The sequence below is a fragment of the Pelophylax lessonae genome (genome assembly GCF_965119305.1).
Source record: "Pelophylax lessonae genome assembly, chromosome: 2".
Taxonomy (NCBI): domain Eukaryota; kingdom Metazoa; phylum Chordata; class Amphibia; order Anura; family Ranidae; genus Pelophylax; species Pelophylax lessonae.
Window position 1 is genome coordinate 368,902,551 of NC_138769.1, and position 72,089 is coordinate 368,974,639.

The following is a 72,089-nucleotide window of genomic DNA, read 5'->3' on the forward strand; positions in this document are numbered from 1 at the left end:
GTGCTGTAACATCCCCTCACTGAGACACACAGAGACACTGCTGATGATTTCATGTTCCTGAGGAAAGTATCTTATGCTGTATGGTTCACTGAATGTTATTTCTTCAATACATGGACATTTAAACACTCTGCTGTGTGGATTACTGTCTATATGGATATGTTTTCTCAATTGGGATTTCACTTGCTAATCACAAGCCCTGATTGAGTGGAGGCACTGGCACTTACTATAAATCCTGTCCTGATCACACAGATTATATACTCTGCTCCTAAATACTACACAGGTGGCGTCATCATACCCCAGTAGCCGCCAAGAGTGATTAAAATAGCGCTACAAGTGTAAGGCTGGTGAATGCGCTGCTGGAGGTCTCTGTTCTAGTGTGTGGGTTCAGAAATACATTACTTTTACTTTATACATTACTTTTTACAGATGAAAAATATTTTGCCTGTCTGACATAGAGAATCCTTGCAAGCAATGATTGCCTATGTAGACTCACTGTCCAAAGTGCTAACTGCATTTTGTGCCTATTCAAAGGAATGGGCTGCTGTGCTTGCGTTTCCACAAAACAAAAGTGCATAAACCTTTTCAAAAAACGCGGCTGCAGGGAAATTGCATGGTGTTTTTGACCATGTAAATTCCCTGCGGTTTCCACACATGCAAACGTGTTGCGCGCTGAGATGCGTGAGAGTGCCATTGAGAATGAAAAGCAGCCCCACACATTTCCTAGGAGAAGCGCAGTGCTGCGGGAGGTTGCATGTGGTTGAATATTTTTCACATTCTGCTATATAACATTCCCAAAATAAAATTTAAAAAAAATCAAAATGTTTTATCCTTTTAGGCCAATTTGTATTCTGCTACATATTTTTGGTAAAAAAAAAAAAAAAAATCGCAATAAGAGTATTTTGATTGGCTTGCACAAAAGTTATTGCATCTACAAACTAGGGGAAAGATTTATGTAATTTTTATTTTTTTTATTTTTTTACTAGTAATAGCGGTGATCTGCGATTTTTAGCTGGACTGTGACATTGCAGTGGACAGATCGGACCCTAAGCTGACATTTTTTACATTTTTGGGGGGACCAGTGACATTACTACAGTAATCAGTGCTAAAAATATGCACTGTTACTGTAATAATGACACTGGCAGGGAAGAGGTTAACACAGTGGTGATCAAAGGGTAAAGTGTGAGCTTAGGGGAGTGTTTTCTAACTGTGTGGGGGATGGGCTTGTGAAATGATCATAGAGACCTGTGATCCAATATAGAAGGATCACAGGCGCTCTGTGATCATTTCAGAGAGAACGGTCAGCTGTGTTTACAGCTGACCGTCCTTCTCTCTCAGCAGGGAGCGATCGCGGATGCCCACCGCTGCCTAGTGGGGGCTGGAGTGCGCCGGCAGCAGCGCACGCTCGACCCCCAGTACCATGGGCGCAACCGACGTAGGGCTACGTCGGTTCGCACAGGAGAGCCAGCCTGCCGCAGTAAACGTGTGGCGGGTGGTCGGGAAGCAGGGCTGAATGAAAAAATAAACCCGACAACTCCGGAGGAGCTGCTGCATTAACTATGCAATGTTAGTACAGCAATCTCCCCTGCTGTGCTATTGTGTTCTGACAGGGGAGAGCACTGTTTGGGAGTCAATCAGCAAGCCAAAGAGCTGGCTTCTATCTGACCTATGGCATGGCCTATGGAGATTTATAAGTACCGTAGTTTGTCGCCATTCCACGAGCTTGCGCAATTTTAAAGCATGATATGTTAGCTATCTATTTACTCTGCATAACATCATCTTTCACATTATAGAAAAAAATTTGGGCTAACTTATTTTTATTCATTAATGTGTATTTTTTCCAAAATAATTGCATTTGAAAGACCGTTGCCCAAATACAGTGTGACATAAAATATTGCAACATTTGCCATTTTATTCTCTAGGGTCTCTGCTAAAATATATATATATACAGTGCCTTGCAAAAGTATTCGGCCCCCTTGAACTTTGCGACCTTTTGCTATATTTCAGGCTTCAAACATAAAGATATAAATCTGTAATTTTTTGTGAAGAATCAACAACAAGTGGGAGACAATCATGAAGTGGAACAAAATTTATTGGATATTTCAAACTTTGTTAACAAATAAAAAACTGAAAAATTGGGCGTGCAAAATTATTCAGCCCCTTTACTTTCAATGCAGCAAACTCTCTCCAGAAGTTCAGTGAGGATCTCTGAATGATCCATTGTTGACCTAAATGACTAATGATGATAAATAGAATCCACCTGTGTGTAATCAAGTCTCCGTATAAATGCACCTGCCCTGTGATAGTCCCAGAGGTCCGTTTAAAGCGCAGAGAGCATCATGAAGAACAAGAAACACACCAGGCAGGTCCGAGATACTGTTGTGGAGAAGTTTAAAGCCGGATTCGGATACAAAAAGATTTCCCAAGCTTTAAACATCCCAAGGAGCACTGTGCAAGTGATAATATTGAAATGGAAGGAGTATCAGACCACTGCAAATCTACGAAGACCTGGCCGTCCCTCTAAACCTTCAGCTCATAGAAGGAGAAGACTGATCAGAGATGCAGCCAAGAGGCCCATGATTACTCTGGATGAACTGCAGAGATCTACAGCTGAGGTGGGAGACTCTGTCCATAGGACAACAATCAGGCGTATACTGCACAAATCTGGCCTTTATGGAAGAATGTCAAGAAGAAAGCCATTTCTTAAAGATATCCATAAAAAGTGTAATTTAAAGTTTGCCACAAGCCACCTGGGAGACACACCAAACATGTGGAAGAAGGTGCTCTGGTCAGATGAAACCAAAATCAAACTTTTTTGGCAACAATGCAAAACGTTATGTTTGGCGTAAAAGCAACACAGCTCATCACCCTGAACACACCATCCCCACTGTCAAACATGGTGGTGGCAGCATCATGGTTTGGGCCTGCTTTTCTTCAGCAGGGACAGGGAAGATGGTTAAAATTGATGGGAAGATGGATGGAGCCAAATACAGGACCATTCTGGAAGAAAACCTGATGGAGTCTGCAAAAGACCTGAGACTGGGACGGAGATTTGTCTTCCAACAAGACAAGGAACCAAAACATAAATCAAAATCTACAATGGAATGGTTCACACAAATAAACATATCCAGGTGTTAGAATGGCCAAGTCAAAGTCCAGACCTGAATCCAATCGAGAATCTGTGGAAAGAACTGAAAACTGCTGTTCACAAACACTCTTCATCCAACCTCACTGAGCTCAAGCAGTTTTGCAAGGAGGAATGGGCAAAAATTTCAGTCTCTCGATGTGCAAAACTGATAGAGACATACCCCAAGTGACTTACAGCTGTAATCGCAGCAAAAGGTGGCGCTACAAAGTATTAACTTAAGGGGGTTGAATAATTTTGCACACCCAATTTTTCAGTTTTTTATTTGTTAAATAGGTTTGAAATATCCAATAAATTTCTTTCCACTTCATGATTGTGTCCCGCTTGTTGTTGATTCTTCACAAAAAATTACAATTTTATATCTTTATGTTTGAAGCCTGAAATGTGGAAAAAGGTTGAAAAGTTCAAGGGGGCCGAATACTTTCGCAAGGCACTGTATATGTATGTATATGTATATGTATATAATGTGTGGGGATTCTTGTTGCAGAGTGCGATCACTGGGTGCAGCGGAGTCCATTCAGATCAGACATTGTGGAGTAAACAGGAACTGGCTTCTTTATTGGAACATAACACAGATATCAAAGATGTCACCTCATTGTAATAAGAACAACAGACATGAAGAGATAACCAACAAGTTCAGTACAGTGTACAGGATATTACAACACATCATAGAAATGCATGGCATATCACTGAGCATTAGCGACATCTAGTGTCCTATTTGTGAAATGCAGTTAATCTATAATAGGCTAAGCTTTAAGGTTGTTGTATCTCCAACACCCCTTCTCAACAGCTAAGGCTTAGTCTATTAAACCCATCTTCTTTGTAAGCCTTGAGTGTCTTTCAGCGGTCAGAGGCTTTGTAAGGATATCTGCTGTCATATCCTCGGTTGGGCAATAAAGTAACTCAAGAAGACCTTGCTCTTGAAGATCCCTAAGAAAGTGGAACTTCACATCAATGTGCTTGGTTCTTGAATTAACTCCTTTCATGCGCGCAAGTGCAAGACATCCTTGATTGTCCTCATAGATTTCTGTTGGTCCCAACTGTGGTTGACCCAAATCTGTTAATAGCTGTCTCAGCCATATAACTTCTTGGCTTGCTTGCACTGCAGCAACGTATTCTGCTTCAGTAGACGACAGTGAAACAGAGAGTTGCTTTTTACTAGTCCAACTGATGGCACCTCCTGACAGAAAAAATAAGTAGCCACTGGTAGATTTCCTGTCGCTGGGGTCTCCTGCCCAGTCAGCATCCACATATCCTGTTAAGGTGCTTTCATTGCTTGCTGGTAACTTTAGCTTGTAGTGCGAAGTCCCTTTAAGATAGCGAATGATTCGCTTTACAACATTCCAGTCCATTTGACTTAGCATCGAAACCTTTCTGCATAGGATTCCAACAGTTGCTGCAATGTCCGGCCTTGTAGCAGTGGTAAGATATAGCAATTTCCCTATTGCCTTCCTGTATTGAGTATTAGTAGGTAATGGGTTATCTTGGCAATTCATCTCCTTTAGGTAGTTGGTTTCCATAGGAGACTTTACTGGTTTGGCGTCTTCCATTCCAAATGTTTCAATTATTTCTTGTATTTTGTGTCTTTGGTTCAGAAGAAAGCTGCCATCTTCCTCTCTCTCGATCTGGATGCCGAGGTAATTCTTTATGTTGCCAAGATCTTTGGTGTTGAAGTTCTGATTTAGTTTTTCTAGTATTTCCCCTTCTTGCTCAAAGCAAATTAGGATATCATCCACATATATAAGCATATAGACCCATCTGTCTCCCAATTTCTTTGTGTATAAGCAGGGGTCTGCTTTACTCCTCAGAAAGTTTTGATGTGTAAGCACTTCATTTATTTTTATATTCCACGCTCTGGCTGCTTGCTTTAGTCCATATATACTCCTGCGAAGTTTTCAAACTAGGTCTGGCCTTTGTTCATCTTTAAACCCTGGTGGCTGTTCCATGTAAATCTCTTCTGTTAGCTCGCCATGTAGAAACGCGGTTTTCGCATCAAAATGTTTCACTTGCATTTTCCTTGTGACGGCTATTGTCAGTAAAGTCCTTATTGTAGTGTGTTTGACAACTGGTGCAAATGTCTCATCATAGTCCTCTCCATATTTTTGAGAATAGCCGTTGGCTACTAGCCTTGCTTTGTATCGCTCAATTGTGCCATCTGCATTGTATTTCACTTTAAAAGTCAATTTACAGCCTATGGCTTTCCTTCCGGGTGGTAGTTCTGTAAGTGTCCATGTTTTAGTGTCATGCATGGATTTTATCTCTTCATCAGCAGGCTTTATCCATTTACTTGCTTCTTGTTCTGAAAGCTGAGATATTTCTTCTCAGGTCGCAGGTTCATTGATACTGGCAATACTTGCTTTGTATGAGAGACGTACAGGTGGTTTACCTTTGTTTTCTCTTGTTGAACGTCTCAGTTTTGTGTCTGAGCCTTCTTGTGTCTGCTCTTCAGTACTGGTAGAGTCTGCACTCACTTCAACTGTTTGTTCAGAAGTTGCAGAAATGGGCTGGTCAATGTCAGTTTTTCCTCCCATTTTTTTCTTCTACTGTAGTCATTACATTGTCTCTGAAATCTTCAACAAAAGTTATGCTGTTGCTAATCATAACCTTGTCTGTTTTGGGATTTAGGATTCTGTAACCCTTGACATTGTCACTATATCCAACGAAGATACCTTCAAATGCTCTGTTTTGGAGTTTGGTGCGTTTTTCTTCAGGTATGTAGATGAATGCTTTGCATCCAAAAACTCTTAGGTGTTTTACATTTGGCTTCTCATTGTGCCAAAGTTCATATGGAGTTTTCTCTATTGTTCTGGAAAGAAGTCTGTTCTGCAAATATGTAGCTGTCATAGCTGCTTCACCCCAGTATTTTTGTGGTAGTCCAGAGTCTGTCAGCATACATCTGATCATTTCAGTCAGAGTTCTGTTCTTTCTTTCAGCTACTCCATTTTGTTCTGGTGTATATGGGACTGTCTTTTGATGTTCTATTCCATTCTGTTTTAAGTACTCTTGTATCTTATATCCTGTGAATTCACCTCCATTATCACTCCGAAGTATGAGAGGCTTCCTCTGAAACTTGTTACTGGTCTTTATTATATAGTCTTGTAATTTGTCAAAAACTTCACTCTTGTGTTGCTTTAGGTAGGTGACTGTGTATCTTGAATAGTCATCTATGAAAGTCACTATGTACCTTTTGCCTCCAGGTGTAGGTGGGTTTAGGGGACCACACACATCACTGTGAACTAAGTCAAGTGGTCTTGAAGCTCTCTTCTGACTGACTTTGGGAAGTGTTGCTCTTGTAGCTTTGGATTTAATGCAACATTCACACTTAACAGTAACTGGACAAGGGGATATTGTTAGATCCCTTGTCAGATTCCTCCTCTGTAGTTCCTGTATGCATTCTGGGTGTCTGTGACCTAGACGTCTGTGCCATATATGTATACAGTCATTGTGCTTGTGTGTACATAGTCTCACCTTTTCCTTCACTGTGTCAAGGTGATATAGATGATCATCCAGCTTGGCACTTGCTACTGTCTGGTTGCCGTTTAGGATTGAACACTTGTCACCTTGGAATTTTACAGTGAGTCCTCTGGCTGTTAGACGCTTCATAGATAAGAGTCCTCCTTCTAGATTAGGAACATAAAGCACATCTTTCACTGGTATGGCTAGATTGTGTCCCGCATCATCAGGGCATACAAGGGTTCCATGCCCATATCCTTCTGCATGTATTTTGCTTCCATCTGCAAGATAAATAGTTTCTTTGTTGTTCAGATCAAGTTCTTTGAAAAAACTTCTATCACTCGTCATGTGATTGTTTGCCCCCGAATCGATACACCAGCCTTGACATTTATTGTTGCCTGTCACTTTAAATGTGGCATTCCAGTTTCCTTCCCATGGATCATTGATTATGGCTTTGACCTTTTGTTTAGCATAAGAGGGACCCTGTCTTATTTGCTCTGCTTTCCATATAGTACAGTCTTTCTTTATTTGTCCCTGTTTGTGACATCTGAAACAAACCCTGGTCTCTTTCCTGTGTAACCTTGCGTCTGTAGCTTTAAGAGCGGTTCTGGTGTCGGTTTCTGTGGAGTCATGCACTAATTCCTTTCTTCTCTGATACTCTTCTATGAGCCTGGTTTTTACAAATGCTAGCGTCAGATCTGTCTCAGGCCGTGTCTCCAGTGCATTGATCAGTGCAGTATATGAATCGGGCAAACTGCATAACAACATGGCTGCAGCGTGGCTGTCTGTTATATTCTCCCAGATTGATCTGAGTTGTGCAATCACTTCCAGCATTGCGTTTATATGCTCCTGCATGTCCTGTTCTCTGCTAAGTCTCATTTTGTAAAGTTTCCGCAGTAGAAACAGCTTTCTGTTTAAACTGGATCTTTCATGCAGTCTTCTTAGTATGTCCCACATGCCTTTCGCTGTGTCCTCATGGCGTATATGTATGAGCTGATCATCCTCCACTAGTAAACCTATGGTGGCCCGTGCCTGTCTGTTTTTCTAGTCCCAGTCCTGATTACTGTCCTCTGGCCTCTCTGTAGTGGTAACCTCCCACAAGTCATCTCTAGATAATAGCATTTCCACTTTAAACTTCCATAGCTGATAATTGTCATTGTTCAGCTTGGCCACTGAGAGTTTAAGTTCTGAGTTTCCAGACATTTTTCCATCCTTTATATATAAACAGTCTTAGTTGCCTATTGGAGATGTCACTGGAAACCTTTCTTATGTCGATCTTTATCCGTATCCTGGGTCCATAACCTGTTGCAGAGTGCAATCACTGGGTGCAGCGGAGTCCATTCAGATCAGACATTGTGGAGTAAACAGGAACTGGCTTCTTTATTGGAACATAACACAGATATCAAAGATGTCACCTCATTGTAATAAGAACAACAGACAGGAAGAGATAACCAACAAGTTCAGTACAGTGTACAGGATATTACAACACATCATAGAAATGCATGGCATAACACTAAGCATTAGCGACATCTAGTGTCCTATTTGTGAACTGCAGTTAAGCTATAATAGGTTAAGCTTTAAGGTTGTTGTATCTCCAACAATTCTAAGTAACTTTCTAGCAAAAAATACTAATTTAAACTTGTAAACAAAAAGTTCCAGAAAAGGACTGGTCAGCAAGTGGTTAACATATGGCCATATAACACATGCCCATTATTTATTACTGACCTACTGATTAGAAAATTTAAAGCACACCTGCAAAAATGTAATAAATTAGCATCTTCCAATTCTTAGCATTTGTTTTCTTTCTTAGGCCTCCTTTTCTTAATTTCACTCGTTGATCCAGCCAGTAAGTCAGTTGTTTTTCAACAGAACAAGCTATCTTACAGATGTAGCATTTAGAGGGCTGAAACAAACCAGTTACCACTGACAGGGGCATTTATTTATGTAAATCCTTTATCCCAAAAGAAAAAAAAATACTGTAACTGCTTAAAACGTGTTAGCTGGAGTTTTGCTCTAATTTTTCGAATGTATCTTAGCCCCCGTCCATACTGGAGAGAATTGTCATGCGATTTGACAGGTCAAATCGCATGACAAGTCGTGCACTATTGTCAGCAATGACACTGTTCAAATCGGTGTGACACTGACTTTGTGGTGCCGCATTGATTTGAAAAAGTACTACTTTTGAAGCACTACTTTGGCAAAAAAAACAATATTTTTTACTTTCTGCTATAAAATATTCCTAATAAAAAGTTAAAAAAAATCAAATTTTTTTCATCAATTTAGGCCAGTATGTATTCTGCTACATATTTTTGGTAAAAAGAAAAATCCTACTAAGTGTATATTGATTGGCTTGTGCAAACGTTATAGCCTCTACAAACTATGGGATATATTTATAGACTTTTTATTTTTTTTATTGTTTTTAATAGTAATGGCGGCGATCAGCGATTTTTAGCGGGACTGTGACATTGCAGCGGACAAATCTAATACTAAGTGACACTTTTTGGGGACCAGTGACACCAATACAGTGATCAGTGCTAAATAAAATGCACTGTTACTGTATAAATGACACTGGCAGGAAAGGGGTTAACACTAGGAGTTAAGTCTGCTCCTAGGGAGTGCTTTCTAACTGTGGGGGCAGTGGATGCACTAGAGGGAAAGCAAGATCAGTGTTTCAGCTTAGCTGAAACACAAGATCTTTCTTTTCCTCCCTGACAGAACAGCGGTCTGCCTTGCATTAGTTCCCTTGCCTTACATAGGCAGACCGCTGTTCCGTCATTCCGCCGAACGATCGGCGGGTCCCGGTGGCCATCGCGGCCCCTGGACCCACTGATTGGCTCCCGCTGTGTCCAATCAAGCCTTAAACCCATGCATATATGCAGTATATATGCGGCAGGTGGTTCGCAAGTGGTTAAAGTCAAACTGCAGGAAACATTTTTTAATCAGTTACAGCAATAGATGTTTTTTTTTCCTTTTGGGAAATTTTATTACAATTTTATTGCATAAATTAATAAAAGCTGACCATTGTAGGCACCCCTGATAGTGGTAAATGGTTTTCCCCAACCCTCTAAATGCCACATTTGCTAGGCAGCTTGGTGTGTTAAGGGAAGTTGAAAAATAACAAACATACCGGCCGGATCACAAGGCAAAAATAAAGGAAAAAAAAAAATTCCACCATGTTTAAGAATTGGTAAGCTGCTTTTGGGGTTAGATATGCTAGTCTGTAGAGTTACACCACAGTGTTTATATTAAAATGTTGAATTTTCGTGTTTAGATTCACCCCAGTCTCTATATGGATTAGAAACTGCCAGTTCTCTGCAATTATTAGAAAACTGGTGCTTCCGCTTATCACTGGTGGATTTTTTGACATTAGTTCTCTCGCTCTCTCTCGCTCTTGCCTTTGGTAAAGAAGCTATTCCCTCTCATGTGTATTAGAAATTGCTTTCTTCTTAGTGTGCCGGAAGACACTGGCTGCAGTATTTTAAGGGTTCTGCTAACAACAATATGCCTGAAACTTCTTTCTGGAGAATTTTACTCTTCTTTTAGAAAAATTGTCTCTTTCTGTGTTTAGATCATTATTTGATCCACTGTATATGAGAATTTTTTGACTTCATTGTCTGCTACAGGGTTTTCAAAATGACTGACTCATAATTCGTAGTTCATTGCTGACTCAAGCCCCAAGATTCTTCTGTGACTCAATCTTATCTAACAACTTTTAAATTTCCATTTGGGTGGCATACTTTTTCTAGTAATAGTTTGTGTCAAGCATAAGCATGTTGTTATGACAAGTGGGACAATAATTCAGGGACTGGTCAAACCAAAAATAACCTTTCAATTATATTGAAATGATTATATAAATTATATTAATAATATATATTTCAATTATATTGAATTATTTTAATTCACCCATTAATTTACACTATATTACTGTTAGGGAAATTGTATATAACATATTTCCTTATTAATAAAGTGGCTCACTAATGTATTCTAAGCCTCCAAATCCTGGTCAAGGAGCCATATAAGGACAAAAGCATAGCTTTACCATATACCAAAGGAATGTTATTGTTAACTGGTCAAGTCCTTGAGGGGTCATATGGCTTGGGGGGGGAGTATATTTCTTATACAGAGGTCTAAATAGCACTGCCCAAACTGCTAAGGGTTTAGTCCCATCTCCAGAGCAGCATCATGTAACATGCAAGCGTCTGCTTTTATTTAGCTGTCCACGCCTTAAAGGGGGACTCTGTGGAAACAAGCAACTTTAGTTAAGTGTTCTTGTCATATTATCTTCATCTGTATCTGCCATTACTTTTAATAAATGTTATACTTTTAAGTATTTGTGTGATCTCCCTTTGCACATATCAAACACAACCCTAAAAACATAACAAAACACTTGGTACTAGAAGTGGGGTGTTTGATTTGTGTAAACAAGAGATACAAAATGATGCAGAATTGTGCTAGACTGTTTGTGCTGGGTTTAATATGTTTTCTTGTATTGTAAGCCATAGTACATTCAGAAAGCGTAAGAAATGTTTCAGATACGTAGCTGGCTTATTTGAGATGCATTTAGGTGATCATATGCAGTGTTGGGGTAGTTACTCAAAAAATTTAACTAGTTACTAGTTAAACTAGTTACTAATTACTTCTGTAAATTGTAATGAGATTACTTTACTAGTTACTGCATTTGAAAAGTAACTTCACTACTTATTACTTTACTTTCCTCTTTCTTAATTGACCGTGTAGAAGAAGATACATGACACTCTTTCTGCATAGAGTTTATTGTATAAACACAGGCTTTGGGAAACATGAGAACAAAACCTGAAAAAACAGAATAAAACATAAAGTGCAACAAAAAGTCATAAACTTCATCCCTTTCTATTCTTCAAAATAACGATTGTATCGCACGGCTTGGCTAACGCAGGAAAGCGTGTTCCTATAGTCTAGTAAAGTAGTGTAGTTACCTCCTATAGCCTAGTAAAGTAGTGTAGTTACCAATATTAGTATTGTAACTAGTTACTTTACTTAGTTACCAAAAAAAGTAATGTAGTTACTGTAATCAGTTACTTTGTAACTAGTTACCCCCAACACTGATCATATGCAAGCCAATTTTTGTTTTGGTGCCCATGATGGGATACCGGCTTGAGATTTTGTTTTTGTTTGATAAATTGAGTGATAAATTGATATACAAATGATGAAACTGTTGTATCTTCAGGAAGCCTCAATTTATGATAGTAAAATGATTTGGTCTCTGAACTGTAGATGATTCAGAGCAATGAGACTTGTTTGAATATCGAAAACGATGAGCTGACCGCTCAGATTGTAAAACTGCAGTAACGTAAGATGTGTGTGTGTGTGAATATCGAAAACAATGAGCTGAATGCTCAGATTGAAAAACTGCAGTAACGTTGAGATGTGTGTGTGTCTGAATTGTTCATAGCTAGCTAATGTTGAGAACATTGTACTTGTCTGAAAAGATGTTAAATGCATGCTGTGTTGTCTGTTTTATATGACAATGTTACCTGAATAAAGACCGAAAGGTAAGGCTGAAGTATGGCTTCACCCAGGAAATTTATACCAGGCCCAATTTTATGGGGGAGTCCTTACACTTAAACAAAGAATGAATGAATGAAAAATATTGGCATAGAGACCCCTCAAAACGCATACCAGGCAATTTGAGGTCGGTGTGGATTTTACATGGATACCTGACTCAAAAAAAAGAAAAAACTTTGTGGGCCCCCTTCCAAAAATCCATACCAGACCCAGTCTGGCTGGCCAGGAAAGGGGGGAACGTGAAGGCAATCCCCCCCAAACCATACCTGGCCACTTGCACTCATCTTGGGGGGGGGGGTTGTTTACCAGAAAGGACCTCCCTGGCAAAGAATGCTGTCCCCATGTTGATGAGGACAAGGTCTCCTTTGCTTATGTGGCTGGGGATTCCTGGCTATTAATTAGGATTTCTACTCCACAAAACTGTTAACTAACATCTAAATTATTTCTATATTAATGAAGCTGCAATTTTTATCCTTCACTCAGCTCCAGATTTGCTCTTGAGCTTAAAACATACTTAGGTTGCCCTTATCCAAGACTATGCAAGATTTCGGCTGGTTCCCCCATCCCATCCTTTGCTGCCCTACATTAGTAAAGTGGCGCAATACAGTTGCATTGAGGGCACCCTCCACAGAGTGTAGTGATGCTGAATTTGGTCATATGATCATCTGTGCAGAGTGAAACGCAGGGAATTCAGGGGCCAGCCTTACAGCACTCTGTGGGAATAATGTGGTGGATCAAATCTCTGGTCTGTAGATGTCACTATTTACAATTTTATGTGTCACTGTGTGCACTTGTTAAACTTATAATACTTTCTACTCAACATCTCAATACTTGCTCCTGTTAAAATATACTCATGGATGCCTGAAACTGCTAGTAAAGGGTGTCCCTTGTATCTCTATAACAGACTGCACCCTGTGGGCCTGCAATGCCTTTTACTTCTTGGATTCAGATGTTTGAAAATCCTATGCTTGGTACTAATCAAGAGGCCTTACCTACTGCTAGAAAAAGGTGCTTTACTAAGTAATTGCTTGTGAGCAAAGAACAGAGTATTTTCTATACTCTACCAGCAGTAGGTGAGGCTTATGATACAGCTTACACTGCATGAAATAACTTCTTTGTGCCTAAAGTAAATTTGGTTGCAGAACAATATACTTTCTGGATACGTGGACAGCAAATAGTGAATATATTATGGGTTAGGAGGGCGGTATTTTCAATATGAAGCCAAGAACATGGAAACATGACCTAAGACTAGCAATACAGAAGTTCAAAACGAATCTTAGAAAGTAGTACAGTATATACTCGAGTATAAGCCGACCCAAGAATAAACCAAGGCCCCTAATTTTACCACAAAAAAATGGGAAAAATTATTGACTCGAGTATAAGCCTAGGTTGGGAAATGCAGCAGCTACTGGACCACCATGAGACCCTGCGGGCATGGTACAAGAGAATGCAGGGCTGCGGGCATGGTACAGAATGCAGGGCTGTGGGCATGGTACAGGAGAATGCAGGGCTGCCGGCATGGTACAGGAGAATGCAGGGCTGTGGGTATGGTACGGGAGAATGCAGGGCTGTCGGCATGGTACAGGAGAATGCAGGGCTGCAGGTATGGTACAAGAGAATGCAGGGCTGCGGGCATTGTACAGGATAATGCAGGGCTGCGGGTATGGTACAAGAGAAAGCAGGGCTGCGGGCATTGTACAAGAGAATGCAGGGCTGCGGGCATGGTACAGAATGCAGGGCTGTGGGCATGGTACAGGAGAATGCAGGGCTGCCGGCATGGTACAGGAGAATGCAGGGCTGCGGGTATGGTACAGGAGAATGCAGGGCTGCGGCATGGTACAGGAGAATGCAGGGCTGCGGCATGATACAGAATGCAGGGCTGCGGGCATGGTACAGGAGAGTGCAGGGCTGCAGGCATGGTACAGGAGAATGCAGGGCTGTGGGCATTGTACAGGAGAATGCAGGGCTGTGGGCATTCTACAGGAGAATGCAGGGCTGTGGGCATAGTACAAGAGAATGCGCGGCTGCGGGCATACTACAGGAGATGTAGTGCTGGTACAGGTGTATCATGCCCACAGCACTGCATCTCTTGTAGTATGCCCGCAGCCCCGCATAATGGCAGGTAGTGCGGCTGTGGAGGAGTCTCACCTGTTCCTGAGGTCCCTTAGATTTAAAAATGGCGCTGCCCGGCACCAACACGTCATTGCACATGCGGCCCCTCCGCTGCTCGGGAAAGCTTGTATATACGTTCGGCTATTCCCAGGAATAGCCGAACGTGTACGGCCTTTCCCGAGCGGCAGCGGCGCATGCGCGGTGACATGTTGGCGTCGGGCGGTGCCATTTTTAAATCTAAGGGGCCTCGGAGCACGTCGGGCGGGTCGGCCCAGGAACATTTTTTTTTTTACTCAAGTATAAGCCGAGGGGGACGTTTTCAGCACAAAAAAAATGCTGAAAAACTCAGCTTATATTTTAGTATATACGGTAATTTACCCAAAGAGTAATTAATGCTTGGAACAGATTTCTAGCAGAGGTAGTGAATTAGTTAACAGTAAGTGGATTCAACCATGCTTGGGGCAAACATAGATTTATACTCATACAAAAAAAGTTAAAAATATATTTATTTACAGTATGTAAAAAAGGGCAGACTCAATGGATGACTTGGTCTTTTTTTCTGCCCTCATTCTTCCATATGCCTATGTTTCTCTGAATCCACAGTACAATTTATAGGAGCTTTGATACTGTTGGCTATTACCTGTGAGTTTGGTGTTTCGCGGCGACTTCAGTAGTGTCAATTGGAATGGCTCTCATAGAGATGCATAGCATTTCACATGTCCTGCGACTTTGGGTTTCAAAGTTGGATCCTAAGTCGCAGGAGTGTGAAGCCTTAGCCTACATTAGAGAGATGTTACTTTTGGAACATTATTTAACTCTGCCAAAGACTATTATAATTTCGAAACAAAATGAAACTGCTGTCAGTAGTCAAGTGACTACTGGAACTATACAGGGTATGAATTAAGAATCTGCCTTTCAAAAGGTGTATAATCAGGGCCAATACAATGGTACAACGAGAGCTTCATCTAAACTGCAATGCAGAGTTGCACATACACAGAACTGAAGTACTGTTTCAGATGTGTTTTAATACAGCACATTGCAAACTATGCTGCATTTCCTGCAGAAGGATATACGTTGCTATAAATGCAAGAAAATGGGACACTGAAAAAAATCTGATGTACCTTCTACTGGAGGACAGGTTTGTGAAGTTACTACCCCGAAGGTTACTGTCTTAAACGTAGATCAATATGACACTTCCATTTAAGATAAAAGGTTGTGCACAGTATCTATTGCTAACAAGAGCTACTCCATTATCCTGACACTTGATACAGGAGGATCTGTTGTCTTTATATTGCCTGAGGAAATCTACCTGAAGTATTTTGCAAACAAACCTTTTATTGCACCTTCTCTGAAACTAGTTAGCTATCTTAGACCCTATTCTTGTGTTTGGTTGCCTGCCAATGAAGGTAAAATTTCCATCAACTTGTGTGCAAGTTTACATTGCAAAGTAAGCCCGCCAAAGACGGTTCGAATCTGGGCAGGAACCAGCTGAGATTCGAACCACGTATGGGCAGGCTGAATGTACCAAGTTGATCGATCGGTCAGCTTGGGTAAAACCAGCCTGCAGGATTTTAGATTCGATTATCACTAGCAGCTGGTATAGCCACTAGCAATAATCACTGTCTTCTCCCGGCAGGGACAGTCATCTGGTTTTCAACTGGCAGCAGGGTGTAGTAGTTTGGAGCAGAGAGGAATTTGTCAATCTATTTACTACTGCTGCAGTCCAGGGAAAGGAGGCAAAAAGATAACTATTACTATACCACCAAACAATTTCATATAGTACAGGACTGTCCTGCATATTCATTTCAGTCCAATTTTATGCACTCCTAGACATTGCACCCTGTGTGTTGTGCACTTCTGAGCCCCACATGATAGATACTATATTGTACATTTCATAATCCAAACCACTGCACTCTAGTACATTATTTACTTCTGTAAACTCTTGTAAACTTCTGTACTTCTGTTTTGCTTTAGACCCCTTTCACACGACAGGTCCAACTGTCCATTTTTAAGGCTGACCTAGTTGGATGGTCCATTCACCCCAATGGACAGGCAGGTGTAAATGGTCCAACCCGGTCTGCTATAAAAAAACAGAAGGGGGTCCATCCTCTTCCATTTATATGGCTCAAATTGGAGGGTAGTCAGGTATAAATGGACAGCGGAGCATATCATCCGCCTGCTTTGCTCTGGCCAGCAGAGGATCTGTGAGCAGATCCCCAGCTGTTTGAGACGGAGTCCGACCCATCTAAAAGGGGCCTTAAAGTGTAGCTCCACTTTTCTTGAGAAAAAAACATTCTCCTCTGGGTGATCTATGTACATTACAAGGATTTTAACAAACTTTGTTGCGGATTCCTACTTTTTGTTATTCTGAAGAAATCACTGTTTGTTTCTCTGTGCCCCTTTGCTAAGTGAGTCTAATGGGAATGGTTTCATAATTATCAATCAGCTGCTGCAGAATCAGGGCTCTAATGAGGGAGGTTGCCGGGTCTGCACCCCTTTAGATGTTATATCCTATTGGGAGTATCTTACCAAAAAAAAAAAAAACATTTTTGATGCAGGGGATGCCAAAACTCTGCCTTGTATCTTAGTGTAGACTTGTGGAAAAAATCAGCGAGCTATCACACAAGCAGAAAATTATGTTTCGGGGGGGGGGGGGGAAGGGGGTTCTGTACACATTCTGTGTAGAACACCACCAGGTAGCCATATTGCATTGCACTTTACAGAAAATTACAGAGCTGTTTCTACAGACTTGTTTCTCAACTGTATATTATACAAACGGAGCAAGAAAACCAAAAACACTAAAGTGGTCAAAAATCTTACTCACCCAGCGCTAAGTGATTGTAAAATTGTTTAAAAGAGACCCTAAAGGTCACAGCTGCTGCTATAAAATCAAATAATACAAGAGAGGTGCAATAGATTCACTCTACAGTATAAAATAAACTCTAAAACACTAGCAGCGCTATACTATGCACAGCACATCTATATGCATATAAATATCAATTAAAAGATAACATATATTGATATGTAAATGACCGCATGCATGCATGTGAAAAAGTCCCAGCTGAGAATTAGTTATCACAGTCCAGATTGGATGTCAAACTTATATGAGGAAGGGTGTGAAGGATTCCTAAAAGCACCCAATAAACCCCCACCATCAAGACGTGCTCCCCGTTAAAATGGACACTCACCAGACTGCTGCTAAAATCAAGCCTGTGTATCTCAGACAGATCTCAATTCGTTGGACCCCAATTCAGCTGCAATGCGGTTCCAAATCGTATTCAAATCTCCATATGTACTCCACTCACCACATCCGTGTCATTACCCGGGGGACCCCAGGGGCTGCAACCTGGGTCCAGGTGCAGCAAAGTCCATCCTCACCACTAGAGGCTCTGGTGAACACCTACTGGGCCTTAGACTCCGCGCCCTGGGGAGTCTTGGGCTCACATTTCCTGTCCATCCGCCGCAGTCAGCTATTGGGTTCACTACCTTGCGGTGCACCCCTGTCTCCAACAGGGTGCAGTTTTCACCTGGCCACAGGTGATCTGACAGTTTGAACAGCCATGAACCCGGCCGATGTGCCGCTCCCCGAAGACGATCCATTACAGGGCTTAGTTCGCAGACTCGAGACGCAAGAAGCTAATCAGACTCAGGTGATGCGATTCCGACAGGTTCTGGCTTCCCGCTTTGAACAGCTTCAGACCTCGTTGGGAACCCCGAATCCGCCAACCCCAAGCACAACCAGTGGCTGCACCTGTCGCGCCAGTCACAGACTCGCATTCGCTGAAACTGCCACGTCCAATCCGTTTTTCTGAAGACTCCAAGGCCTGCAGGGGGTTTCTTAGCTAATGCACCATCCATTTTGAGCTTCAGCCGCAAAACTTCCTGTCAGATCGGGCAAAGGTAGCCTATATTATTTCCCTCCTTTCCGGTGAAGCTCTAGTCTGGGCTGCCCCCCTATGGGAGAAGAATGATCCGGTAGTTTCCAATCTGTCCAACTTCTTGAAGCTCTTTTGTAACATCTTCGAGGAGCCGGCTCGGGTTTCTTCAGCGGCTAGTGCTCTTTTACATTTCCGCCAAGAATCCCGTTGAGTGGAATAATATGCTCTCCAGTTCTGTATCCTCTCAGCTGAATTGAACTGGAACAATGAGGCCCTGGTCGCTACCTTTTTTCATGGCCTCTCTGACCGAATGAAAGACGAATTAGCGGGAAGAACAATCCCCGTCGGTCTGGATGATGTCATCTCCTTGTGCAACCAGATCGATATTTGTTTTCAGGAGAGGTCCATAGAGAAAAGACGCCAACACTCCCTAGGCCCTAGCCAGTCTGAGCTCCCCTTACTTCATCCTGTGGAGCATCCTCTGCCTGCTGAGGAACCTATGCAGCTTGGCCGGACCAGACTAACCCCCGAAGAACGTGCTAGGCGTAGAACTTTGGGCTTGTGCCTCTATTGTGGAGGCAAGGGCCACTTTCGTGACTCCTGCTCGCTTCGCCTGGGAAACGCTCAGGTCCAATACATTTAGAAGGTGGAGTGTTGGACCCAGAAACATCACCTTCCTGGCTTCTTCTTCCGATGTCCCCTCCTGTAAGCACTTCTCCCCAGTCGACCCTTGCATATCTGGATTCCGGGGCTGGCGGTAACTTTATGGACAGGAGAACTGCTTGATGGCACTGTTCTCCCAGGGGGCCCTATTTGCTTCCAGACACTACCTATTAGGATGTCGGTAGGGATTCTCCACCAGGAGTGGATATCCTTTCTCATCCTACCCAAAGCCTCTAACCCCATTGTATTGGGCCTTCCTTGGCTACAGCTCCACTCTCCCCATGTGGACTGGGTCTCTGGGCAGATCCTGGCTTGGTGCCCCTCATGTTTCTCGTCATGTCTTTCCAAGGTGACCCCAAAGGAGAGACTTCTGGTTGCTACCACATCAGTATCTTTTGATCTTCCCACTGCATACAGCGATTACCGGGATGTGTTCTGTAAGAAATCAGCTGAGGTGCTTCCTCCCCACAGGTCTCTTGACTGTGCCATTGACCTTGTTCCCGGGGCAACTCTGCCCAGGGGTCGTACCTACCCTTTGTCCATCCCTGAGACCCAGGCCATGTCTGAGTATGTCGCAGAGAATCTTGAGAAAGGTTTCATCCGGAAATCCTCATCGCCTGCAGGAGCAGGGTTCTTTTTTGTCGCCAAGAAGGATGGTACCTTGAGACCCTGCATTGATTATTGAGGCTTAAACGCTGTTACTATTAAGAATCGATACCCCTTACCCTTAATATCTGAGCTATTCGATAGGTTGAAGGGTGCCTCCATTTTCACCAAGCTGGATCTCAGAGGGGCGTACAATCTCATTCGAATTCAGGAAGGTGGTGAATGGAAGACTGCGTTTAACACTCGAGACGGACATTACGAATACCTGGTCATGCCTTTTGGGCTGTGTAATGCCTCAGCTGTGTATCAAAACTTTGTCAATTAAATCTTCAGGGACCTGCTGTACCAGTTTGTTGTCATCTATCTGGATGACATTCTTATCTTTTCGGAAAATCTGCGTGTCCACAGAAACCATGTCCGCACTGTACTCCAGCACCTTAGAGAGAATAATCTCTATGCCAAGCTGAAGAAATGTACCTTTGAATGCTCTGAGGTCCTATTTCTAGGATGCTTTGTCTCAAGTTTGGGTCTTCATATGGATCCTGGGAAGGTCTTAGCCATTACAAACTGGCCTCTTCCTGCTAGCCTTAAGGCCACACAGTGCTTTCTTGGCTTCACAAATTATTATAGGCAGTTCATAAGAAATTACTCTTACATTGACGCGCCTATTATCGCTTTGACCAAGAAGGGTGCCAATGCCAAAGTCTAGCCCCCCGAAGCTGTCACTGCGTTTCATGATCTGAAACAGGCCTTTGTCTCTGGACCTCTCTTGAGGAGACCTAATCCTGGGGATGCATTCTTTATTGAAGTGGACCCTTCTTCAGTGGTGGCGGGGGTTGTGCTTCTTCAACTCTTTGAGAAGAAACGTCAACCATGTGCGTTCTTTTAAAAAAAAAAATTCCCAGGCAAAGAGAAATTATGCCATCGGCGACCGGGAACTTCTGGCAATCAAATTGGCACTAGAAGAGTGGCGTCATCTTTTGTAGGGTTCTCCTCACTCCATAACGATTTTCAGTGATCACAAGAATTTCAGTACCTACAGAATGCTAAGTGTCTGAATCCCAGACAGGCCAGGTGGAGTCTCTTCTTTTCCTGTTTTAATTTCACGATTACGTACAAACCTGGTTCCTGCAACGGTGGGGGCTGATGTGCTTTCTAGGTCCTTTGACACTTTGGTCAAGAAGTCCACTCCTGAGCCTGAGCCGATCATCCCAACTTCATGCATTGTTGCCCATTCTACCACCCTGGACTCAAAAATTCCTCCTGGTAAGACCTTTATCCCCACTGAGCTAAGAGCTAAGATCCTTCGTTGGGGACATGATTCCAAGGTGGCGGGCCACGCTGGATTTCTCCGGTCCTTCTTAATCATCAGCCGTCACTACTGGTGGCCTAATCTCCGCTTGGAGGTCAAAGACTATGTCAAGGCTTGTCATGTTTGTGCTCAGTCTAAATCCTCCACACAAGCTCCTGCTGGTCTCCTCATGCCTTTGCCCATTCCTAAGGAGCCCTGGGCTCATATTGCCATGGATTTTATCACCGATCTCCCACTGTCTGACGGTAATACGGTCATTTGGGTGATAGTCGATCGGTTTTCCAAGATGGCTCATTTTGTTCCCCTTCCTGGTCTTCCTTCTGCTCCTGCCTTGGTTTCCATTTTTATTCGAGAAATTTTCCGCCTCCATTGGGTTCCGTCTCATATTGTTTCCGACAGGGGAGTTCAATTTACGTCTCGTTTCTGGAGAGCCTTTTGCAAATCCCTCAATATTGCCTTGGATTTTTCCTCTTCTTACCATCCTCAATCCAATGGGTAGACGGAGAGGGTTAATCAGGAGTTAGAGGTTTTTCTTCGCACCTTAGTCTCATGACAATTGGTCCTCTCTACTTCCGTGGGCAGAATTTTCTCATAACAATCATGTAAATACCAGTTCGCAGAAAACACCCTTTTTCTCAGTTTATGGAAGACATCCTCAACTTCCACTTCCCATGATCTGTTCTCAGAATATCCCAGCTTTGGCTTCAGCTCAGGAGTCCTTCAATTCTATCTGGAGTGACGTTCATGATTCCCTCCAGGCAGCTGCCGTCAAATTCAAAGGCTTTGGTGACCGTCGCAGGCGTAAACCGCCTTCTCTTCAGCCAGGGGACAAAGTTTGGCTCTCCACCAGGAACATCAAGCTTCAAGTTCCTTCTCTGAAGTTTGCTCCAAGATTCATCGGTCCATACACTATAACTTCTAAACTGAATCTGGTTTGTTTCAAACTTCAGATTCCCAAAAGCCTCGGAATCACTAACTCCTTCCATGTTTCCCTTCTGAAGCCTTTAGTCCTCAATAAGTTCTCTCGTCCTCTCCCTACCATGGCATCGGTCTCTGAGGATAATCAGGAATACGAGGTCAGTCAAGTTCTTTTAATTCCCGACTCTGTAGAGGTGTTCTTCAGTACATTGTTCATTGGAAAGGCTTTGGTCCTGAAGAGAGGTCTTGGGTCCCTGCATTGGAGGTCTTTGCACCTCGTCTGTTAAAAAAGTTTCATCTGAAGTTTCCCTCTAAACCCGGGCCCAGGCGGGGAAGGGGGGAGGCCTCATAAGAGGGAGGGTACTGTCATGGACATGCAATAGTGTCTGGCAGCTTACCTTCTCCTCCATGAATCCATTAGAGGCCTGACTCTCCTTCTGGCTGCCTTTTATCGTCTCTCCTCCCTGTATAGCTCCACCCCAGGCCATTCCAGGAAGTCTTTATTAACCAGTGCACTGCAGGTCTGCTGTCTGCTTTGCTGTTCAACAGTGTTTGTTAGCTTGTGTTCCTGTCTGCCCTGTGCTACATCTACCTTTCTGTGTACCGACTTTGGCTCGTCTCTGACTACTCCTGTTTGCATGTGATCCTGACCTTTGGCCTGTCCCTTGGTTACCCTCGTCTGCCTGTTGCTCCAACCTTGGCTTACCCATCACTATCCCTTGTGTCCTGAGTGGCTGCTTCCCCTCTATCCCTAGGAAGCGTGACCCCCGGGGACCCCAGGGGCCGCGACCTGGGTCCAGTTTCAGCAAAGTCCATCCTCACCACTAGAGGCTCTGGTGAACACCTGCTGGGCCTTATACTCCGCGCCCTGGGGAATCTCGGGCTCACGTTTCCTGTCCATCCACAGCATTCAGCTATTGGGTTCACTACCTTGCGGTGCACCCCTGTCTCCAACAGGGTGCAGTTGTCACCTGGCCACAGGTGACCTGACAGTAACTATAACATATTTTGTGGGAGAAAAAAAAATAGGACATATACAGTATCTCACAAAAGTGAGTACACCCCTCTCATTTTTGTAAATATTTTATTATATCTTTTCATGTGACAACACTGAAGAAATGACACTTTGCTACAATGTAAAGTAGTGAGTGCACAGCTTGTATCCCTCAAAATAACTCAACACACAGCCAATAATGTCTAAACCACTGGCAACAAAAGTGAGTACACCCTTAATTGAAAATGTCCAAATTGGGCCCAATTAGACATTTTTCCTCCCCGGTGTCATGTGAATCGTTATTGTTACAAGGATTTAAGTGTGAATGGGGAGCAGGTGTGTTAAATTTGGTGTTATCGCTCTCACTCTCTCATACTGGTCACTGGAAGTTCAACATGGCACCTCACGGCACATAACTTGCTAAAGATCTGGAAAAAAAGAATTGATGCTCTACATAAAGATGGCCTAGGCTTTAGGAAGATTGTCAAGACCCTGAAACCTAACTGCAGCACTATGACCAAGATCATAAAGCGGTTTAACAGGACAGGTTACACTCAGAACAGGCCTCACCATGATCGACCAAAGAAATTGAGTGCACGTGCTCAGCGTCATATCCAGAGGTTGTCTTTGAGAAATAAACATATGAGTGCTGCCAGCATTTCTACAGAGGTTGAAGGGGTGGGGGTCAGCCTGTCAGTGCTCAGACCATACGCCGCATACTGCATTCAATTGGTCTGCATAGCTCTCATCCCAGAATGAAGCCTCTTCTAAAGATGATGCACAAGGAAGCCCGCAAACAGTTTGCTGAAGACAAGCAGGCTAAGAACATGGATTACTGGAACCATGTCCTGTGGTCTGATGAGACCAAGATTAACTTATTTGGTTCAGATGGTGTCAAGCGTATGTGGGGGCAACCAGGTGAGGAGTAGTAAGACAAGTGTGTCTTGCGTACACTCAAGCATGGTGGTGGGAGTATAATGGTCTGGGGCTGCTTGAGTACTACTAGCACTGGGGAGCTACAGTTCATTGAGGGAACCGTGAATGCCAACATATACTGTGACACACTGAAGCAGAGCATGATCCCCTCCCTTTTCAGACTGGGCAGCAGGGCAGTATTCCAACATGATGTGAAAGTATGTAGACAATTTTCAGGTGGTGTGTTACCATAATCCCGTTTAAAGTTTGTAAAGAAAAACCCCCGTAGAAAGGTGGGACTTTAAAGGTAACCATGAAAATCTCTCATAAGAAAGGTTCAATTTGAATAAAACATACAATTTATTTAGAAAAGGTGAAATTTTGGAAAACCATCAGAACAAGGTAAACACATATTGGACAATATGAATGGACATTCTAATGCAATACAGTTACAGGTAAACAGCAGAGTCCAACGTGTTTCAAAATGTTGTCTAGTACAAAAATCTTCCTCAGGGATCTGCAAATATTCCTGAAAAGCATAACCACATGCAAAAAGTGAGTCCCAAAAAGAGGGCACAATCCAGTACACATTTTATACAATTATCATTTACATGAGCAATTTTGCAGTTGCGACAACATATTACCCCACATTACCATGGAGATCTTTGCAAAGGACCACAAATTACCATCCCATAAGGAAGAATCAAAGAAAGAGAAAGAAAAAGAAAAGGAAAAAGAAAAAGGGAAAAAGGGGGGGGGTAGAGAAAAGAACTTCCAGATGGAATACCACTTGTTAGGAGGTCACATACCTGCAGAAGTACGGAGCCCCATACACTTATCCCAGCGGGGATGTGCTAAATTTCCACAGGGTGAGAGCTAGAGTCAGGTGTATTTAGTAATAGTCTTCACCTAGAGATAATAATTGATTGTCAGGGAACCTCGGATATAAATTTAAACATGCCCTATATACAAGAATATTCAGATCAATTCACCTGTTGTGATGATTTATAAAATATAGAGATATGTGAAAAAATGAAAAAAATATATATGTAGGAAAAAGGGGAAGTTTTTCCAGGGATAAAAAGGAAAAATTCCTACAGAGATCCAGGTGGTTATCCTCTAATCTACGTATCTCAAGGGTTGTTATTAAGTGGTTGGTCCTATTGGGAAAAAGGAGACAGAGCCATGAGTACGTCCAATGACCCTGACCCTAATTGAAGGGGTGACGGACTTGTTTCAATTGGGATACCGTACCTCAATATTCTGGTGGACCGTCCCCGGTGTCCTAACAACCTCAGTGGATAAATGTCCACAAAGATATATGGATATATTCCAGGATTTCTGGTATAAGTACCACTCCTTGCCTAAGATGAATATAGAGATAATATATTCATCTATATGTATATATGCAATAATGCAAGGTACATAAATGTCCCCAATCAAGTAAAAAGTACAGTTTAGTGTGGAGAAAACGACAACCATTAAGTCCCACTATCTATAGAGACTGACCACGTTCAATCCTAGGGCTATCTGGTAAAGCCGCAATGGCGTCCACCACATATGTCCTAGTGATAAACAGTAAGAGAGAAAACCCCTTTAGATATAATAAGGCATAGATGTATAATAACAATCCTGGTCCCCTGAGGGGTACTTATTGTGGTATAGAAAAAGCTTGAATGCGCAACAGTGGTGGTGACTCGGAGAGATAACTCTCCGGACTGACTCTCGGCGTTTCCTTAAATACTCATCAATGGCCCATGATCTCGCAGTAGATATCGCGAGATCTAATGAGATGTGTTATGGTTGCGCTGTGATGTCGTCATTTCCATCTACTTCCACCGCGGGAGATCCCGCGAGATTTGACGGTGACATCACATCCATTCTAGCAGTATATGCTGCAGAACGTTCCCCTGAACCGGCGCAAGTGATTACTTCCGCCCTGACTTACATAGGGACATGGTTCTATGTCCGCCCAAAATAGCGGCGGTCCATAGATGCAGCAAAAACAAAGGCATAGTAAAGGAAGAAGAGGGGACCAAAACAATGGAACAAATAAATCATCTCGAAGATAAAGCCTGGCTAAAAATCAGTGAATACCTCAAATATATAAAGGCCAGTAGCTGAACAGGTCCCTTAGTTAAAGGGGACCTGGATATGGTGCCAATTTAGGAATAAGGAAAATCCCTATCAGATATCGCCCCAGGCACGGGTAGTGGAGTTTTGACCCTGGAATTAACCAGGGGTTCAGACATGGAATTCCTAAAAGGGGGAATTATCCACCTGAAGACGCTAATTTCTCCAGATCTTTGGGGGCCACAAATTATGAATTGAGGTCCCCGATGGAGATGTCTTGCCCGTGCCGGGCTCTCGGTCTGTGGATAGCCTCCCCAAAGGGACCAGGATGTAAGACCATGCAAAAAATTATTATTGCATGGTAGTGGTTCCTATTCTACTGGTCGGCCTACCCAGTGGGAGGAAGAAGAGGGAAGGAAAGAAAAGGGGGAAAAAAGGGGGGGGAACAAGAAAGGGGAAGAAAAAGAGGGAATTGGTGAAAAGGATCCAAGGGGGTTTTGTGTAGAGAACTCCCCATGATCTCCCTGTGTCAAAGGAAAATGTTAGTCGCATAATGCAATTACAAAATTATTTAACACAATACACTTCTATCATTATATAATGTGTCTCAGACATTGAAAATGTATTTTTATTATTTATCCCACTCCGAGAGAATGTGTATTCCAACATGATAACGATCCCAAACACACCTCCAAGACGACCACTGCCTTGCTAAAGAAGCAGAGGGTAAGGGTGATTGACTGGCCAAGCATGTCTCCAGACCTAAAGCCAATAAATAACTCAACATACAGCCAATAATATCTAAACCGCTGGCAACAAAAGTGAGTACACCCCTAAGTAAAACTGTCCAAATTGGGCCCAAAATGTCATTATTTTGTGTGGCCACTAATATTTTCCAGCACTGCTTTAACCCTCTTGGGCATGGGAGTTCACCAGAGCTCCACAGGTTGCCACTGGTGTCCTCTTCCACTTCTCCATGATGACATTGGAGCTGGTGGATGATAGAGACCTTGCGCTCCTCCACCTTCTGTTTGAGGATGCCCCACAGATGCTAAATAGGGTTTAGGTCTGGAGACATGCTTAGCTAGTCCATCACCTTTACCCTTCTATAGCAAGTAAGTGATCATCTTGGAGGTGTGTTTAGGGTCGTTATCATGTTGGAATACTGCCCTGCAGCCCAGTCTGCAAAGGGAGGGGATCATGCTCTGCTTCAGTATGTCACAGTACATGTTGGCATTCATGGTTTCCTCAATGAACTGTAGCTCCCCAGTGCCGGCAGCACTCATGCAGCCCGAGACCATTATACTCCCACCATGCTTGACTGTTGGCAAGACACACTTGTCTTTGTACTCCTCACCTTGTTGCCGCCACACACGGTTGACACCACCTGAATCAAATAAGTTTATCTTGGTCTCATCAGACCACAGGACATGGTTCCAGTAATCCATGTCCTTACTCTACTTGTCTTCAGAAAACTGTTTGCGGGCTTTCTTGTGCATTACCTTTATAAGAGGCTTCCTTCTGGGACAACAACCATGCAGACCAATTTGATACAGTGTGCAGTGTATAGTGTGAGACCTGACAGGCTGACCCTCCACCCCTTCAACCTCTGCAGCAATGCTGGCAGCACTCGTAAAGTCTATTACCAAAGACAACCTCTGGATATGACGCTGAGCATGTGCACTCAACTGTTTTGGTTGACCATAGCGAGGCCTGTTCTGAGTGGAACCTGTCCTGTTAAACTGCTGTATGGTCTTGACCACCATGCTGCAGCTCAGTTTCAGGGTCTTGGCAATCTTCTTATAGCCTAGGCCATCTTTATGTAGAGCAACAATTCTTTTTTTCAGATCCTCAGACAGTTATTTGCCATAAGGTGCCATGTAGAACTTCCAGTGACCAGCATGAAAGAGTGAGAGCGATAACACCAAATTTACCGAACCTGCTCCCCATTCACACCTGAATTCTTGTAACACTAATGAGTCACATGACATTGGGGAGTGAAAATTTTTAATTGGGCCCAATTTTACATTTTCACCTAGGGGTGTACTCACTTTTGTTGCCAGTGGTTTAGACATGAATGGCTGTGTGTTGCATTATTTGGAGGGGACAGCAAATTTATACTGTTATACAAGCTGTACAATCACTACTTTACATTGTAGAAAAGTGCATTTCTTCAGTGTTATCACATGAAAAGATATAATAAAATATTTACAAACCTTTGTGAGATACTGTATGTATATATATATATATATATATATATATATATATATATATATATATAATATATATATATATATATATATATATATATATATATATATATATATGTTGTTCTTGTAACACTTTTACTTTGATATAAGATTCCAAATATATTTTTCAGTGAAAGAATGTGAAATGTTGAGTACATTTAATAAATGGCAAATGTTTTTTAGTGTAAGACAAAACTCATTTTTAAACACAGTTCGTGGAGAGAACTAACCCAATGATTTGACCAGCCATAATAAATCTACATGACCATGATAAAAGCCTCACCATCTTCATAATTTCCCCATTTTCATGCAGTGCATATATGAAAAAGTAGAATAATGGAAGTAAAAATGGAAAATTTTATTTTTTAACGACAAGCTTACTAAGTTTATCAAATCAACTATTGATCCAAGAACGAAAATGCATCAAACACTACTTTATTCAAACGTTTTTAAAATTAAGTACCTTTGCTTTGCTACTGCAAAACTAATTGCATATTGATCTATGTTATATTTTTCACATATGACTGCCATGTAATGTAATGCTGAAGTAGCCACAGAACATCAGTGTTATCTCCAAGTTCTGGAGCTCCCACTACAGCCGTTATAGGATTAGGTTGTTAGAGGGCAAGGGATCCAGAGCCCCAGGACCCATTCTCCAAGCTTTTAAAGTGCACCCTTCCTATCTGAGCACCCCTGTACTTAGCAATCCAGGGACACTTAGATCAGTGTTTCTCAACCTTTTTTCAGTCGAGGAACCCTTTAAAATATAGACAATCTCAAGGCACCCTTTAAAATTATGGACAGTCTCGAGGCATCCCATTCTAAAATGTAAAAACCTATTCTAATAGCATTACATAATGTAGCAATATCCACACACATAGGACACCCAAAATTGGAGGCGATTTATTCTTCCAAAGCAAATACACTTTTGCACACTGGTACTGACTAGTGTTCCAATGTTTATCTTCTCCCTCAATTTCTCCCCATCAGTCAGCTAATGCCACCCCAGTGCTGAGGGAGAGAGGCACAGGAGGGTCAAACAAGGATGCTGTGGAGGCAACAAACATCCTCCTTATTACCTGATGATGTAATTGGTTGTTAGGATGCCAGTGTCTAGAAAGTCGTATTGGTGCATAATGAAAACCCATGGCTTTGTGTATCTAAAAGGCAAGCATCATCCACCTGCTGGTTTGTATAGAATTTTTGTTCAATTTTTAGGCATTTTGCCAAGGCACCCCTGAAGAAACCTCAAGGCACCCTGGTTGAAAAAGGCTGCTTTAGATGCATCTGCTGTAGAAGTGATCCCTGTTTATGGTGGATTGCATTATTAACATTTTGACGCTTTCTAACTGATGAATACATATTTGGAAACCATCCCAGAAAAGTCTGTGGCAGGGCTGCTAGTGAATACAAAATGTACTTTTAAGGACAACTGTTCAAAAAACCAAGGGCAAACCATGGAAAACAAGGGCCAGCTGGTGGGGAGGGGGTTGGGGGTGTATGTATGTTCACTATAAAAGGGGCACATTTAATCCCAACAGTACCATTTGCTTTATGGTGTTTATGAGGATGGATGCATGAGCTAATGAAGAGTTCCTTGTCCTTTACTTGTAAAGGATGGAGGCAGTGCAAACAGAAACAGCACAACTATTATTTAACTCAAATTCTGTGCAAACGTTTTTTCAAAAAGTCGTTAACCAAACAGCAATTTTAGGACTATGTGTGACTGTTTTATGTTCACACTGAGAACATTAGAACAGGTTGGTGAACGTAGAAGATTTGTTAGCGCTGAGATCCATGCTGGCTCTTAGTACAGCTTCGTGTAATGGAGACCCAAAGCAGGATTTCTTTTAAATCTTTTGGCTACAGAAATATGGGGGAATTCAATAATGTAATTCTGGTGGAATGGCCTTTTAAAGTCCTGCACCAATTTATTTAAGCCATTCTGACAGTTTTGGTAGCTTAAGCAGCACATGCAGTAGATTCAGTTAGTTTTTTATAGCGCTACTTATATAACGTGGTGCTATGGCTACACCAAATCCAAAATAATTACCTTCAGTTTGAAGGTAATAATACTGGAGATAATTAGGACCTTCTCAAACTTGATGTATAGAAACAGTCAGTGCACAACGCTACCCCCTCTCCTCCCCACCTGTCTCTGGTTGTTATAGAGGCTGTCAGCTTTACAGGTGAAAGCCTGACACTCTTTGTTTATAAGTAAAATTTTAGTATTACTTAGAATCCCCCAACATTATAAATATATATACACACACCCCTCACATTTTTGTAAATATTTTATTATATCTTTTTCATTTGACAATACTGCAGAAATGACACTTTGCTACAATGTAGTGAGTGTACAGCTTGTATAACAGTGTAAATTTGCTGTCCCCTCCAAATACACAGCCATTAATGTCTAAACCGGTGGCAACAAAACTGAGTACACCCCTAAGTGAAAAAGTCCAAATCAGGACCAAAGTGTCAATATTTTGTGTGGCCACCATTATTTTCCAGCACTGCCTTAATCCTCTTGGGCATGGAGTTCACCAGAGCTTCACAGGTTGCCACTAGAGTCCTCTTCCACTCCTCCATGACGGCATCACAGAGCTGGTGGATGTTAAAGACCTTGCGCTCCTCCATCTTCCATTTGAGGATGCCCCACAGATGATCAATAGGGTTTAGGTCTGGAGCTCAGTTTCAGGGTCTTTGGCAATCTTCTTATAGCCTAGGCTATCTTTACGTAGAGCAACAATTCTTTTTTTCAGATCCTTAGAGAGTTCTTTGCCATGAGGTGCCATGTTAAACTTCCAGTGACCAGTATGAGAGAGTGAGAGCGATAACACCTAATTTAACACACCTGCTTCCCATTCCCACCTGAGACCTTGTAACACTAATGAGTCAAATGACACCGCGGAGGGAAAATGGCTAATTGGGCCCAACTTGGACATTTCCACTTAAGGTTGTACTCACTTTTGCTGACAGCGGTTTAGAGAATAATGGCTGTGTGTTGAGTTATTTTATAACAAGCTGAGAGAGTGAAAATTATTACAATTATCGAATTACGGTTGCAGTGTGCCGAAACTGTTGTTCGGCAGGCCTGTAAATAAAGAGGGCAAAAGAGATTAACGAAACAACCTTTAATATGTATATACTCGTTAACAAACAAAGGAAATACACGAAGTCCATGATGTTACGTGGCTAACTCTCTGAAACCTAGTCTAAACTTGTTCCCCGGTTGGGGAATGTAGCGGTTGTGAGCAGAAGACTTCCACCGCCCCATCCTCTTGATGATGTGAACAGGTATGTTATGACTAGAGGCTGTGGAAGCTGCCCCTATGCGTAAAGAAATGACCGGTGAAAGCTCCCAACCTATCGTCAACAGCAGGGTTCTTAAATACCCTATGAACCTAGTTGTGGTGAGAGGGCTACCGTGAAGACTCAGAAGGGGAGCATCTCTGTCTTGGCCTAACAAGGTCAGATGAAGACAGTCCACTAACTGAACTGGGCACCACTTGTTGCCCGTGGGGTACAGAAGAATGTCAACCGGAGGCCCCATTTGATTTGTTCTGGATTGCCGCAGTCCCAAGACAAAGTGGAACCCCACCTTGACCAGGTCGGCCAGCCTCAGCATATTGGAGGCTCAATTTAACTTCCCCACTTTAAACTCGTTTGGACACAAGACCCCGTAGAAAGCCAGAAATATGGTGGTCTTGATGACATTATACGTACCTGTTTCAAATGGCTGCATATCCGACAAAACGGACAAAGCTCTGAACCTGTTAACCTGTTACTGTCAATCAGCTGTTGTCTCATGGGCCTGCGGCCTTCCAACCGTAGGATGCCTTTTAAGATGTACTCGATTGGGCTTGAAGACATAATGGTACGGTGACTGGGGTACGTGTAGACGACATGGCACTGCACACCTGCGAGGTAGAGTTTGATCGTGTAGTGGGCGAGCTTCAAATTTAAATGGCAAAAAGAGGAGAACGCCACCATAGTATCCAAAGACTAAAGGTCTGAGATATGGAACTCCTTAACAAACCTGATGAAGATAGGCAGAGCTCAATTGAATGAGCGTCTGGTGTTGGCCGAGAGCGCTGATTGAACTAGCAAGCTCCCGTGAGCCATGAGCTCTGCTAGTCAAGGATGAGTTCCTGAAACGGTGGATTCTTGCGGCTGTGGGATGTATTTGGAAAAAAAAAACATAGTTTTACAACAAGAGAGGGCATCAGCTGCTAAATTATGGGAGCCTGGCACGTGCTCACAAATAAGATGAAAATGTTGTGTAGCAGCCAGCCAAGTAAGTCTCCTGACTAGGCTCAAGATAGTGAGGGACGAGGACCGGCCCCTGTTAATGATGTCGCAAGCTGCCATGTTATCAGTGAAGCACTTCACCGTCTGACCTACCCACAAGTGTCCCCATACCCGGGCTGCTGCCACTATGGGGTAAATTCTGAAAAGGGCAGAGGTACTGTTGAAAGATGGCAAATTTGTGCTGTCTGAAGGCCAAATGTCCCTGAGCCAATTGTGGCCACAAATGGCTGCGAACCCCGAATGGGCTGCCGCATCAATCCATAGAACCAGGGACTTATCAGGGAAAGGCGGGATGAACATATTCACGCTGTTTCCATGACCCAGGAACTGTCTCCACATGGACAAGTCTGCCCTGGCCTGCCCATTCAGTGAGACGACACTCCCATCGTGCGGGAGGCCAGGAAGCAGACTGAGTAGTCTGGAAACAAATGTGTGGCCTTGGGGGATGATTCGCATGGCAAAGTTCAGAGAACCCAGGAGAGATTGGAGGTTTTTCCGAGACGTGGTACCTCTGACGAGGAACAACTCAACCTCTGCCTTAACCCTCTGGACCTTGTCACGGATTTGGCACGCCTGCATGGCGACCAAATCCAGGCAAAAGCCTAAAAAAAGGTTAGTTTGGTAGTGGGACCTACTGTTTTGTTCGGAACCCCTAAAGAAGAAAAAAGGTGCTAACATTTCCACTATGCTGAGTGGGACCTTCAACTGTCAGGAAATCATCTAGGTAATGGATTAAGACCAGACAGCAGCTGATATTTTAACAGGAGCCAGCACAGAGTTTCTGCAAACAGATCAAAATCTTGAATCTACTTATGGCCCCAAACGTCAGGCGAACAGCAAAATAATAAAGACCCTTCCACTTTGACTGTGTAGATGCCACAATAACGGGTGAATGGGCAGCAGCATAAAGGCATTTGAAACATTTGTTTTTCCGAGCCAAGCTGCCTCCCCGGCCTTCAGGATAGCCTGAATAGAGTTATCTACCATGGCATGTTACAAAGAAAAATTCTTCAAAAGGAATGAGTGAATAAAGGTTGGTTGTGGTGACAGAATGAGGTGCCAAGAGGTCGATAATCAGACATTTTATATTATTATTTTTGCCGGTGGCTACACGCAATGGGTTAGTTCTACAGTATAGACTGTGGCTGGGTTTGTAATGGCTGACTGTAATTGTTGCACTTGATCGTGCCTGATGGTGGTGCAACCAGACCAGTGTGGAACCCTTCCTTAAAGCCCGTGAGTAGAAACTCGACTAAATCTGGAGAAGGATGGGAATTGAGAAAGAAAGAAAGCACCTTGGTCAGTCAACTCCTGGAAAAAAGGCTGTTCAGGCACATGGACTTAGCGTGTGCCAGGAAGCAGATGGAGCATATATGCAGCAACCTACAGGCGCTGAAACTACAACCCCCTGCATTAAAATTGTTGCAAACCTGCGCCTTGCCCAGGAACAAGATCGGTCTCCCCAGCTTGTCTCTTGATGCTCTACGTTCAGTTCTGCTAGTACCTGGGGTGACATAGTTGGTGGCGGAATACTTGGGTTCGATAGCACATGAGTTGGAGGAATGAGAATTAGATGCACAATTTGCACAAGCCGGCAGTATGAGCCCGGCAAAGTGGTGACAGAACAACTCGGTGTCCAAATGGCTCCTGTCTACTCTAATGTTAAACTGTGCGAAGTTAGCCACTGCCTTTGCCGAAAATGAACAATGATAGTCATAAAAGGTGGTACCATTGTACTTATACCCTGGATCAATCAACTTGTGCATGTATAAATTCAGTTCTTCTCTACGATGTGGAAAGTAGAAACAGACCACGTCTCTATAAAGACCGAAGGCCAAGACAAATTCTGGAATTTCCTGTTCAGCCTAGGGTTGGCCTAAAGCAACACGGATAGGTTACCGTAGTTGTAGATTTTGCTTCCGACTATATCTTGGGATGCTAACAACAAAGACATGAGATTCACGTCCTTGCCCTGCTAAAACGTCTCTTTTTCTTTTTTTGGAGGGACCATGTGCGCTTAGCGTGATAATATGGGCATTAGAGCCTAAAGGAGTTGGAGTACCTGCAGCAAGACCCTGAGAGACAGATTGAGCAACATACCTGAGAGGGCATGAAATCTGGGGAAACTGTGGAGACCGGTGCCGGGGTTTCTAACCTCTCCATTCTCTGACTCAGACTACTGATGGATGACAGAATGGACTCCATTGCAGCCTGGATCCTGGGTAAATTGTCACTGATACTTGTCCTGCATTCTGCACCCTGGTTGTGGGTTAGCTGCCTTGGCCATCACAATCCTAAATAGTTCTGCCTTCCTGGTGGTGGCCGGGAATGGAAATACCCCTCAGTCTTAGCTCTGTGGCGATCTTCAGGATTGTCCATGACCTCAAGGAACCGGGGCTTGAAGGGACTTGGCTTCCTACTGCGGCGGGGGCAGAAGCTGGAGTGGGTAGCCTGACTGGCGTGCTGGGCAGGGAAAAGTCATCTCCTCAGACCGACGTGTGAGATATGCTGAGACGACATTAAAAATAAAACGTTAATGAAAGTTTGTACGAAAGGAGCATTAACTGGCATTTTTTTTTTTTTTTAACCTGGGAGACAAGTTAAGCTAAAACATGGGACGTGAGGTCCTGCTAAAGCCAAGCGGCTGGTAGAGGCATTATCTATGTGTAGAACATGTGTGTCACCCTCCTAGTCAGGTGCTAGATAGACAGAATCGTTTTTGGCTCTGTCTACAGCAGGCTAAAGCTATGTGCTCCCTGCTTCACAGGGAGCAGGATCTGTTAGTTAGGCCTGTTCCATGTGTCCATGTGTGATTCATTTGGGCTGAGGGAGTGTCCCCAATGGGGAGGCCTGTTGGACAATGGAGGAAACACAGCCAGTGACACCCAGGCTTTTTTAGCTGTCTCAATGGGTTGACACAGACAAGTGGTGCATCCTGGGATATGCTATAAAAGCCAAGGGCACATGTGGCAGGGGGTCTTTGGGTGGGAAGCCCCAGAAGGAGGGTGACGGCTGTCTCCTCTTCTGAAGCTGTGGAAGGTAGTCACAGGCAGTCGGCCTGGTGAACCAAAACGTGTGGCTGAACCCAGAGGTCCAGTGGAGGCTGACTGGTAGAGTTTGGAGGCAACAGTGACTTTGGAAAAACAGTGTCTGTGAGTTCAGAGGAACTTGCCCAGGGGTCTGCCAGGAAGGGGACCACTCCAGAAGCTAGAGTCAGCGGATGGGTGTCAGCACACAGGCAGTGAGAGTAAAGGGGGTGCTAAGTTTAGAACCCTGAAGAGAATATTCAAACAGGAACATTTAAAGCATCTTCACTTCAGTGACAGATTGAAGCAGCGGCCCTGTTGCATTCTACAGTTAGCTGTCCTCAAGACTGTGAATAGTTAATAGTTGGAGTATCCCACTCATCCCTTCTCCTATCCAAGTTCTCAATAAAAACACAAAAACAACACCCCCTGGATTGATTATTGACTGAGCCAAGAACTTTCATTGCTGTTTATCTGCTATCAGTTGCTAAGGGTAACCCAGGGGAATCCAGAAAGTGTAATTCTCAGCAGTCCTCTAGGGGCAGTGCTACATATGATTTGGACCTGTGCTGTGCCATGAACGAATGGTGGGGTGAAGGCCTCTGGGAAGATGATGCCCTAACTAACCTAGGCGGAAAGTAGCGAGACACTAGCTATGATTTGGGCGATGTGCGAAATACCTCCGCGCGAGGATGGGTGTTGGTCTCGTGATAACTACAAGTGTCCTACCTATGCTGCAGTCCCACAGCCACCCCCCCTCCCCCATGCCAGTAAACAATTGGAAAGTACCAACACAACAACAGCATCCCTGAATAACTTCAGAGGGGTTTGCGGCCTGACAAACGTCTGGTTATGTTAGGCCGTGCTACTTTTTGGTAAGCAAAACTGTGGTTGACGCTACTAACATGAATCACACGAACAACTAACTCAACGAAGTAACAACTAGTGATGGACGAACATCGGCCCGGGGCGGTTCACGAGCGCCAGCCGCAAATTTTCTGAAAGTCCGCGAACCGCGAGTTCGCGGCGGGCCCCATTGACTTTAATGGGAGGCGAACTTTAAAAACCTCTAGGTCATATTTGCAGCCACAAAAGACGTACTAGCTGTGCAAAAATAGTCCCAGCACATAGACAATGTCATAACAGAAGTATTGCAATTGAAAAAGTTGCCCTAAATTCTTTTTATTTTTTTTTTTACAGCAAAAAATATATATTTTTTTTTTCATAAATCAGCCAGAACTGACAGCAGCCGGTAAATACATTGTCTAATACATATTGGGTCCATTCACACATCTGTAAAATGGGTCCGCATCCATTCCACAATTTGGCGGAACCTTTACAGACCCATTGTTTTTCATTTCCAGTCTGAAAAATTTGGCATTCACAGGATAAAGAAGTAAGTGTTGGCCATTCCAGGCCCCAAAAATTAGCCCACGTGCGTTTACCTGACAGCTAAGAACGCTGTATTCTGTGGCTGAAGGTACATTAGGCATTCACAGGATACAGAAGTAAGTGTCGGCCATAAAAGGCACCAACAAAATAGCCCACATGGGTTAACCTGACAGCTAAGAATGTAGTATTCTGTGGCTGAAGGTACATTAGGCATTCACAGGATACAGAAGTAAGTGTCGCCCATTCCAGGCCCCAAACATTAGCCCACATGGGTTTACCTGACAGCCAAGTACGTAGTATTCTGTGGCTGAAGGTACATTAGGCATTCACACAGTATACAGAACTAAGTGTAGGCCTGTATAGGCTGCAAAAATTAGCTCACATGGTTTGAACTAACAGCAGAAAACGTAGTTTTTGATGGCTAGAGGTGCGGTACGCGTTCACAGTACACAGAACCGTGAGTGTCGGCCTGTATAGGCTCTAAAAATTAGCTCACATGGTTTGAACTGACAGCAAAAAACCTAGTTTTTTGATGGCTAGAGGTATGGTAGGCGTTCACAGTACACAGAATGGTGAGTGTCGGCCTGTATAGGCTCCAAAAATTAGCTCACATGGTTTGAACTGACAGCAAAAAACTTAGTATTTGGTGGCTGGAGGTACATTAGGCATTCACAGAAAAAATAATTGTCGGCCCTGAAAGGCCCCAAAAATTTGCCATTCAATGGACATGAAATGCCTTTTATGCTGCTGTATGTAGCGAAGCCAAGGACCAGGAATTGTTGTGGGTGGAGGAATTTCGATGAAACCTGGTCTACTGGTCACATGTGTTGAATTCCTCAGAGATCCATGCCTAATTCATTTTTATAAATGTGAGGTAGTCTACACAGTCATGAGCAAATTGTGCAAGCTCTGGTCAGAGGTCAAGCCTGCCCACCCAGTAGCCCAGGGGTTCATCACTCCTCAGAGCGTCCACATCAGCCGTTATCCCGATGTAGTCGGACACCTGTCGGTCTAGGTGTTCCCTCATGCTGGATCGGGAGTACAGCTGTCGATGGTTCGGCTGAAAGAAGGATCTCATATCTGAAGTGACCAAGACATCTTCCAACCGCCCTCTTCTTGCAGGAGCTGTTGGATTGCTACCCGCAACTGTCTCTCTGTGACTGGAAATTCCTCTGCCAGCGCATGGAAAAGCAGAATGCAGCATTTCCCGCAGCAAGGCCTGGAAGTGCTGCATTCTGACCGCCCTCTGTGATTGTGGTAACATTTCCGCCATTTTGTGTTTGTGCCAGGGGTCTAAGTACGTTGCCACCCAGTACTGGTCCTTGGCCTTTATGCGTTTTATATGGGGGTCCCCCTTAAAACACTGCAGCATGTAGGCCCCCATTCCCACTAAACTGGAAGCGGTATAGTGGCCTGCTTCCAGCTCATCATCCAGGATAATGTCGTCCTCATTCTCCTCCCCCCATCCACGGATAATAGCAGGGATCCCAGAAAGGTTTAAAGCATGCTCTTCTTGCTCCTCCTCATCCCCCCCAGCACCATCCTCCTCCTCTGACTCCTCTTCAGACTCCTGCTGTTGATTTGTCTCAGATGGAGTAGCACCCCCTGGGAATTCATCCAACATTGCGACTTCCTCATCTTCCTGCTCCTCGACGGCTTGATCAATGACACAACGAAATGCATGCTCCAGAAAGAAGGCGTAAGGTATGATGTCACTTGTGGCGCCCTGGCTGTGACTGACCAGTTTGTTGATCTCATCGAATAGCCGCAAAAGTCTGCATGCGTCCCGCATGAGCAGCCACTGGCGAGGTGAAAAAAACCCAAGCTCCCCAGAACCTGTCCTGCCGCCGAGTTCGAACAGGTAGTCATTAACTGCACGTTTCTTCTGGAGCAGCCTATCGAGCATATGCAACGTTAAGTTCCATCGCGTCGGGTAGTCACAAATAAGACGCCTGAGGGGCAGGTTGTGTCGCCGCTGAATCTCAGCAAGGCAAGCCATGGCTGTGTAGGATCTTCGGAAATGGCCTGAGATTTTCCTGGCCTGCCGCAAGACATCCTGGACCCCAGGGTATTTGGCAACAAATCTCTGCACCACCAAGTTCAGGACATGTGCCATGCATGGCACGTGTGTTATTTTGCCCTGTTTAAGCGCACTCAGCAGATTGGCACCGTTGTCGCACACCACTTTACCAACCGTCAAATTCAGCCACTGATCTGCCTGTGAACGCAAAGCTGAAAGGAGTGAAGGACCAGTGTGGCTCTTGGCTTCCAGGCACAGCAGACACAGCACAGCATGGCAACGTCTCACCTGGCATGTGGAATAGGTTCTGGGGATCTTGGGCGGCGCAGGAGAAGAGACGGTAGCAGCGGAAGAGGAGGAATCAGTCCAGGAGGAGAGGGAGGATGGAGTAGGAGGAGAAGAAGAGGCAGGCCTGCTTGCAATCCGTGGCGGTACAACTAAATCTACACGGGTGCCATGGGTTGCATGCTTAACGGGCGTCAGAAGGTTCACCCAGTGGGCAGTAAATGTGATATACCTTCCCTGCCCGTGTTTGCTAGACCATGTGTCTGTGTAGATAACACCCCGCTTCAATCTGTGGTATTGGGGGGCCACAGGTTTATCGCACCAGTTCTACAAATAATTGGACAGTATCTGTTGTCAATGTATGTAGCACAGTTAACACAGCAAAAGAGGGCAAATTTTTGCAGGACTAAAATACAATCTTAGAAAAGTATACTGTTAAATAACACCCCGCTTCAATATGTGCTATTGGGGGGCCACTGGTCTATCACACCAGTTGTTCAAAAAATTGGCCAGTGAGTTTGGCACTGTTTGTATCAGAGTTAACACAGGAAAAGAGGCAATATTGTTGTAGGACACAAATACACTTGTAAAAGTATACTCAGATAACACCCCACTTCAATATGTGGTATTGGGGGGCCACTGGTTTATCACACCAGTTGTTCAAAAATTGGCCAGTGAGTTTTGCTCTGTGTGTACCAGACTTCACTCAGCAAACTAGGCAATATTGTTGCATGACACAAATACACTTGAAAAAGCTTACTCAAATAACACCCCACTTCAATATGTGGCATTGGGGGGGGGGGGGGCAATTGGTCTATCACACCAGTTATAATACATTATAAGTGCTTTTGTCACTGTGTGTAGTGTTGCTGCAGAAACGCTCAGTCTCACCTCCACACTTGTCACAATGCTGCACAGTGCACAATAATAGTACTAGTCCACTATAATATGCTTTCTACAAATTATATTATACTGTGGATTACCCCCCTCATCCACCACCCCCCCCCCCTTTTTAGTGCACTGCACAGCAATACCAAACAATTGGCATCCCTTTACATGACTTTTGTGGACATTAACAGAGCAATTACTGTGTGACTGCAGCTGATCTCTAACTGCCCCTGCAGCAATCACAGGATACCTGACCCTATAGTAAAGAGACTGTAATAGACCCTAAAACGACATTGGAGCATTTTAAATGACTTTGGTGGACATTGACAAAGCGATTTGTGTGTGACTTCAGCTGATCTCTAGCTGCCCCTGCAGCAACCACAGGATACCTGGCCCTATAGTAAAGAGGCTGTAATAGACCCTAAAATGACATTGGAGCATTTTAAATTACTTTTGTGGACATTGACAAAGCGATTTGTGTATGACTGCAGCCGATCTCTAACTGCCCCTGCAACCACAGGATACCTGCCCCTATAGTAAAGAGACTATAATAGACCCTAAAACAACATTGGAGCATTTTTAATGACTTTGGTGGACATTGACAAAGCGATTTCTGTGTGACTGCAGCCGATCTCTAACTGCCCCTACAGCAACCACAGGATACCTGGCCCTATAGTAAATAGACTGTAATAGACCCTAAAATGACATTGGAGCATTTTAAATGACTTTTGTGGACATTGACAAAGCGATTTCTGTGTGACTGCAGCTGATCTCTAACTGCCCCTACAGCAACCACAGGACACCTGCCCCTATAATAAAGAGACTGTAATAGACCCTAAAACGACATTGGAGCATTTTAAATGACTTTGGTGGACATTGATAAAGCGATTTGTGTGGGACTGCAGCCGATCTCTAACTGTCCCTACAGCAACCACAGGACACCTGCCCCTAAGCGCTAAAGATACTAGACCTATACCAAAATACCAGCCCTCAAAAGGACTTTTGTGGACATTGACAGAGCGATTTGTGACTGCAGCCGATCTCTAACTGCCCCTAAAGCAACCACTGAATATCTGTCTCTAACCTGAAAAGAGACTGTAGAAGGCCTATACCGAAATACCAGCCCTGAAAAGGGCTTTTGTGGATCTTCACAGCGCTATATGTGTCTAGCAAACTCTCCCTAATGAGCACAGCAGACCACTCCCTACACTGGCAGAAGGCGGAATGTGAAATGGCCGCCAGATCGGGTCTATTTATAGGGATGGGGGATTGTCCATGTGCTGGAATGTTTCAATTGGCTGTCCCATTCCACCTGACGGCTGTGTCACGGATCAAAGTTCTCCCCAATGTGAACAAATATGGCCACCGCGAACGACGCCATGTGTCCGAAAATATGGCGGGTAGCGAATAAGCAAAATTCGCCGCAAACCGACCGCCGGGCGAACCGCAAGGCCATCTCTAGTAACAACCCAACAAACAGCAACCCTACGTGCGAGGGGGTCCGAACTGCATGAGTGCCCCCGGACCTACGACTGAGGGGAACAAAAATGCCAACAAAACGTGGTATGAACAAAAACGTGGGTGTATGTTGCCTCGTGAACGAGAAGGCTGCAAAATGCCTCCCGACATATATATATATATATATATATATATATATATATATATATTTATACACACACATCTATACATATATATACATTTACATACTTTTTTTTTTTAAACGAAACGGCCTCCAGCCGGAGGAGGATGGAGACCCGTACTGCGCCTGTGTAAGTGAAGATGTCCACATCGTGCCGACCGCCTGCGTGCGACCGGGTTGGACCGTGCCCCCCCTACTCACAGAACCCGGGTGCAGGAGTCCTGGAAGAACTGAGTGGCCAGAAGCTCCGGGCGTCCACAGATCTGGATCTGCCAGCTGACCGAGGAAGTGGGCGTGAACAGTGGCGTCCATAATTGGCGACATCGGCCCAGCGAGGAGGACGGCCTGAGCTTAAGAAGGCCGGCTCCTCCCCTCCCACAACTGCAGGCTCAGCCTGCCCATATATCAGAAGCCCTAGAGAATGAAATGGGGGTTGTTGCAATCTTTTGTCACACGGTTTTTGTGCAGAGGTTTTTCAAACACAATTTTTTGAGAAAAAATACATTATTTTTTTAAAAAGCAATATATACCTTCATCTTTTTGCAAAATATGAAGGATGATGTTACGCTTAGTAAATAGATACCTAACATGCCATGATTTGAAATTGTGCGCGCTCCAGTTACAGAGGAGGTCTTGTGCTAGACTTATTGCTCTCGCTCTGACGTTCATGGCGATACCTCACATGTGTGAGTATGACCTACGTATGCAAAAAGAGATGAGGTAATTGGCGCTGCCTATGAAATGTGTGTAAAACTGTGGTAAAATCACTAACTTATGTACAGAAAGTCATCAAATAAATATAAAATTAGCATAAAGTGCTATAATGCAATAGTGGTGCATCCACATACAAATATATATATCTATTTGCAAAACTTAAAGTGCAATAGTGCAAAGACAGTGCGCACAAAAAATATATGTGTATATGGTTATGGTGAGGGTGACTTGTTCCAGAGGTCTGGACTGTGGACCCCAAACGATATAAAACGTGACTAGTATGATAGTGCTCAAACTAGAATAATATAACCATTATGTCATACAATAAGGAGTATTAATAAAAAGTGTTAGTGCTGTGATTAAATCCAAAAAATGGTTAAATAAGGGACAAATAAATAGTGTGTATGGTCCTAAGAATTATTGGTTATAATTAATAATAAATAAGTGATCATAAAGTGCTAGTAGTGCAAATAGTCCAGATTGAAAATGTCAATCCAAGGACCCGTGCTATTAAAGAGTGAAAAATTGATTATATATAACTAATCTGTAGCAATAATCTAAATTCGATCGATCAAATGGATGAAAAAATGTCCATAAAGTTCATATAAAGGTGAGCTGTAACAATAGTTAACTCCGTAGGTGCTTCTTAAGGTGCTCCAGGTATTAAAGTGCCGGGTGTGGATACAGTGATCGCCCTTTCCAATCTCCCCCGCACTCAACAGAAGTCAGCACCCCTACAGGGGTAACCAGCATGTAAGGCTCAGGTGTAGTATCCGGTCAGGTGGTCATCCTATAGGCTGATCCTTCTGATAATATTATCCTGAAGCCCTTTGTTCCATATTAGTTATGTACCAATTGTGCTCAAAAGAAATATGTCCAGGGTACTTTTTTTATTCTGAAGAAATCACTGTTTGTTCCTCTGTGCTCATGTGCTCAGGATTTTACCACAGTTTTACACACATCTCGTAGGCAGCGCCAATTACCTCATCTCTTTTTACATTTTTAATATTGACTTCATAGTCTATATTTAGGTGTAGGCAGCAGCCATTCTAGTGTATATATATATATATATATATATATATATATTTTTTTTCTCCATAGCGCGGATTATATAGTCCATTATTATGACCTACGTATGCGCAAGCACGGAGGGACAGGGTGCTTTAAAAAAAATATGTTTTTTTTTTTTTTTTTGTCCCGTCAATTATTTTTTTTTTTTTAATGACTTTTATTGCTATGGCATGAAATGTTAACATCCCTTGCGATAACAATACAGCATGGTCCTTTTTATGGAGAGACCCCAAATTTCTCCTCTACCTTTAAAAGCAAACCTTTAAAAGCAAAAGATCACAAAACATTTTTTGATCTTTTGCTTAAAAAATTGCCTTGATTACATGGGCTGTAACTGTAAGTGACGTCATGTCATGATGTCACTCCAATCCTCCAAGGCCATAGAGATGACTAGAGGCAATATTTCCTTCGCTCATCTCTGTGACCAGCCACCGTTCCCAGAGCTACTGATCATCCAGGTAAGCCAAGGAATCACCAGTAAGCGGAGCCTCCCTCCGCTTACTGGTGATTCTTTGGCTTACCTTGATAAATCCATCGCTCAGATCACTTTAAGTAGAAAGTGAGGGAAAATTTTATACTGGGGTTAGAGCTTCTATCTGCAGCCATAACTCCAGAAATCAATGTCAAAGTAATGACGTATTTTCCCAGTTAGGCGGTGGGCAAGTGGTTTCAAGTGTTATGGTTTGTTTCGTAGAAGGTTTTCAAAGATGAAGTAGTGTTACCCTTGCTCACGGGCAGTTTTACTGTGCATTATTGATGTGCTGGATTATTCTGAATTATAGCAAGAACTCCATTTACATGAATTCTACAGTATCACAGTTGTGAGTACAATTTGCAACAAGCTACTGTTATACTGCAAGATATTGAAGGCCAAGTTACAGCACTGAGGTTTGAATCTTGATGAGCTATCTAAGCTGATTTACTGTATGGTTAGTTTAAGACTACACTTTTGCGAGTTTATGTGAATAAAAAACTCCATCATTCAAATTAGGGGCACATAGAGATTCAGGATGCTGTAATAATTATACCTTTTTGCAGTTTCACAGGAGAACCTTTCTTTTTCAAACTATCCAATGCCTTGCAGACAAAGAAATTCCAGTTACACTCTTATTTAAGTAAACTTGGTTAAATTCCTTCTCTGGTCAACATAATATACTTTGATTGTACAAGCCACCAGGTTGGTGGTTCTAGTGCAATACCAAATACAACAGATAGTATATGGTTGTGTATTAATATAATTAAAAAATAAATAAGACCATTTTTGTTTTTGTAACCGGGTGTGTGATTACCCCCTTCCTGCCCAGGCCAATTTTCAGATTTTAGTGCTGTTATACTTTTAATGACAATTGCGTGGGCATACAACACTGTACCCAAACTAAACTGTTATTATTTTGTTCACAAAAATAGAGCTTTCTTTTGGTGATATTTAATCGCTGCTGGATTTTTAAAATTTTTGCTAAATAAACGAAAAAGACTGAACATTTGGGAAAAGAAAAAAAACAAATCTTTCTTTGTTTCTATTATAAAATTTTGCAAATAAATAATTGTTATTCATAAACTTAGCCCAAAATGTATTCTGCTATATTTTTTGGGTGAAAATTACCCAAACCAGTGTATAGTCCACAAACTATGGTACTATATATGTGAAAATTGATCAATCCTGATGTACTGGCTGTATATCTCATTTCTTGAGGCCCTAAAATGCCAGGACAGTAGAAATACCCCCAAAATTTCCCTTTTTTAAAAAGTAGACTGTCTAAGGTATTAAATAGGAGGCATGACGGTTTTTTAAAATTAGAATTTTTTTGTTACATTTTTGGGAAAACTAAAATATTTTAAAAAATGTACAATTTTTTTTTAACATACTGTCACCAGTGCAGTACAGCATCATTTGTAAAAAAAAAAAATAAAAAATCCTGATCATTTCCCAAGAGCAGTACAATGTTACTATGGTAACATATTGCTCTGGTCCCAGTGTGTCAACAAAAAAAAAAAGATACATTTTTTTTTCTTTTTCGTTTTTTTTTTCACTTTTTGTTTTAATTATTTTCATTGAGGAGGAGCAGGCTGTGCTTCCCTGTGCCCACTCTTTCCTGAAGATTGCCAAGTGATCTGAACCAAATCCCTGTGTACCAGGAACCTGTTTTATTGCCTGTTTATATTGTTGTGCATTGTTTAACTGCATTGCTTTAATAAATCAATTTACCAGTTGCTTGTGGCCTATTTTCTGTGTACTTTTAAGGAGTGGTAGCATACTTATGTTAGCACTTCAGTTACACAGTTGTGAGCAGCTCCAACTTACAGCCAGAGGTTTCAGTGGGGACAAAGCATCTGTAGGAGTTGTGGCAGAACAGAAAGCCCATAATTACCTCCTGTGGGGGTAAGCACTACATTTGCTAATGAACAATATGAAATTATATCAAAAGTTATTAATTCAGCTTTGTGCAGTCCTATAGTATGCCTTATAGAGAGGGTGTTGTGTTTATGGTTTTTTAGTGACTTTTACAGCATAGATATAGGAGTTAAACATTTTGGTTGCATGTATTGTTTTTGGAGGCCACACTTCCCCTATTTACAGCCTACAGAACTTGTTAGACTAGTTCATGAGTTTAGGACAGGAAGAGGTGCTACAGGAAGTAGGGGGAGGGAACAAAGTACTTGAACAAGTCACATGCTGAGGACACAAAGGAACTGGTAGAAGCTTTTGCAGGACTCCAAGAAGCAAGAAGCAGTCCAGAAGATCCTCCATCCTGGAAGATGACTCCATCATAAAGAGAGACTGAAAATAGGAACTTTACCTTGGAATGACACTAAATCTACAACCCAAGTTATTTAACTTTTAGTGTATGCCACTTATACTTTATCCTTGCTAATTTTCTGGGAAGAATAGATAGTTTGTGCATGTGTTTATTGTATGTATATTTCTTAATACTTTGTATGTCTTATATTGTTTTTCCTACAATTACATGTGCAGCATTTTTTGTTTGGTAAAACTCATTAATAGGGTTGAGCGGACACCTAGATGTCCGTGTTCGACGGGTTCGGCCGAACTTTAAAAAAAAGTCCGGGTCCGTGTCCCGGACTTTTACCGAACTTTTCCCGGACACCGAACCCCATTGAAGTCAATGGGGACCCGAACTTTAAGGCACTAAAATGGCTCTAAAACACCAAAGGAAAGGGCTAGAGTGCTGCAAATGGCAGCAAAACGTAATTAAGAGCATGGCAAGTGCTCTGCAAACAAATGTGGATAGGGAAATAACTTAAAACAACAAAAAAAAACAGAAAAATAAAACAATGTTCTTCTTCATCTCTGAAGGACGAGGCCCATATGGAGTAGGAGGGAGGTTGAGGTGGTGGTGGATGTGGCGGTGACATAGGCGTGCGCACAGGGTGTGCTGGGTGTGCCTGGGCACACCCTAATCACCTAGGGCACATAGCATTGCCAGTGAGGAGATGGGAAAGATCTCCCTGGGACCTGCTCTGCTCTATTTCTCCTTGCCTACAGGTACATGGCCCCGATACATTACTCTCCCTGCTGGCAAACACATGCATGTGTATTTCAACTTTGGGGTGCACACCTTAATGCAATAGGCTGCGCACACCTATGGGCGGTGTAGGTGGAAGCGGCGGTGGAGGAGGACCAGGGCCGGATTAACAGCATCATGGGCTTGGTGCTGAGGATTTTGAAGGGCCTTAAGGGCCGTGCCTTGCCATGCACCCAGAGGAGGAAGGGTGCAGCCATGCATGCCTAATTCAACATGGGATGCTGTCTCTGAAGCCCATAAACACATCCATGCATCGCCAACTGTCCCTCCTTGTCCGGCCTTCACGCTGTGTGGGGAGGTTCTGAGGGTGCTGCCTGGGGAAGCGAGCATAGAAGCCAGACTTCTGTGTTTACAAGTGACAGAAGAGCGGTAACAGTGAATATGGCCAACCCGGGGCCTATATAAAAGGTAGGGGCCTGGAGCTGCAGCTCCAATAGCCCCTACATTAATCTGGCCCTGAGGAGGAGGACGAGGTAGCCAACACTGCTTCTTTTCAAAAATTTTAAATGAGGGTACACCCCAAAAGAGTGAGAAAGAGCAAAAATGGAACAATGGGTGGGTAAGGTCGGTATCCATTGCTATTCTGCATAAGGTACGGAAAAGTCCCGTGGGATCCATGCCTGGTTCATTTTAATGAACGTGAGCTTGTCCACATTGTCTCTGGACAGGCGGCTGCACTTGTCTGTTATAACGCCCCCAGCCGTGCTAAATACCCGTTCAGATAATACACTGGCTGCAGGGCATGCCAGCACCTCCAAGGCGTAAAGGGCAAGCTCAGGCCATGTGCCCAATTTGGAGACCCAGAAGTTGAAGGGGGCAGACCCGTCATTCACTACATGTAGGCGTGTGCACACATACTGCTCCACCATGTTGGTAAAATGCTGCCTCCTGCTAAGACGTTCCATCTGAGCTGCTGGTGCTGCTGTTTGTTGTGGCGTGCTGACAAAGCTTTTCCACATTTCGGCCATGCTAACCCTGCCTTCTGAGGTGCTGGCGGTGCCCTGGTTGCGTTGGCGACCTCCTCCTCCTCCTCCTCTGCCTTGTGCTTCCACTGTGGCCCCGCTGTCAGATGGGAATGCCAGCAGCATGGCGTCTACCAGCGTGCGCTTGTACTCGCGCATCTTGCGATCGCGCTCCAGTGAGTGAATTAAGGACGGTACGTTGTCCTTGTAACGGGGATCCAGCAGCGTGGCCACCCAGTAATCAGCACAAGTTAGAATGTGGGCAACTCGGCGGTCGTTGTGGAGACACTGCAGCATGTAATCGCTCATGTGTGCCAGGCTGCCCAGAGGCAACGAAAGGCTGTCCTCTGTGGGAGGTGTATCGTCCGTGTCCTCTGTATCCCCCCAGCCACGCACCAGTGATGGCCATGAGCTGGCCTGGGTGCCACCCTGCTGTGAACATGGTTCCATCTCCTCCTCCAGCTCCTCCTCCTCCTCATCCTCCTCATCCTCTGTGCCCCTGCTGGACAATTGCGTCCCTGGCGTTTGCGTGTGCAGGAACCCACCCTCGGAGCCCCTTGCGAATGACTGCCCTGAAAGCCTTGGAAATGTTACCTCTTCATCCTCCTCCTCCTCCTCATCCTGTGCCACATCCTCTTCCATCATCGCCCGAATTGTTTTTTCAAGGAGGCATAGAAGTGGGATAGTTAAGCTGAGAACGGCGTCATTGCCACTGGCCATGTTGGTGGAGTACTCAAAACAGCGCAACAAGGCACACAGGTCTCGCATGGAGGCCCAGTTAAATTAAATAGCGGAATAGAAAATATGATCCAAAAAAAGTGTATGTATATCACACGTACACAACCACACTGGGCCCCAATTACTATTGTTTGTACCCCTAAAAGGCTAGATGAGGAGTAGGGGGAGTATGGAACAGGCAGCACCCTCAAACCTTCAGAAGTATGAGATGAACCCCAACAACTTGGAAAGGTGGATCTCTCTCACACGTACCAACACAGACTATCCCCCAATTTAACTGATCCCCAAAGGTTTTTGATTAAATAGCGGAATAGAAAATATGATCCAAAAAAAGTGTATGTATATCACACGTACACAACCACACTAGGCCCCAATTACTATTGTTTGTACCCCTAAAAGGCTAGATGAGGAGTAGGGGGGGTATGGAACAGGCAGCACCCTCAAACCTTCAGAAGTATGAGATGAACCCCAACAACTTGGAAAGGTGGATCTCTCTCACACGTACCAACACAGACTATCCCCCAATTTAACTGATCCCCAAAGGTTTTTGATTAAATAGCGGAATAGAAAATATGATCCAAAAAAAGTGTATGTATATCACACGTACACAACCACACTAGGCCCCAATTACTATTGTTTGTACCCCTAAAAGGCTAGGAGTAGGGGGAGTATGGAACAGGCAGCACCCTCAAACCTTCAGAAGTATGAGATGAACCCCAACAACTTGGAAAGGTGGATCTCTCTCACACGTACCAACACAGACTATCCCCCAATTTAACTGATCCCCAAAGGTTTTTGATTAAATAGCGGAATAGAAAATATGATCCAAAAAAAGTGTATGTATATCACACGTACACAACCACACTAGGCCCCAATTACTATTGTTTGTACCCCTAAAAGGCTAGATGAGGAGTAGGGGGGGTATGGAACAGGCAGCACCCTCAAATCTTCAGAAGTATGAGATGAACCCCAAAAACTTGGAAAGGTGGATCTCTCTCACACGTACCAACACAGACTATCCCCCAATTTAACTGATCCCCAAAGGTTTTTGATTAAATAGCGGAATAGAAAATATGATCCAAAAAAAGTGTATGTATATCACACGTACACAACCACACTAGGCCCCAATTACTATTGTTTGTACCCCTAAAAGGCTAGATGAGGAGTAGGGGGGGGTATGGAACAGGCAGCACCCTCAAACCTTCAGAAGTATGAGATGAACCCCAACAACTTGGAAAGGTGGATCTCTCTCACACGTACCAACACAGACTATCCCCCAATTTAACTGATCCCCAAAGGTTTTTGATTAAATAGCGGAATAGAAAATATGATCCAAAAAAAGTGTATGTATATCACACGTACACAACCACACTAGGCCCCAATTACTATTGTTTGTACCCCTAAAAGGCTAGATGAGGAGTAGGGGGGGTATGGAACAGGCAGCACCCTCAAACCTTCAGAAGTATGAGATGAACCCCAACAACTTGGAAAGGTGGATCTCTCTCACACGTACCAACACAGACTATCCCCCAATTTAACTGATCCCCAAAGGTTTTTGATTAAATAGCGGAATAGAAAATATGATCCAAAAAAAGTGTATGTATATCACACGTACACAACCACACTAGGCCCCAATTACTATTGTTTGTACCCCTAAAAGGCTAGATGAGGAGTAGGGGGGGTATGGAACAGGCAGCACCCTCAAACCTTCAGAAGTATGAGATGAACCCCAACAACTTGGAAAGGTGGATCTCTCTCACACGTACCAACACAGACTATCCCCCAATTTAACTGATCCCCAAAGGTTTTTGATTAAATAGCGGAATAGAAAATATGATCCAAAAAAAGTGTATGTATATCACACGTACACAACCACACTAGGCCCCAATTACTATTGTTTGTACCCCTAAAAGGCTAGGAGTAGGGGGAGTATGGAACAGGCAGCACCCTCAAACCTTCAGAAGTATGAGATGAACCCCAACAACTTGGAAAGGTGGATCTCTCTCACACGTACCGACACAGACTATCCCGCAATTCAATTGATCCTCAAAGGTTTTTATTGAATAGCGGAATAGGAAATATGATCAAAAAAAGTGTATGTATCTCGCACGTACACAACCACACTAGGCCCCAATTACTATTGTTTGTACCCCTAAAAGGCTAGATGAGGAGTAGGGGGGGTATGGAACAGGCAGCACCCTCAAACCTTCAGAAGTATGAGATGAACCCCAACAACTTGGAAAGGTGGATCTCTCTCACACGTACCGACACAGACTATCCCCCAATTTAACTGATCCCCAAAGGTTTTTGATTAAATAGCGGAATAGAAAATATGATCCCAAAAAAGTGTATGTATATCACACGTACACAACCACACTAGGCCCCAATTACTATTGTTTGTACCCCTAAAAGGCTAGGAGTAGGGGGAGTATGGAACAGGCAGCACCCTCAAACCTTCAGAAGTATGAGATGAACCTCAACAACTTGGAAAGGTGGATCTCTCTCACACGTACCAACACAGACTATCCCCCAATTTAACTGATCCCCAAAGGTTTTTGATTAAATAGCGGAATAGAAAATATGATCCCAAAAAAGTGTATGTATATCACACGTACACAACCACACTAGGCCCCAATTACTATTGTTTGTACCCCTAAAAGGCTAGGAGTAGGGGGAGTATGGAACAGGCAGCACCCTCAAACCTTCAGAAGTATGAGATGAACCCCAACAACTTGGAAAGGTGGATCTCTCTCACACGTACCAACACAGACTATCCCCCAATTTAACTGATCCCCAAAGGTTTTTGATTAAATAGCGGAATAGAAAATATGATCCCAAAAAAGTGTATGTATATCACACGTACACAACCACACTAGGCCCCAATTACTATTGTTTGTACCCCTAAAAGGCTAGGAGTAGGGGGAGTATGGAACAGGCAGCACCCTCAAACCTTCAGAAGTATGAGATGAACCCCAACAACTTGGAAAGGTGGATCTCTCTCACACGTACCAACACAGACTATCCCCCAATTTAACTGATCCCCAAAGGTTTTTGATTAAATAGCGGAATAGAAAATATGATCCCAAAAAAGTGTATGTATATCACACGTACACAACCACACTAGGCCCCAATTACTATTGTTTGTACCCCTAAAAGGCTAGGAGTAGGGGGAGTATGGAACAGGCAGCACCCTCAAACCTTCAGAAGTATGAGATGAACCCCAACAACTTGGAAAGGTGGATCTCTCTCACACGTACCAACACAGACTATCCCCCAATTTAACTGATCCCCAAAGGTTTTTGATTAAATAGCGGAATAGAAAATATGATCCAAAAAAAGTGTATGTATATCACACGTACACAACCACACTAGGCCCCAATTACTATTGTTTGTACCCCTAAAAGGCTAGATGAGGAGTAGGGGGGGTATGGAACAGGCAGCACCCTCAAATCTTCAGAAGTATGAGATGAACCCCAAAAACTTGGAAAGGTGGATCTCTCTCACACGTACCAACACAGACTATCCCCCAATTTAACTGATCCCCAAAGGTTTTTGATTAAATAGCGGAATAGAAAATATGATCCAAAAAAAGTGTATGTATATCACACGTACACAACCACACTAGGCCCCAATTACTATTGTTTGTACCCCTAAAAGGCTAGATGAGGAGTAGGGGGGGTATGGAACAGGCAGCACCCTCAAACCTTCAGAAGTATGAGATGAACCCCAACAACTTGGAAAGGTGGATCTCTCTCACACGTACCAACACAGACTATCCCCCAATTTAACTGATCCCCAAAGGTTTTTGATTAAATAGCGGAATAGAAAATATGATCCAAAAAAAGTGTATGTATATCACACGTACACAACCACACTAGGCCCCAATTACTATTGTTTGTACCCCTAAAAGGCTAGATGAGGAGTAGGGGGGGTATGGAACAGGCAGCACCCTCAAACCTTCAGAAGTATGAGATGAACCCCAACAACTTGGAAAGGTGGATCTCTCTCACACGTACCAACACAGACTATCCCCCAATTTAACTGATCCCCAAAGGTTTTTGATTAAATAGCGGAATGGAAAATATGATCCAAAAAAAGTGTATGTATATCACACGTACACAACCACACTAGGCCCCAATTACTATTGTTTGTACCCCTAAAAGGCTAGATGAGGAGTAGGGGGGGTATGGAACAGGCAGCACCCTCAAACCTTCAGAAGTATGAGATGAACCCCAACAACTTGGAAAGGTGGATCTCTCTCACACGTACCAACACAGACTATCCCCCAATTTAACTGATCCCCAAAGGTTTTTGATTAAATAGCGGAATAGAAAATATGATCCAAAAAAAGTGTATGTATATCACACGTACACAACCACACTAGGCCCCAATTACTATTGTTTGTACCCCTAAAAGGCTAGGAGTAGGGGGAGTATGGAACAGGCAGCACCCTCAAACCTTCAGAAGTATGAGATGAACCCCAACAACTTGGAAAGGTGGATCTCTCTCACACGTACCGACACAGACTATCCCGCAATTCAATTGATCCTCAAAGGTTTTTATTGAATAGCGGAATAGGAAATATGATCAAAAAAAGTGTATGTATCTCGCACGTACACAACCACACTAGGCCCCAATTACTATTGTTTGTACCCCTAAAAGGCTAGATGAGGAGTAGGGGGGGTATGGAACAGGCAGCACCCTCAAACCTTCAGAAGTATGAGATGAACCCCAACAACTTGGAAAGGTGGATCTCTCTCACACGTACCGACACAGACTATCCCCCAATTTAACTGATCCCCAAAGGTTTTTGATTAAATAGCGGAATAGAAAATATGATCCCAAAAAAGTGTATGTATATCACACGTACACAACCACACTAGGCCCCAATTACTATTGTTTGTACCCCTAAAAGGCTAGGAGTAGGGGGAGTATGGAACAGGCAGCACCCTCAAACCTTCAGAAGTATGAGATGAACCTCAACAACTTGGAAAGGTGGATCTCTCTCACACGTACCAACACAGACTATCCCCCAATTTAACTGATCCCCAAAGGTTTTTGATTAAATAGCGGAATAGAAAATATGATCCCAAAAAAGTGTATGTATATCACACGTACACAACCACACTAGGCCCCAATTACTATTGTTTGTACCCCTAAAAGGCTAGGAGTAGGGGGAGTATGGAACAGGCAGCACCCTCAAACCTTCAGAAGTATGAGATGAACCCCAACAACTTGGAAAGGTGGATCTCTCTCACACGTACCAACACAGACTATCCCCCAATTTAACTGATCCCCAAAGGTTTTTGATTAAATAGCGGAATAGAAAATATGATCCCAAAAAAGTGTATGTATATCACACGTACACAACCACACTAGGCCCCAATTACTATTGTTTGTACCCCTAAAAGGCTAGGAGTAGGGGGAGTATGGAACAGGCAGCACCCTCAAACCTTCAGAAGTATGAGATGAACCCCAACAACTTGGAAAGGTGGATCTCTCTCACACGTACCAACACAGACTATCCCCCAATTTAACTGATCCCCAAAGGTTTTTGATTAAATAGCGGAATAGAAAATATGATCCCAAAAAAGTGTATGTATATCACACGTACACAACCACACTAGGCCCCAATTACTATTGTTTGTACCCCTAAAAGGCTAGGAGTAGGGGGAGTATGGAACAGGCAGCACCCTCAAACCTTCAGAAGTATGAGATGAACCCCAACAACTTGGAAAGGTGGATCTCTCTCACACGTACCAACACAGACTATCCCCCAATTTAACTGATCCCCAAAGGTTTTTGATTAAATAGCGGAATAGAAAATATGATCCCAAAAAAGTGTATGTATATCACACGTACACAACCACACTAGGCCCCAATTACTATTGTTTGTACCCCTAAAAGGCTAGGAGTAGGGGGAGTATGGAACAGGCAGCACCCTCAAACCTTCAGAAGTATGAGATGAACCCCAACAACTTGGAAAGGTGGATCTCTCTCACACGTACCAACACAGACTATCCCCCAATTTAACTGATCCCCAAAGGTTTTTGATTAAATAGCGGAATAGAAAATATGATCCCAAAAAAGTGTATGTATATCACACGTACACAACCACACTAGGCCCCAATTACTATTGTTTGTACCCCTAAAAGGCTAGGAGTAGGGGGAGTATGGAACAGGCAGCACCCTCAAACCTTCAGAAGTATGAGATGAACCCCAACAACTTGGAAAGGTGGATCTCTCTCACACGTACCAACACAGACTATCCCCCAATTTAACTGATCCCCAAAGGTTTTTGATTAAATAGCGGAATAGAAAATATGATCCCAAAAAAGTGTATGTATATCACACGTACACAACCACACTAGGCCCCAATTACTATTGTTTGTACCCCTAAAAGGCTAGGAGTAGGGGGAGTATGGAACAGGCAGCACCCTCAAACCTTCAGAAGTATGAGATGAACCTCAACAACTTGGAAAGGTGGATCTCTCTCACACGTACCAACACAGACTATCCCCCAATTTAACTGATCCCCAAAGGTTTTTGATTAAATAGCGGAATAGAAAATATGATCCCAAAAAAGTGTATGTATATCACACGTACACAACCACACTAGGCCCCAATTACTATTGTTTGTACCCCTAAAAGGCTAGGAGTAGGGGGAGTATGGAACAGGCAGCACCCTCAAACCTTCAGAAGTATGAGATGAACCCCAACAACTTGGAAAGGTGGATCTCTCTCACACGTACCAACACAGACTATCCCCCAATTTAACTGATCCCCAAAGGTTTTTGATTAAATAGCGGAATAGAAAATATGATCCCAAAAAAGTGTATGTATATCACACGTACACAACCACACTAGGCCCCAATTACTATTGTTTGTACCCCTAAAAGGCTAGGAGTAGGGGGAGTATGGAACAGGCAGCACCCTCAAACCTTCAGAAGTATGAGATGAACCCCAACAACTTGGAAAGGTGGATCTCTCTCACACGTACCAACACAGACTATCCCCCAATTTAACTGATCCCCAAAGGTTTTTGATTAAATAGCGGAATAGAAAATATGATCCCAAAAAAGTGTATGTATATCACACGTACACAACCACACTAGGCCCCAATTACTATTGTTTGTACCCCTAAAAGGCTAGGAGTAGGGGGAGTATGGAACAGGCAGCACCCTCAAACCTTCAGAAGTATGAGATGAACCCCAACAACTTGGAAAGGTGGATCTCTCTCACACGTACCAACACAGACTATCCCCCAATTTAACTGATCCCCAAAGGTTTTTGATTAAATAGCGGAATAGAAAATATGATCCCAAAAAAGTGTATGTATATCACACGTACACAACCACACTAGGCCCCAATTACTATTGTTTGTACCCCTAAAAGGCTAGATGAGGAGTAGGGGGAGTATGGAACAGGCAGCACCCTCAAACCTTCAGTATGAGATTGTGTTCACTGTACCCCACAAAGATTGAGTTCACTGCACCCCACAATGATTGTGTTCACTGCACCCCACAAAGATTGTGTTCACTGCACCTCACAAAGATTGTGTTCACTGTACCCCCCAAAGATTGTGTTCACTGCACCCCACAAAGATTCTGTTCACTGTACCCCACAAAGATTGTGTTCACTGCACCCCAAAAAGATTGTGTTCACTGCACCCCAAAAAGGATGTTGTTCACTGCACCCCAAAAAGGATGTTGTTCACTCCACCCCAAAAAGATTGTGTTCACTGCACCCCACAAAGATTGTGTTCACTGCACCCCAAAAAGATTGTGTTCACTGCACCCCAAAAATGATTTTGTTCACTGCACCCCAAAAAGGATTTTGTTCACTGCACCCCAAAAAGGATGTTGTTCACTCCACCCCAAAAAGATTGTGTTCACTGCACCCCAAAAAGATTGTGTTCACTGCACCCCACAAAGGATTTTGTTCACTGCACCCCAAAAAGATTGTGTTCACTGCACCCCAAAAAGGATGTTGTTCACTGCACCCCAAAAAGGATTTTGTTCACTGCACCCCAAAAAGATTGTGTTCACTGCACCCCACAAAGGATTTTGTTCACTGCACCCCACAAAGATTGTGTTCACTGCACACCAAAAAGGATTGTGTTCACTGCACCCCAAAAAGATTTTGTTCACTGCACCCCAAAAAGATTGTGTTCACTGCAGCCCAAAAAGATTGTGTTCACTGCAGCCCAAAAAGATTGTGTTCACTGCAGCCCAAAAAGATTGTGTTCACTGCAGCCCAAAAAGATTGTGTTCACTGCAGCTCACACACAGAAAAATGGATGTGGATCACTGACACCTGCCTATCTCCAATCCCACACCACACAGCAATATCGATTGTAGTTTGTAGAACACAGTTTCCCTAAAATTCAGCAGACTCTGTCCCTAACAGGATTGAGAAGAGATCGTAGATCAGGATTGAGTGCAGACCCCACCCCCCACACAGCAATATCGATTGTAGTTTGTAGAAGACACTGACCCTATATAATTCAGCAGACTCTATCCCTAAAATGCCTACAACTCGCCCTGCCTAAACACTCCGACCTGTCCCTCAATTCTATCCGGACACAAATGGTTTTTTCCTGCCTATCTTTCCCTAATCAGCAGCCAGCACGTTGATGTGTGCTCTGTCCCTGAATCTAAGCAGCATAATGACGCCGCTGCGGCTGCCTCGAACTTATAAAGACTTGGTCACATGCTTCAGACGGCCAATCACAGCTACTGAGACATTTGCAGGCATGGCTGGGATGGCTTAAGGCACACCAGTTAAACGATTGTTGATTGGCTGTTGAAAGCCCGCCATGAAAAGAGCGCCAAAGCATGCAAAACCCGGAAATAAAACGACCGAACACGGATTTTTACCCGAACATACAGTAAAGTGTCCGTGTCCGTGTTCGGGTACAAAAAATCCAATTATTCGGTACGAACACGAATAATACAGTCCGTGTTCGCTCAACACTACTCATTAATATACTTCAAAGGTTTTTAAGCTGTCTTGATTTTACCCCACAGAACCTTAAAAGATGGAAAGCAAAACAATTGGGGGCTCGTCCGGGATTTGCACTAAAGTACAATTGCAGCAGACTTGTTTTCTGTAGTGTGTTCTGTTACTTGTGCTGGGAAAAAATGCTGTGTAAGTTGTTTAGGAAAAATAAGCCTACAGAGATTTTTGGTGTCCAGGAGAATGTGTGCAATCTGCCTACCTGTGCCAGAAACAGTCAGTGGATGTCTGTTGCAAGGGAGCTTGCTAGATATGCTTCTCCTTTGAACAGAGCTTGGGGTGATGGAGTCTTGGATCTTTCCTCAGATTTTAGTCTTAAAAGTTGTGGGTTTAGTAAGGGAGAAATGCAGGCAGTAGTCATTTTTGGTTTGCACTTCCTTCATGCTCTACATACTGAATCTGAAATGAGGAGAAAGGTTAGAATAAGACTTATTAAAAAAACAGCTTACAGTGACAACTGAGGGCAAGACACTGCAGGCAAGGTAAATGATTTAGAAAGTAGGGCACTCAAAGTCAAAGGTGCTGTGGCTTTGAAGTGTGGTCATGGGTCAGACAGGAACATTGCATGATAAGCTAAGCCCTCTGATTTTAGATGCTGACACCCCCAATAGATAATCTCACTGCAAGTGAGAGAGGCAGAGACAATTACAGTGAGTGGGATGTACTATAGCCAGGCCAGGCAAGACACATGGAAGAATATGGAGATTTTAAAGATAAGACGAGGGCAGTGTGGGAGGTGGGGACGTGTGCAGGGGTCAGAGCTGAGGGGTGGAAGTGAGATGTGGACGAGGGGTGCAGAGGTAGGGAGCTGTGGTGGAAGAGAGCTGAACTCACCACCCTGTGCATAGCGCAACCCTAAACTCTGAACTCTGTACATACACTCTGCACATAGCACACTTCTGAACACTGCACCACTGAGCTCTGCACTCTGTACATAATGCACTCCTGGTATTAAATGCCCCTCTAGGACCCTCCCACTGTTAGAGCACTTTGGCCACAGCCACCATTTTGATGTGGTTTGGCAGGGGGTGGGGATTGTGGTTCCTGCACCTATTCTGTTCAGGTCAGTAGACACACTTAGAAAAATACTGTAAAAAGGCAGAACAATTATCACATCACTACATATATAGATGACTATTATTTATAGATATAACTGACTCATGCAAATATATATATATATATATATATATATATATATATATATATATATATATATATACTGTATATACAGTACTGTGTGAAGAAATGCTGTAAGGTAAGGATGCTTTCAAAAATACACTTTACATTTTACTATTACTATTTTACATCATGCTTACTTCCCTTCCACACCAGAAGATGTCCAGCAATGCCATCAGCACAGAACTGGTGGAAACCAGTGGGACCCAGGTAAACCCATCTACTATTCAGAGAAATCTGGCCAGAAGTGGTCTTCATGGAAGAAATACGACCAAACAGCCATACTTTCCATGTTGAAACAAGGCTATAGGGCTGAACTATACACAAAAAGCACAAAACTGGGGAGCAGGGTTACAAAAATGTCAGCAGGTGCTCTGGACTGATGAGTCAAAATTTGAAATTTTTGGCTGTAGCAAGAGGCAATTTATTTGCTAATGGGCTGGAGAGCAGTGCAATAATAACTGTCTGCAGACAACAGTGAAGCATGGTGGAGGTTCCTTGCAAGTTTAGGGCTGCATTTCTGCAAATTAAGTCAGAGATTTGGTCAGGATCAATTGTGTCCTCAGTGCTGAGAAATATAGGCAGATACTTATCCATACAATCAGGGTGGAGTGCGAGTGCCCCTAAATTTATTCTCCAGCAGTAAAACGACCTCAAGAGTACAGCCAATGTCATTAAGAACTTTCTTTAACGTTAAGAAGAATAAGGAGTCCTGGAAGCAATGGTTTGGCCCTCACAGAGCCCTGATCTCAACCTCATCGAGCCTGGGATTACATGAAAAGACAGAAGGATTTAAGGCAGCCTACATCAACAGAAGATATGTGCTTAATTCTCCAATATGTTTGGAACAACCTACCTGGCAAGGTACTGCTGGTGGGTACTGCTGGTGAGTACTGCTGACAGGTACTGTTGGTGGGAACTGCTGGCTGGTACTGCAGGCTGGTACTGCTAGGGGTTACTGCTGGTGGTTACTGCTGGCTGGTCCTGCTGGCAGGTACTGCTGGTGGGTACTGCTGGTGGTTACTGCTGGCTGGTACTGCTGGTGGATACTGCTGCCTGTTACTGCTGACAGGAAATGCTGGTTGTTACTGCTGGTGGGTACTGCTTGTGGTTACTGCTGGCTGGTACTGCTGCGGGTACTGCTGGTGGGTACTGCTGGCAGGTACTGCTGGTGGGTACAGCTGGCAGGAAATGCTGGTGGGTACAGCTGGTGGGTACTGCTGGTGGTTATCACTAGCTGGTACTGCTGGTGGGTACTGTTGGCTGGTACTGCTGGTGGGTACTGCTGGCTGATACTGCTGGCAGGAAATGCTGGTGGGTACTGCTGGTGGTTACTGCTGGCTGGTACTGCTGATGGGTACTGCTGGGGGGTACTGTTGGCTGGTACTGCTGGTGGGTACTGCTGGCTGGTACTGCTGGCAGGAAATGCTGGCTCCTCTGAGACACATGATCAACGGAGTGTGAGAAGCAGCGCTGGAGGAAGCATACAGAGCCGATGCTTCCTGTATCTCTCCTCTCACAGGCTAAATGCATTTGATATCACTCCGCCTATAACAGGACGGAACCGGAACTATAGAGGAAGCATCGGCTCTGTTCTGACAGCTGACAGCCGGGATATCGCACGGCACTTGTGGGTGTCAGGGAGCCCCAGCTCAAATACGGGAGACTCCCACACCTCGCAGGAGACTTGGGATGTCTGACTTTAGTACACACAAGAACAATGTAATACCCAGTTCTTGGTAAAATGTGAAAGATGGGGTTGTGTCGAGGAAATAGATACCAACTATATCTAGCCTCAAAATTAGACACATCTGTGACAAGGCAAAAAAACATGGTACCCAAAATTGTCTATAGGTGACACATTAAAAGTCTTTACATCTCATCATTTTGGAGTTAATGGTGAAAAACGGCGATATCATTTTTGCTCTCACTCCAGTGTGCATGGTGATACTTAAAATGCGTGGCACACCTATCGTTTTCATAACCATGTGCACCAGATACGCGTTTTTCATTTTTTTTTTGGTTTATGCATGCACATGGAGTGGAGAGCTTTTGACCTTTTTTTTCTATGTTATTAAACTTTAGTTTTTTTAAACACTCTATTGCCATCATATAGAGGGGTTTATGCCGCCTATGTGATAGCATAGTGCAGGTGACAGGTTCTCTTTAAGGAGACATCAGGAGTCTATTAGACCCCTAATGCCACTTCTACTCTCCGGTAAAGTCGATTGAGTAAAGACTGTGCATCCTCCCAGGTCACTATTAATATGTAACTGGCAGCAGGGGAAAAAATGTAAACAAACCTCCAGCTGCTACCTTCACCTGGTGTCTGTGTACATTGCAGCACTGCTAACCTTCTTATGCTGGCCATATACTATAAGATTTTCAGCCAATTCCTGAAGAACTGTCCAAAATTCTCTTAATCAGGCCCTCAAACCGAGCATTAGCTGAACAGTAGCTTTATATATATATATATATATATATATATATATATATATATATATATATATATATATATAGAGAGAGAGAGAGAGAGAGAGCTTTATATGGGAGAGCTTCTTTACAGTAAGGGCTGTGAAAATGTGGTATTGATTTCCATAAGGTGATAACTCTACCAACTTTGAAGATCTTTAAAAAGCGAGAATGGGGATCTGAATGCACAAAACATACCTTTGCTAAAAGGCTGAGTGTGTTTCTAAATACAGCCGAGACCAAAAGGTTTGGGAATGACAGAAATATACATTTTCACAAAGTCTGCTGCTTCAGTGTTTTTAGATCTTTTTGTCAGATGTTACTATGGTATACTGAAGTATAATTACAAGCATTTCAGTGTCAATGGCTTTTATTGACAATCACATTAGATTTATGCAAAGAGTCAATAATTGCAGTGTTGACCTTTCTTTTTCAAGACCTCAACAATTCGCCCCGGCTTGCTGTCAATAATCTCCTGGGCCACATCCTAAATGATGCTTAGAGTTTGTCAGAATTTGTGGGTGTTTTTATGTTCACCTTCTTCTTAAAGGTTGACCACAAGTTCTCAATGGGATTAAGGTCTGGGGAGTTTCCTAGCCATGGACCCAAAATTCTGATGTTTTGTTCCCTAAGCTACTTAGTTATCACTTTTACCTTATGACAAGGTGCTCCTTGATGCTGGAAAAAGCAGTGTTCATCACCAAACTGTTTTTGGATGGTTGGAAGAAGTTGCTCTCGGAGGATTTTTTTGTACCATTCTTTATTCATGGCTGTGTTCTTATGCAAAATTGTGAGTGAGTCCAATCCCTTAGCTGGGAAGCATCCCCACACGTGAATGGTCTCAGGATGCTTTACTGTTGGCATGGCACAAACCTAATGGTAGCGCTCACCTTTCCTTCTCTGGTCAAGGTTTTTTTCCAGATGCCCCTAACAATTGGAAAGGGGATTCATCAGACAAAATGATTTTACCCCAGGCCTCATCAGTCCAATTTCTGAACCTTTTGCAGAATATGTCTGTCCCTGATGTTTTTCCAGGAGAGAAGTGGCTTTTTTTGCTGCCCTTCTTGACATCAGGCCTTTCTCCAAAAGTATTTGCCTTACTGTGCGTGCAGATCCACTCAAACCTGCCTGCTGCCATTGCTGAGCAAGCTCTGCACTGGTGGTGCCCTGATCTCACAGCTGAATCAACTGTAGGAGACAGTCCAGGCACTAGCTGAACTTTGTTGGGCGCCCTGAAGCCTTCTTCACAAGTGCAGTGGAAAGTTAATTTTCATAGCAAAGAGGGATTTAGCAATTTATTGAAATTCATCTGATCATTCTTCATAACATTCTGGAGTATATGCAAATTGCCATCATAAAAATTAAATCAGCAGACTTTGGGAAAATTAATATTTGTGTCATTCTCAAAACTTTTGGCCATGGCTATACACGGAGCATAACTAGTTTTTAGTATTTATAGTTAATAACACTGTAGATTATTGATCTAGGGAGTTACCGAATGCACTAGGAGATTAGAATTGTTTTCCCTGTTAGAACAAATTGGATCGCTCTTTATTTTTTTTATTTTTTTTGCCTTTTTCTGGATCGACTGCCAGGTTAGGGTTTTGAGAATGTAGCTTTTGAATTTACTTTTGTCTTTTTGAACTCAATAGACATTTTTTTATTAATCTGACTATAAAAAAGCACTGGCTACACAGGGATATGCAGTTATCATCTACATTAGAATTCAACAATTTTATTTTATAAAAACACTCTAATTGCAATATTTAGGGATTGAAGTTTCTAAAAGCATTTTCAAAGCCCTTGAATTTATTTATTACAGTACCGCCTCTGAACAGGCCACATGTTACCATCAAAATAATAATTCTGTCTTTGTACGCAGCATCTCAGTTATTGTTTAACTGATGCTTTGGTGGCCAAAACCTTTTCTCTAGCCATGGATAAAGCTGCTGTTCATGAGCTATGGTGTGGGGGAGAGCAAGGTTATTCATGTTCCAGCACTTTAATGCTGTGAACTGTACCTCCTGGTTTCTCTTTTTGGCAAGTATTCTCTATATCCCTATAGAGAATCTATGAGAAAATTAATTACACCAGCTGCTGGAGACACAGGCCCCTAACAGATTATTTTTGGGGATATATGGAGAATGTAAAAACAGAGAGGACTCTGGAAGTTTATCAGGGAACAGAGTCCTATCTAGCACAACAGAAGCAATAATGGAGGTAGACCAAAGCTATGTCAGTAATAAAAACCTGACTGTGGCTTAAAGGGACCCTGTCACCAGACCATTAATTTTAACAATATTCTTTTAATGTATTTTATAAATGCTACTTATATGTAGAAGCTTCCCCGGTGTAGACACCCAAAAGCCCTGAAACTTCTGGATGCCACCATCTTGGATGTGATGTCAACAGCCCCTGTAGACTAGGAGTTTTCATTTGAATGACATCCTTTAAAATTCCCCTTTACTCCTCCCCTGCCAGCTTACATAAAAGGTTATCTTTAAAGGTGAGGGGAGAGATGGAGAAGCTGGGCCAATACATACAGGGTTATTTTTATAAGTAGAACTCCTGGGAAAAACAAAATGATAAAAATTAGTAGCCCATTATAAAATAAAATGCCATAAAACACTGTTTTCTGCAATATCCCAGAAATTGATTCATCCAGAAATTCAGGATGCTTAAATCCAGAAATTTTTTACACAGTACTTTTTTTTTTATAGATGTCCTCGTTCTAATGGCCTGCTGGCCAACATCATTCCACCCACTTCTTCTGACTGTACAATGAAAGAAAAAGCAGCACAGTGATGAAATTATCATTTTTTTACTCTTTTATTTCCTCCTATCAGCATGTATTACCTTTTGTTTTTTACATCTGCCTGTAGTTCAGCTTTAACGTGGCACTAAACTCTGTAGGTATGTATGCAAAAAAAAAAAAAAAAGTTCTGTTGCTCTCAACCTCCTCCAAATGTCCAAATTCCTTTTTATTTTTTTTTGCTCCTGGGATGGGACTTCCTGATAAAGGGTTGCTACATTTGTTCTCCATGGTCTCACTGTATGTAGAAATGTAGCCATCCTCTTTTTTTCACTCTTGAGATGGTTGAGGAACTATGGACTATGGGCTTTGTAGTGTGCATAGAGCAGTACACACAAGTGCAACCAAAGTGCACGGCTTGTTCTTAACAAATGAAAGTGAGGGGTAGAAAGAAAGGTTCAGGAGATCACAGACAGCATTACAAGGAGGTAGAAAAACACTGCAAAAATATTTTATGGAAAATTAGGTAATGATGTGTGTGTTCTGTTCTCACTACACGTATGCCCCAGGCGTTTGTGCAGCTCAACATACAGCTAAACCTTCAATCCTATAATAACCAGTCTTTTTGTAACTTTAGGCTTTATTCCGGTGAAAGAATGGTGGTCACATGAAACAGGATATAAGTCAGATAGAATGGATATGCAAATAGGATTGAGAATAGGTGAAACTAGAAATAAACACATAAGAGCATACAATCAGTATACAGTATAAACATAAACAAGATATGCACTGAGTATATAGCTAACAGTTCATAGGCATACCAGCGATGCTTCCTAGAAGAATTCAGGAATCTCCTACAGGAACATGAGATGCAGCCTGGCTTGTGTCCATGAGGTGTCTAAAATGGAGATTTTCCAGAGAGAGGTGGAACTAATACCCAGTGATAGAGAGCAAGAAATACCATAAAGTACTGTCCAAGAATAGTCTTTGTCACAGTGGCATCTTGTGGACAATATTGGTATTGCAAGTTTTAATAACATTAATTACCCCTAGGCTGAAGGCATGACACTCCCCGCCTGGTATCATCAGATACCACTATTTATTCCTCAGATGAAAACAACAAAATTAGTTCAGAAACTGGTCTGAGGAACAACTTTGTCTCCTTGCTTCTATAGATCTTGACTTCCACTTTTCTGACCTTCCGTTCCTCACTTGGAAAGGTGTTAGTGATGAGACCCAAAGGCCATTCATTCCTTTGAGACTGACAGTCTTTGACAAGAACAAGATCTCCCTTTTTCAGGTTCGGTTTGTTATCTTGCCATTTAATACGTGGCTGTAAGGTAGAAAGATATTGCTTCTTCCACCTGTCCCAGAAGGTATTTGCTAGACTTTGTACTTGTCTCCACTGGCGCAAGTATAAGTCCTTAGTGGTGAAATTCCCATAAGGAGCACTGATCACTCCAGGTTTCTATGTAAGGAGTGCTGCTGGTGTCAGTAAGACAGGCTCATCTGGGTCATTTGAGACTGGAGTTAGAGGTCTGGCATTGATGATGGCTGAGACATGAAGGTTACCAGGCTCTCGTGGGTAAGTCTTGAGGTCTCCATTTGCAGAAAGATAGAGTCCAGAATTCTGCGGGCTATGCCTATCATTCTTTCCCACGCTCCACCCATGTGAGAGGAGTGAGGTGGGTTTAAAGTCCATGAACATCCCTGGTCTCTGAGGTAACTCTCTACCCCTTTGGTGTCCATGTTAGAAGGAATATGCAGTTCCCTGGCTGCTCCAACAAAGTTAGTGCCTCTGTCTGAGCGGATGTGTTTTACAGGGCCTTGAATAGCGATGAAGCGCCTGAGGGCATTTATGAAGCTTGAAGTGTCCATAGACTCAATAACTTCAATATGCACTGCTCTGATGACCATACAGGTAAATATTACTGCCCAGCATTTGTTGTTTGCGTGTCCCCCCCTGGTGTGACGTGCTACAACAGACCAAGGGCCAAAAACATCAAGACCAACATTGGTGAAAGGAGGGTCTGGAGCAAGTCTGTCAGCTGGCAGGTTGGCCATTTTTTGTGTTTGTAACAGCCCACGAAGTTTACGACAAATAACACATTTAAAGATCATGTTACTCACGCATCTCTTAGCTCCAACGATCCATAGGCCAGCAGCTCGTAAAGCTCCCTCTGTGAACAGTCTTCCTTGATGTTTGACGTGAGCGTGATGATGTGACACAATCAAGTAAGCGATGTGGTGGTGACCAGGAACTATTAGAGGGTTTCTCTCGTCTGACTCTAGGTTGGCTTGTCTTAGACGACCACCTACCCTAAGTAGTGCATTTTGATCAAGAAATGGGTCAAGTTTTCTCAGGGCACTGTCTCTAGGGATAGGTTTTCCGTTCAAGATACAGTCAATCTCCTTAGCATAGGCTTCATGCTGTACAGTGCAGATGATAAGATCCTGAGACTGCTGTAGCTCTAATGCTGAACTGATCCTTTGACAATGGTGCCATCCCTTGTGGTCACAGCCGTTTGAGTCACCTTTAAAGGAGCGAGCTATATGGATAAGACAAGAAATAGCTCGAACAAGCGTCTTCCATTTTGAGAATCTAGTAAGTCTGTTAGATTTAAGCCTGACGTTGCAGTATGAAATGTTGAGATCTCAGGACGGATGTCAGTATCTGAGTCTGGATCTACTAGCTCAAGTGTCACTTTTAGGAAAAGTCTGTTCTGCATCGTACAAGAATGCAGGTCCAGTAAACCATGCTGTGTCTTTAAGGTTACATGCAGCAACAGCTCTTGTAGCATGGTCTGCAGGATTATAGTCAGTAGGTACGTAGTGCCATTGTGTTGGACTAGTGGATCTCCTAATCCTCAACACTCTGTTGTTGACATAAACATAGAAACGTCTGGTCTCATTGTAGATGTAGCCTAGCACTACCTTGCTGTCTGTGTAGAGTTGAATATCCTTGAGGTCAATATCCATCTCTGAGGTTATTAGATCTGCTAGTTCAACAGCTAGTACTGCAGCACAAAATTCTAGCCTAGGTATAGTATGCTCAGGGTGTGGAGCCAGCTTTGCCTTGCCCATGACGAATCCTACGTGGCATCGTGCTGTAGTGTCAACAGTTCTTAAGTAGGCCACGGCAGCTATTGCCTTGACAGAAGCATCACAGAATATGCAAAGGTTTTGACTCTGTATCTTTGTAGAAGGTACAGGAGCATATGGGCGTGAAACATGGAAATCAGATAGGACCGATAAGGAGTCCCTCCACTCTACCCAAGAGTTCCTCTTATCAAGGGGTAGTGGGGCATCCCAGTCAGATGTTTCACGAATCAAGTCTCTAAGTAAGGCTTTACCTTGAATTGTAACAGGTGCCGCAAATCCTAATGGATCGTACAGGTTATTGATTGTAGACAAGACACCTCTGCGAGTGAAGGGTCTTTCTTCTCCATTTACTTGGAAGGTAAAGGAATAGGATTTCAAGTCCCAAAGTAGACCTAGACTGCGCAGTACAGGTAAAGAGTCTGTACCCAGATCTAAGTCCTTTAGATCACTGGAATGGTCTTGAGCGGGGAAAGCTTCCATTACCTCTTTGCTGTTAGAAGCAATCTTGTGAAGCCTGAGTTTGGAACAAGCGAGCATTTCCTGTGCTCTTTTAAGAAGACAGATTGCAGACTCACTGGAAGGTAAGGAATTTAAACAGTCATCCACATAAAAGTCTTTCTCTACGAATTGTCTTGCATCTGAGCCAAACTCAAGTTCACCTTCTTGGGCGTAATGTCTGAGTCCGTAGATAGCGACTGCAGGTGAAGGGCTATTGCCAAAGATGTGTACCCTCATGCGATACTCTGAGATATCTTTGGAAGGATCATTGTCTTGGAACCAAAGGAACCTTAGGAAGTTCCTGTCTTCCTCTCTGACCAAGAAACAATGGAACATCTGCTGGATGTCAGCTATGAAGGCAATAGAATCTTTGCAGAAGCGTAAGAGCACTCCCAGGAGTTTGTTGTTGAGGTCTGGGCCTGTCAAGAGGACATTGTTCAAGGAGATACCCTTGAATTTGGCACTAGAGTCAAACACTACTCTAATTTGACCTGGCTTTTTGGGATGGTACACTCCGAATATAGGGAGGTACCAACACTCTTCAGAGTCTTTAGGGGTGGGAGCCACCTCAGCATGACCGTTCTCAAAGATCTTCCCCATGAAAGAAAAGAAATGTTCCCTCATCTCTAGCTTTCTTTGCAAATTACGTCTAAGGGAAGCAAAACGTTGTAGCGCTTGTTCTCTGTTATTGGGTAAGCGTTGTCTCTGTGGTCTGAAGGGAAGAGGTGCGACCCAGCTGTTTGTGCTGTCTTTGACTAGACCTTGCTCCATTATTTCTAAGAAGAGTTTGTCTTCGATAGACATTGCCACACAATTGTCATCTTTAGTTCTCTGAAAGACTGTGCACCCTAAATGGTCTTGGTCACTGTCACAGGCAAAGTTGTCACTAGTGGGGATTGTGAAGGGACAAGATGAGTGAGTGGCGTAGGCTGATTCCTTAACAAGGAAATGGTTGTGGCATGGCTGGAAAAGAGAGGGACGTCCATTTTCTAGGGTATTTGTGAGCATGCTGCTAACGGAGTTAGGTTTGTGCACACTTCCTAGACAGACATCTCCTATGATGACCCATCCGAGGTCTAACTTCTGAGCATAAGGGGCGTTATTGGGACCATTAATTTGAGCTCTTGATTTGTGGGTTTGTAAGGTATCTCTCCCGAGGAGTAGGATAATCTGAGCCAAAAAAAGATCAAGTTCTGGTATCAGATGCACTACGCGTTTCAAGTGCGGGTGATGAGCAGCTACATCTGGTGTAGCTGTTTCAGATCTATGATCAGGGATCTGATTGCATTTGATAAGAGTTGGCAAAGACAAGCGAGATCGCCCGTCGATGAACTCGATTTGGTAGCCGGATGCTCTCCTACCGGCCGTCTCCGCTATTCCTGCACAAGTTTTTAAGAAATAGGGAATGCTGGGGCCTTTAAAGCCGAACATGTCAAAGAAAGTTGAGCTGGCTAATGACTTGTTACTTTGGTCATTCAGGATTACGTAAAGCTTAATAGCTTTGTCTTTTTGGCCTGATGGGTAGACTCTGACTAGGCAGATTTTGGAGCAGGACCTACCACCTATGGCTCCTTTGCAGATCTCTGTACATTGTGAAGGGACCTCTGGTGTAGTTGTGGTGGTGTGCTCCTCCTCCCCGCCGTGCTCACTAGTGCTGAGGGTGTGTTTTAAAGTCCATGGAGCTGGCCCAGGATGCAACCCTGTGTTGTGATCTGAGCTGTCACATCCTGTGCATTTTAAACTGACCTTACAGTCCTTGGCGAGATGAAATGTTGAAGAGCAGCACCTGTAGCATATGTGGTTCTCCTTGAGGAAGGCTTTGCGGTCCTGTAGGGTTTTCTCTCTGAAGGCTCTGCATTATAGGAGAGGATGTGGCTTCCGATGCAAGGGACACTGCTTACTAGGATCGTTGACCTTTGTCTCTGAGTTAGAGAAGTTGGCAGACCTGTGAAAGGAACCTGGAGGAGACACGTTAGTTTTGTGTACTGCTACTGGAGGTTTGCAAGGGTTAAGTCCAACAGGAGCAGCACACAACAGCGTAAAATCAAAACTTGGATCATTTCTTGTTTTAGCTTGCTGGCACACAAAGTCCACAAAAACAGAAAAAGGAGGGAATTGAAAATCATGCTGTCTTTTAAATCGAGATCCATGTGCAATCCACTGCTCTTGCAAGTTATAGGGTAACTTTTGTACAATGGGGTTGACACCTCTGGCTTAGTCAAGGAATGAAAGTCCTTGTAAGTCTCCCTCGGATTTAGCTACTTGAAGTTCCATTAACAAGTCACTTAACTCTCTAAGTTTATGGTAGGCTTTGCTAGGTATTCTGGGAAAGTTATCAAGTCTTTTGAATAATGCACTTTCAACTGCTTCTGCTGAACCATAACACTCATCAAGTCTATCCCAGATTGTTCTAAGACCAGTGTCTGGGTGGTTTATATTTATTGTCCTGATTCACCTGGCATGCTCGGCAGACTCATTTCCAAGCCATTTGATCAGGAGGTCTATCTCTTCGCTGCACGATAGCCCTAAGTCTCTGATGGTGTTTTGAAAGGATGACCGCCAGGCTCTGTAGTTTTCAGGGCGGTCATTAAACTTTTCAAGTCCTTTGGTGACTAACTCGTGTGGTGCAAAGAACCTTGCAAAGTCTATTGTGGCTTGGTTAGCCTGCTGTGTGTTGCCATGGTAAGGTGGCTGTGTGTATTCATACCTTTTGAGGGCCTCGAGCCAGCCTCTGACGTTCCGTTCTGGCTTGGGCGTTGGTTCTGGAGGTCGATTAGAAGGCGATTCTATTATCTCACTTATGGGGAGTCTGTCGTAGGAGACGTCACTTTGCACGGATTTCTCCCGTTTGCAGGCTTGAGGCTTGTCACTGACTTGTGGCGGTACCGTGTGGTGACTTTGGCTTGTCTCTTTGACGTCATCTTTGACACTGCTTGTTTTAAAATGTTGATTGATGTAATCTGAAGTTCGTTGTAGAGAATTTTGAGTTTCAGCTGCTGGATCGAGAATATTGCTGCATCTGCTGCGTTCACTTCTCGGGTATACAGCTAATTCTAAGGCCTCCGCTTCAGCTATGGCTGCTGCTACTTCCTTCTCTACGGTGAGCTTCTCTAAGGCTACTTCTAGGAGGGCTTCTTCTGCCTCTTTCTGCGTTTTCTCTGTCTTTAGACTCACTTTCTCCTTCTTAATCTGCATTTCTTGCTCGGCAATGGTTGCTCGGGTCTTGGCGGCTTCAGCTTTCGCACGTGCTATGGCGAGTGCATTGCTTTCGGAGAAAGATCTAGAGGAGCCAGAAACTTGGGACCTTGTCTTGAGTGAGGATGTCTGGCTATGTGACATGTTGCTTGCAGGAATGCTTGACTGTGTAGAGACTGCTGTATTGCATATGCAAATGACTGCACTGGCAGGGTAGCAGGCCTCTGTAGAGTCGCTGTCCTAAATCCCACTTGCTGGATAGCCGCTGTTTCACTGTTCTGTTCTCACTACACGTATGCCCCAGGCTTGTGTGCAGCTCAACATACAGCTAAACCTTCAATCCTATAATAACCAGTCTTTTTGTAACTTTAGGCTTTATTCTGGTGAAAGAATGGTGGTCACATGAAACAGGATATAAGTCAGAATGGATTTGCAAATAGGATTGAGAATAGGTGAAACTAGAAATAAACAGATAAGAGCATACAATCAGTATATAAACATAAACAAGATATGCACTGAGTATATAGCTAACAGTTCATAGGCATACCAGCGATACTTCCTAGAAGAATTCAGGAATCTCCCACAGGAACATGAGATGCAGCCTGACTTGTGTCCATGAGGTGTCTAAAATGGAGATTTTCCAGAGAGAGGTGGAACTACAGTAATACCCAGTGATAGAGAGCAAGAAATACCATAAAATACTGTCCAAGAATAGTCTTTGTCACAGTGGCATCTTGTGGACAATATTGGTATTGCAAGTTTCAATAACATTAATTACCCCTAGGCTGAAGGCATGACAGTATGGATTACTTTTGCAGAATAAGAATATTGTTTAGTGTAACTTTAAACCCAGCCCTACCCTACCCAAATAAAAAAATCAAGAGGTTAAGGTACAACCCTACTTTAAAAATCACAATGAACCCACAGGCCAGACATACGTGAACAGGCTCTAAGGCACTTGCAGGACATTGTAGTGGCAGAAATCAAACTTTTTCATTTCAACCCCTAGGCTGGGTACTATTAGACACCTATGTCCCTCAGTAGAACTGTGTATTTGGTGTGTGTATGGAGGAGAGGATTCTCAGCAGTCCAGGCAAAACTGAGACATGATGTACTTACATAAATGGCATGGTATTTTCAATAGCAAATCTTGGCATAAACAGTTGTGTGGCAATAGAATATTTACTAAGCAAAAATATAGACAAAAGATGCAAGGACATTTACTGTATCCATATCTGGCCTTGGATTTTCATTAATATATAAGTGTTGAGAGAACAGTGTATACTACATAGGCGTGCGCAGGGGGAGTGCCAGGTGTGCCTGGGCACACCCTAATTACTACTGGCAGTGCCAAATCCCCCACTGCCCCGCCTCGCAGTGCTACTGCCTTCCTCCCTCTCCTCTCCCCCCCCCCCCCCCCCAG